The sequence below is a fragment of the Azolla caroliniana genome, unplaced genomic scaffold (genome assembly GCF_043228905.1).
Source record: "Azolla caroliniana isolate FFs.n. ecotype wild unplaced genomic scaffold, voAzoCaro1.0.p SCAF_11, whole genome shotgun sequence".
Classification (NCBI taxonomy): Eukaryota; Viridiplantae; Streptophyta; class Polypodiopsida; order Salviniales; family Salviniaceae; genus Azolla; species Azolla caroliniana.
This window is the reverse complement of record NW_028230446.1, coordinates 14,136,375-14,197,322: the sequence shown is the minus strand read 5'-3', so window position 1 is coordinate 14,197,322 and position 60,948 is coordinate 14,136,375. Positions and strand designations below refer to the sequence as shown.

General features: G+C 41.1%; 4 protein-coding genes across 5 annotated transcripts; 3 read left to right on the top strand and 1 right to left on the bottom strand.

The window, feature by feature from the left end:
• Positions 1-680: 680 nt before the first annotated feature.
• SOX (sulfite oxidase) lies at positions 681-6,087 on the top strand. Its single transcript, XM_087327221.1, has 12 exons — positions 681-940; positions 2,462-2,577; positions 2,660-2,722; positions 2,809-2,845; positions 2,943-3,024; positions 3,127-3,245; positions 3,391-3,486; positions 3,585-3,695; positions 3,821-3,922; positions 4,019-4,069; positions 4,161-4,391; positions 5,625-6,087. The coding sequence occupies exons 1-12, from the start codon at positions 866-868 to the stop codon at positions 5,751-5,753; spliced, it is 1,212 nt and encodes a 403-aa protein (XP_087183347.1). The 5' UTR covers positions 681-865; the 3' UTR covers positions 5,754-6,087.
• An 8,005-nt stretch (positions 6,088-14,092) lies between these two features.
• On the top strand, positions 14,093-16,935 carry LOC147857880 (pentatricopeptide repeat-containing protein DOT4, chloroplastic-like). The gene has a single exon (XM_087326616.1). The coding sequence runs from the start codon at positions 14,116-14,118 to the stop codon at positions 16,132-16,134; it is 2,019 nt and encodes a 672-aa protein (XP_087182742.1). The 5' UTR covers positions 14,093-14,115; the 3' UTR covers positions 16,135-16,935.
• A 5,267-nt stretch (positions 16,936-22,202) lies between these two features.
• Positions 22,203-24,774, top strand: LOC147857879 (uncharacterized). Its single transcript, XM_087327370.1, has 3 exons — positions 22,203-23,478; positions 24,100-24,153; positions 24,270-24,774. The coding sequence occupies exons 1-3, from the start codon at positions 22,283-22,285 to the stop codon at positions 24,652-24,654; spliced, it is 1,635 nt and encodes a 544-aa protein (XP_087183496.1). The 5' UTR covers positions 22,203-22,282; the 3' UTR covers positions 24,655-24,774.
• Positions 24,775-27,605: 2,831 nt separating this feature from the next.
• LOC147857878 (3-oxo-Delta(4,5)-steroid 5-beta-reductase-like) lies at positions 27,606-30,191 on the bottom strand. 2 transcript variants are annotated; one of them, XM_087327919.1, is made up of 3 exons: positions 29,996-30,191; positions 29,181-29,235; positions 27,606-28,818 (listed from the first exon to the last, which is right to left on the bottom strand). In XM_087327919.1, exons 2-3 carry the CDS (start codon positions 29,223-29,225, stop codon positions 27,691-27,693), a joined length of 1,173 nt encoding a protein of 390 aa, XP_087184045.1. In that variant the 5' UTR covers positions 29,226-29,235; positions 29,996-30,191; the 3' UTR covers positions 27,606-27,690. The 2 variants fall into 2 exon arrangements, with proteins under 2 accessions (XP_087184045.1, XP_087184046.1); XM_087327920.1 differs by lacking the exon at positions 29,996-30,191 and adding an exon at positions 29,381-29,524 and having other exon boundaries at positions 29,181-29,232.
• Positions 30,192-60,948: the final 30,757 nt, after the last annotated feature.

Genomic DNA, 60,948 nt, shown 5'->3' with positions numbered 1-60,948 from the left:
TATTATACAATGATGGTCATCCTTAAGAACTTATTTCATCCTCTTTGTTGCACTACAAATTATCAAAAAAATAAAATTTTTACGAAAAACCATGCAAATATATTGAAAGAACTTGTAACCCAATGCTTTGCATGCATCCCTTATGCAACATAACTATGGAGTTTGAGGTTTGTTAAAATATTTTGCCATCATGATTTCTCTAGTTATATGCATGGTCTTTTTCTTATCCACACTTTCAAATATATGCATTGGTAGTCTTGATCGTCTATCAATGAGCTTCGAGTATAATTGATGGAGTAGTAAAAGACGGAACATGGATTCACAAAAAGGGTACAATCATAATGATCGAGTAGGCGAGTTGGCTTATGAGAGGGAAAGCTCAAATTAGAGAATCGGGCAACAAAACATGTTATGGAGAGAAGCATAGATGTGTGTGTATCACTACAAAGAAGTGGTCTTGATGAGCTTCGAGCATGATGATGATTTCTGTAAAAGATGAAATATGGATCCTATGAAAGCAAAAGCTCAAATAAGAGATTGGGCAGCGAAGCATATTTTGGAAAGAAGCATAGATGTGTGTGTGTTTGTGTGTTCTGGTCGATCCATCTATGTATGTATCCAGTGGAAGCATACTTTTGTAAATTCCCGTAAAGTCTCTCTCCAATACTGAAGCCTACAATTGTAATATTTGTAAACAAAGGAAGCGTTTCAATTTCTTTCTCTGTTATCCTAAAAGCAAAAAAGTGCCAGTTTTTAAATGGCTCAAATTCGTGTTCTCATGGAAGCTTCGAGCAAAATTTGAAGCAGAAGCAGCAGCAGCGGCGGCGGCGGATACTATCTCTTTTTCTCGCAGAAGAAGAAAGACATGGAAGCTTTGCAAGGTCCATCAACGTACGAACAAGATCCTCCTCGCCATCCCGCTTTGAAGATCAATTCTAAGGTAATTTTGCTTTCTGCTCTCTTTTCTTTATTGATTCTTTCAGTAAGTAAACTTTTAAATATTCTTATCAGTTTCAAATGTTAGATTCCACCAGAAAGTGTTGTTTAATCATTTTCTGCAAATTCTAATGGAAATTGCTCGATAGGGCCATCCTTCCCAAATCTTTATTCTTTCTTGATTCTATCAGAGATTCATTCTCATTCTTATTCTGTGAATTCGTGGAGAAATTATTAGATTCTTTTCTTGATTTGTTCCATCACTGATGTAATCGCATCAGGAAAACTGCTGAATAGTGTCGGCCTTGATTATATTATGATTCTACTAGAGATTTGTCTTTAAGAAAATGCTTATCATTTCCTCCTAATTCACAAGGAAACTGTTTGAAGGCTTATCAGTTCCAAAGCTGAATTCCTTCATGATTCTATCATTAATATGTGCTTAAGAAAGCGTTTGTAATGATTAGGAATAACTGATTTTCTGCAAATGCTCATGGAAACTGTTGACACATGATTCTGTAGTTGATTCACACTCAAGAAAATTCTTGTTAACGTTCTGAATATGCCATGAAATTGTTTTATAGGCTTATCAGTTCCAATGTAAGATGCTTTTATGCTTCTTCCAGGGATCAATGCTTAAGAAAATGCTCTGAATAGTTCTGATTGTCTGATTTTACTGCAATGTGTATGAAAAATGTTTGATAGGGTTATCAGTTCCAAAGTCAGATTCCGCAATGATGCAATGGGTGAATTATGAACCACGAAATGCTTGTAATAGTTCTGAGCATCAATTTACAGTTCGATGCAATTCAGCTAAGTATTGAATTATCTGCAAGAAGATGGAATCGTTAAAGTGGATGTAGAAAGAAATCCATTTTTATGTGTTTTAGGGTTTCCTTTTTTAGCGATAGCCTTAGCGGAACTGTAGTGTGAGAACTCCAAATCAAGATTTTCCTTATGAGATCATTCAATAGTTGTAAGAGTTCTGAGCAATCAGTTTTTCAAGGAGTTTCTTTCCTTTCTAATTCACCCAACAAGATATAGCATTAGAAGTCAAAAGCAAGTCAAATCACTGAGTATTTTAGCAACAGCTGGGGAAATTGATAAAGTGTTCCCAACAGCTGGGGAAATCACTGAGAGATTTTTGGACGGCCAAAACCTCTTTAAGTCAAAACGTGTGTTTGTGTACATGTCCATTGATACAGAAGACAAAACCAAAGACAAGATAGAAAAGGCAATGTGGTAAAGAATTAATAATACGATCAAAATGTGGGGTAACCGAAGACCAGGATGGCAGGTGGGTGTATTTAGGCCAGATAAAGAAATACATTCCTAAATGTTTTAGGACTCAGGATCTCCAGGATCTCTCTAGCATCAATGTGAAATGTGTTGGCTGAAAAGTTAAAATGCCTGACTCAGCAGAAAAATGATCAAATTTATATTTTTTCAGAAATTTCCCATTTGTTTTTTCTTCCTCATGCAGCTGTTCATTTTCATACTCTTGCTATTTGTATTACATATCCAGGAACCTTTCAATGCGGAACCCCCTGTGTCAGAGTTAGTAGCATCTTATATTACTTCAGTTGACATGTTCTATAAGCGTAATCATGGTCCTGTTCCTGTACTTGCAAACTATTCAACGTATGTGTCTGTTTCTGTAAATATCTTATTTGTTGTTTCTTGCTCTTTAGTGGAGATAATAATAAAGATTTCATGCTTATAGGTATGAGCTGGAGGTTTGCGGCCTGACTACAAAATGTCTCACATTATCTATGGAAGAAATAAAGTGAAGAGCACAAGAAAATGCTTCATTCATTTCAATCACCTTATCTTTCAAACGTCTGAAGTTTTGACTCTGCCATTTTATGACAGGAAATTTCCAAAACATACTGTTGTTGCAACTTTACAGGTTCAGATTATTTTTCACCATTGACAGATTTCACCTTATAATACCTTTTCAACTTTTCTTGACAAACATAATATTGATTCATGGGATGCAATGTCAGTGTGCAGGTAATAGAAGAACAGCCATGAGTGAAACAAAGAAAGTAAGAGGGGTTGGCTGGGGCCTTGCAGCTCTTGGAAATGGTGAATAAAAGAAAATTTCTATCTAATTTTCAAATGTTTGGGTCAGTTCACAGAGATACTAAACGAAATCTTGTGCTTTACCCTCATTTTCGCTCTTTGCAGGTTCGTGGACTGGGGTTCGTTTATCAGATGTTTTACAAGCAACTGGCATCCCACTTCATGCAACAGTTTCCACATCTGGAGGGAAACATGTTGAATTCATTAGTGTTGACAAATGCAAGGTTAGCTGAAATCGCGTGCATGCACAATCTTCCTTATTTTTTTCTCTATGACTCACCTTTTTCCGGCTTAAACATAATGCTTAGTTTCTGGTAATAGGTTGAATATTTTAAAGGGCGTGCCTTTTAAGTATTTTACTCTTCACAGGAGGAAAATGGTGGGCCTTATAAAATATCCATACCACTACTACATGCAACGACTCCAGAGGCTGATGTAATTCTAGCATATGAAATGAATGGGAAGGTTTGTGGTGTTTTACTCTATAGATGTACAGGATCATGTAAACCCTGTAGTAAAGCTATTCCTTGAATAGTGAATGTATTGATTTTTTATTCTTGCAGAAACTTAGCCGAGATCATGGTTTTCCGTTACGTGTAGTAGTGCCTGGTGTCATTGGAGCTCGGTCAGTTAAGTGGTTAAAAAGGATTAATGTTATTGCTGAGGAGTGTCAGGTTGCATCACGTTTCTATACACTAGCTGTTGTTTTGTAACTTGTTTGGGTCTCATTCTATCTTCTCTAATGAGATGATGCAATACTGTTGGAAGTTACGTAAGAAATCAGTTTTTATCTTATCAGGGGTTCTTTATGCAAAGAGATTACAAAATGTTTCCACCTTCTGTAAATTGGGAAAACATAAACTGGGATTCCAGGAGACCACTTATGGATTTTCCGGTGCAGGTGATCACTGAACAAACAAAACTGCTATTTACAAACTTATTTTGCATAAGTACATAGAAGTGAAGTTCTCACAAGTTTAATCCTCCCCTTTGTTAGAGTGCAATATGTAGTCCGGAGGATGGGGCATGTGTAAAGATGGGACAAAAGGTATAAATTTCCTAACTTGCACCTAGCGAGCATATAAGATGCTAGGATCTAGAAATCCAAAGTAGATATGACAGTGAGTTTCTTTATACAGACAAAAGTCAAAGGCTATGCAATTTCTGGTCGAGGTCGTGGTATAGAAAGGGTTGATGTATCTATAGACGGAGGTACAACTTGGAGTGAAGCAAGGATTTTTCAGAGGCAGAAGCAAGGATCTAAAGGAGACCATTACATTCCTGATGATGAACGTCGAGACAAGTGGGGATGGGTCCTTTGGGAGCTTGAAGTGCAATTAAGATCGGCAGCTGATATAATAGTAAAATGTGTATGTTTCTATGTTCTTCTTTTACCATGAATGGTATTTTTATTTATCTTATGAAGGATATGAGTGGTTTGGGATCTCAAAATGCAAAGAAAACTGAACTGAAACAGTAGCAAAAGCCATGTGTTTCTATACTTATCATTTGATGGTACATATGTTGGCTTGACAGTGAACTTAGTAAGATGTGGCCTAAGATGACAACATAAGTTCAGAGTATTGTGTATGTGGACGAATTGTGTCTCTCCCCATATTTCAATTGTGGAATTGCTGTGATTCCGTTTGGAATGCTGCATAAAATTCATTTATAATACTGGATGCTGAAGTTTGGTGTCCCCTTGATCAGATACCACATGCCATCTAGGAAAGTACAGCAAGAAGAATTACCGGAAGTGGCTATTAGAAACATGCTAACATATGCTTCCATAGAGGTGACTGACTAGCATATGGCTTCCAATATGGGATGATTCGAATCATTGGGCACTGTTCTCTCTGTAATTGAAAGCTTCTATGTGCAATTATGTAGTGAGTTTTCAATCTCGAAACAAACTAGAACTCTATAGTTGTTAAGTAACACCATGCTTACTTACAACAATAATATATATTAGGCCGATGAGATGTGAAAAAGTTACAATCCTCAGCAAACTATTTCAAAATTTTCAATCTTGATATCGTGTAATATGGCATCTATAAAAAAACCTCAGAGGTCTGAAACCAGAGCTATAACTTCCTGGTGAATGAAAATTCTAACTGGTACTACAGAGAACTATCGAGGAAGCATCAAGTACAGGATACAAATACACATCCTCGGTTATCTTGGAAAATAGGTAATGATGCTGTGACTTCTCATTGGCATGCTATCTTCAGGAAGATGCATTTCCAAGTGGCTTGGAGACTATAATCTTAGTGTCGAATTTCCTCAATGAATCACAAAACATTAACAAGACAATGGGAAATGAACTGCTTTTCAGGAACTATGAGTCTTATGCATGACATTGAGATATTATTATCGAAGGGTGTTGGAAGAAGATATAGAGCCTAGAGAAGAAGCCACTAGGTAGCTGAAAACAGTGCACAAATAATGCCAATCATATATGTGCAAAAGAAACACTAACCTGTCATATATAAGCTAATGGCTATTAACTTAATTTCGATTTTCCAAGTTTTTGTCAGTAGGATACTGACTGATTTCATCCTCTTCTGAAAGAAATTTATTTACTTTTTAATGCTCTGGTGCAGGTTGATATTGCTGCAAATGTTCAGCCAGAGAATGTGGAGAGCATATGGAACTTGAGGGGTGTTCTCAATAATTCTTGGCATCGTGTTCACGTTGATGTAGCACCAGAAAGCTTGCATTCGAGTCTGTAATGGTTTGCCTGACCACCAACTTCACTTCAGTTAAGTGATAAGCTGAGCCTAGGAATGCACAACAGTCTTCTCTTGTGGCTGCAACTTGTGATTGGGATCTTTATTTTCAGAGAGATAGAATACGTGAAATAATTTTATGTGAGAATAATGCTCCTTCTGCTGAAGGCATGTAGTGAAATAATGTTGACATGCAATCATGGAGATTGTAAATATGACAGCGTACGTAATGTAGGAAGTGTTTGGTTTTAAACACGAAAATGGAAATGTAGTACATATAAGGAGAACCTAGACTTGTCTACAAGGATGGCATGAGAAGATGGATGGTTCACTTGTTCATGGTAGTTATCTTTTATTCGTTGTTAGCATTCTCATTATTGCTGTGATAATTGTCCATGCAAGTTCACCATTGGCATTCGCACTTCCATAATGAGAATTTCATTGAAAGAAGGTATGGTTAGAGAAAAGAATATCTTCAAAAGAGTGAGGAATATATCAATGTGTAAATGAATATTTCACGTGGGTTTGTTGGAAACCTTCAATAGTTGGTTTTAGTGGCATTCATTGAAAGAACTAATATGTAGGCATGTATTACGATACAATTTTGGTTTAGAAAGGCACAATTGGTTTTCCATTTAGAGATGTAATGTTCATCATTAATAACTATTATTTTTGCTATAGCGATGATAAAGGAAACGGGATCACCATTGAAAGGTTGATAAGGCTGGCAAATGACTAGTGTGATATTATAGTCTAATCTCAAATAAAAATGGATGGATTCTAGCTGCTTTTAGCCTTTGGGAGCATCCTTAATGAAACCTTATGTAGCATCAATCATTAATTGAGTCGAATATTTTCTAACTCTTCAATTTTCATCATAGCTAAGAGTAAATAGAATTAAAAGAAAATGAATAGTCATAAGTATCATTCAAGAAGAGCTTATTAAAGGCATAAAACATTACTCACTTTTTTTCCTTGCATCGAGATGTAGAGTTTTTTGAAAATTTGCACCAATGTAAATGGAGAGAACATATAAAAGCAATCTAAGAAAAGAATTACTAATAGAGTTGCAAGGACATATTAATCATGTTACCAACATCAACACATTTTAGTAAGATGATTACCAATGTTTGTAACTTCAATTTTACATTAGAGCTTTCTTTTGATCATTCACAATCGTATTATTTCCATGGTAAAGATGACATATTAATGCAAACATGGTTAGGGCTATGGTAGACGTCTAAAAATACATTATTGTGGAACTGTATATATTTTTAAATTGATTATCTAAATATGGTGAATGAATCCTTGCAAGATGGGTGGAAATAGCCAAAGACACTTATGCATGTATGATTGGTTGAGTAGAGGTTGTTCATGAGTGCCATCTCTCTCCTTGGGCACATAGTTGTTAAAAAACACATATTCTACGTTTAGAATACGTTTTAGAATACTCTGAAGTATTCTACATGTATTCTACGATTTAGAACTGCCGTTTTAAAAATTTCGACATATTATGTATTCTATGTATTTAACAAGTATTTATCATTTCAAAAAAGTTTAATTTTTTTTAATTTTTTTGTAATTTTCTTTTTGAAAAAAAAACTTTAAAATTTGAAAAGTATATAATGTATTTTACAAGCATTCTACATACATTCTAAGTACTTTACATATTTTATCTATAAAATACGTATTCTAAGTAATTTTTAAAAAAAGTTAGAATGCTTAGCATACATATTCTACACGTATTTGATGCTAAGTATTTTACAACAATTCTTGGGCAACATCAAGGCGTGGGAACACAAAGCCTCATTGCAGGTTCATCCTTAATTCTTGTGATTTACCTAATGGAAATGTGGATATACATAATGTCATGCCCTGGGGAAGGTGGGTTTGTGATGCCATTTCAAAAGCATAAAAGCACGTCAAATGAGCATAAACATTTGAACCATTGACATTTACTTAAGAAACTTCATGATGATGGAACACTTTAATGACTGTTGATATACTTTGTTTATCACCCACCATTCTAGAGTTGTAATATCACACTTCATTCTCAATGTATTTCATAACTTTGGGTTGTCCTTAGTGGTTGGCTTGCGATTCACACGGATATGCTTAATCTTTGTGTACTTCTGTTGAGAGACAAGCTCAACATCGGCCGGATCGGCTGAAGAAGCTGAGGACCGGATCGGTTGGGACCGATTGGTTAGGCCGAGTGCGTAAACCGGGAGGTCGTTAGGAAAGATATTCCGTGAGGAATACATTTGGGAGTTAGTGTAGGAGCTCTTGATGAGCATTGAAGTACTGTCAGTACTTCGGTCAGTCCTTCTAGGACTTGTATAAAAGTGTTCACTGAGCACGTCTTATGTACAGACTGAGTATTATTGTTGAATATAGTTCTTGTGTTCTCTCTCACTCTCTTTGTCTCTCCCGCGTATACTGCGTAAGCTCAAGCTCTCCATTAAACCTGAGTTTTCTTCCTTCTGTTCGGTCTTCATACTTGCTCCCACACGTTACTTTTTACATGGTATCAGAGCGCGAGGGTTGAGAACCTCTCTGCAGCCGACACAGCTTGACGAAGAAGAACAAGAAGAACGATGGATAGAGGCATGGCGAGCTCGCTTCCAACAGAGAAGCTCGACAGAACCAACTACGCGTCTTGGTCCTACAAGATGCACCAGTACCTGCTCGGGCACGGCTACTGGAGTTATGTCGAAGGAGCTAATGACGCGGCACCCGAATCGACACACAGAGACTTCCCGTCGTGGGAGCAAACGGTGAGCAGGGTATTATACTGCTTCGCGTCGTGTGTGGGCGAACAACTATTGAGCTATGTTTGGGATGCAAAGACGCCGAAGGGTGCGTGGGAAAATCTGAAGAAGATTTTCGCCGCGAGCACCACAGCCAGGAAGCTTCAGCTCCGATAGGAGTTGAGCAACCTACGACAACGCGACTTGTCGGTGGTGGACTATACCTCGAAGATCAAGGATATCTGCGACTCCCTCGCCTCCATAGAGGTGAACATTGAGGAGAGTGAGATGGTCCAGATCTGTCTCGGAGGTTTGGCGTCGAAGTTCGGCGCGTTTCGAACGGCTGTGTGTACCCGGGAGAATACGCCGTCCTTTTTCGACTTACAATCAATGCTCTTGGTAGAGGAGAACCACGCGGGTGCGTCTACAAGCACGCACATCGACAACAGAATGTTGTACACGGAGGGAGATAGGCCCCGTGGACGTGGAGGACGAGGCGAGTCGGCACGCAATGGAGGCGGCCGATGAGATCAGGGAAGAAGGCACCGAAGTGATGCCGACAGTAACTCAGGACCCTTCGGAAACAGGGGGAGTCGAAGCGATGAGAACTAGCAAGGGAAGTCCATCGTGGAGTGTTGGTACTGTGGCAAGAAAGGCCACAGGGAAAGTGAGTGCTGGAAGAAGCGCGCCGATTCGGAGAGAACTGGTTCCGGGAGCGGCTCCAGACATACCAACAAGGGAAATCAGCAACGATCGCACTACGCCGAAGACTCCGGGAGAGCCGGAGAAGGGACTGCCTTCGTGACGAGACACGAAGCAAACTCAATGAAACATACCACCCCGAGATCGGACGAGGTGTGGTACGTAGACTCCGGCGCGTCAAACCACATGACGAGCCATAAGGAGTGGTTCTCGTACCTCGAAAAACCGATACAACCTGGAGTAGTCGCAACTGGAGACGACACTTCGCATTTGATCGCAAATGTCGGAGAAGTTCCCCTTAGCCATGTCGGGCAGAAAGGGAAACTCATGAACGTGTTGCACGTTCCGACAATCACGAAGAACTTGGTCTCGGTCGGACAGATCGTCGACCAAGGGATGGAGGTTCGGTTTACACACCTCGGGTGCTTCATTGAGGAAGAAGGTCGTGTGTTTGCACAAGGGCGCAGAGACGGGAGGATGTTCATCCTCGACTCCACTGACGGTGGCACCGCAATGTTCGCAAAGGGACAAAAAGCCGAGTCGGACATCGACTTGTGGCACAAGCGGGTAGGCCACGTCAACTACCAACGGCTTCAAGATCTGCAATCGAAACAGGTAGTGTTCGGATTGCCCAAGTTTAGTGGCCGAAAGGCACAAATTTGTGAAGCCTGCCAACTCGGGAAGCAACACCGACTTCCTTTCCCCAACGAGCGAAACCGGAGCCGGAACAAGCTCAACCTTATACATTCCAATGTATGGGGGCGGCACAAAACGTTAGTCTTGGCGGGAGCCGATATTTCGTCTCCTTCATCGACGACCACACGCGGCACACATGGATCTACCTCATTGAGAGGAAGAGCGAAGTCTTCGACTGCTTTCAGGACCTCAAAGGGTTCGTGGAAACGGAAACGGGACGAAAGATCAAGTGTCTGGGGTCGGATGGCGGGAAAGAGTACTCTTCCGGTCAATTCAACGGTTACCTACAACAAATGGGAATTCGCCGCGAATTCAGTTGTAGATACACGCCGTAGCAGAACGGTGTGGCCGAGAGAAAGAATCGGTCAGTTGTGGAAGCGGCACGGGCAATGCTAGAGGAGAAGAGCTTGCCCAAGTTCTATTGGGCCGAGGCGGTAAGGACCGCGGTATACATCCAGAACCGGATCGGAGACAAGGTGTTGGTGCACGAGCTATACTTCGGAATGAAGCCGAACTTACGACACTTGAGGGTGTTCGGTAGCATTGCGTATGTGCATATACCGAAGGAGAAAAGGAGGAAGCTGGACGCAAAGGCCGAGAGATGCATCTTGGTCGGTTACTCGGACGAGCAGAAGGGTTATAAGTGTTATAACCCTCGCACCAAACAAGTGCGTGTCAGCCTCGACGTTGTGTTTGACGAGTCCGCGTCCTGGTACCTGCCCCCGACCACGAACCTCGACTCCAATCCGAGCTCTGACGAAGAGGTCAGCGAGGCTGAGATGCCTCCGGATGAGCCTGAAATCGAGACCCGCGAAGAGAGTCCGATTTCACTTCGGTTAAGTGGACCGATTGGACGACTGAGTCGGTACGACCAGTTTGATGAAGAGCCGGCGAGTAGTGGAGACTCGGTCGTGCATTCCCCGCGCAGGAAGCCGAGGAGACGGCTTACGCGCAAAGAGAAAGGGAAGAAGAAGGTGTCGGATTCCGGCACGGAAAGGAACGAGTCAGACCGACGCGAGTCCGACTTCGAGGGAACCGGTGACGGGTCTTTAAAGGTGAAGTTCGCATCGACCGAGAAGGCCTCGACATCGGCTAATGTGAGATTACGCCGATCTACCCGCAAGAAGAATCCTGTTTTGCGGTTCGGATACAACGAATACATGGCGCATCATTATGCGTACATGACCCGTGTAGCGGAAGTGCGTGAGCCGGAGAGCTACGCAGAAGCGGCTAAAGACGCGAATTGGCGTGCCGCGATGGAAGAAGAGATGCACGCATTGGCGGAGAACGAGACCTGGGACCTGGTTGACGCACCAACAGGGGTAAAACCGATCGGGTGTAGGTGGGTGTAAAAGGTCAAGTACAACACCGATGGCTCCGTTAACCGGTACAAGGCTCGGCTAGTGGCAAAGGGCTACGCGCAGAAACACGGCATCGACTACGATGAGACGTTTGCGCCGGTCGCGAAAATGACGACCGTCCGTGTTTTGCTCGCAGTAGCTGCGGCGAAGGGGTGGCACTTACATCAGATGGATGTAAAGAATGCGTTCCTGCAAGGTGACCTTGAGGAACAGGTGTACATGGTACAACCCCCCTAATTTCACTCCGGAACGAACTCCTCGGCAGTATGCCGACTGAAGAAGTCCCTTTACGGACTGAAGCAAGCCCCGCGTGCCTAGAACGCGAAGATCACGCAACAACTGCGTCGGATGGGCTTCGTCACGACAAAATCGGACTCTTCCCTGTTCATCCGGAAAGGTCGACTCGGACCGGTTAGTATTTTACTATATGTTGATGACTTGGTCATCACCGGTGCCGACCTAGGTGAAATCGACCGCGTGAAGCTCCAGCTTGCGGCATCGTTCGACATGAAGGATCTGGGGGACCTTCATTACTTCCTCGGGATCGAAGTGAATCGTACCCCCGAAGACATATTGATCAACCAACGTCATTACGTGCTGGGTATGCTCTTCAAACTCGGGATGGCCGACTATAAGTCCGTCTCGACTCCTCTGGACAGAACCGTCAAGCTTCGTCCCGATACGAGAAAGGTATGCGACCCGACGAGGTTCCGACAAATTGTCGGAAGCCTCATATACTTGACCATCACCCGACCCGACCTCAGTTATCTGGTCAGAGTGATCAGTCAGTTCATGGCGCGACCTACCGAGGAGCACCTTTAGTGTGCGCAACGCGTACTGCGGTACGTAAGCGGCACTAAGGACCACGGACTGCTATATCGGACCGGTGCAACCGCGCAGTTAGTCGGCTACACCGATGCTGATTGGGCTGGCAACGCCGCCGATCATCGATCCATGTCTGGATACGCGTTCTCCCTCGGGAGTGCCACGATCGCGTGGAGCAGTAAGAAGCAGCCGACAGTTGCACTGTCGAGCACCGAAGCTGAGTACCGAGGAGCGGCTGTCGCGACATGCGAAGCCATATGGTTGAAGCGGCTACTTAAGGACCTACAAGAGGAGGTGTCCGATCCAACGACGATCTACTGCGACAACCTCAGCAGCATCCAGCTCGTGAAGAACCCCGTTTTCCACGCACGGACCAAGCACATTGAGGTGCACTACCATTTCTTCCATGAGCGTGTCCTTTCCGGTGAAGTCGAACTTCAGTACGTGCCGACGGATCGGCAGATTGCCGACATCTTCACCAAGCCTCTTCGTCTGGACAAGTTGCGGAAATTCTCAGGTGCGCTCGGATTGCGTCACCTCGACGTGCCAAACTTGAGGGGGAGAACAGTCCCGAACGACCAAGCAAGGCAGTAGGAAAGGAGCAAAGACCGCGACACCGAGTCGGTTGTCAAGTTCAACTTCGGATCGGCTGAAGAAGCCGAGGGCGGACCCGCGGAAAAGTTCGAAAGCGGACATAAGGGGAGCAACCGAAGGAGAGAGCCGAAGCCAACCACGCATGGGGGAGATGACGCCATCGAGGGCGAGAAGACCGAAGACGAGTTGGAGACAACCAACTCGGACGAGAGCGAAAACCGATCAGAGGTAGCCGAGTCGGTTCAGATGTTTGATTTAGATACGTTGAATCAACCGAGGCCCAAGCAGAAGAAAAGGCAGCAGGAGAAGCGTCAACACCGCAACAGCAGAAGAGCTGATAAGGGCCGCATGAGCAGACAAGCCGACCGGAAGGGTCGAAGCGCGCGGAGTCGAACAGGTCGAGGAGCGCGAGCGAGGCGTGAAGCCAGGAGGAACCGGAGCTGTGAGCCCGAGGATCCCGAAGAGCCTCGAGTTGAGCTTGAGGGGGAGTGTTGAGAGACAAGCTCAACATCGGCCGGATCGGCTGAAGAAGCCGAGGACCGGATCGGTTGGGACCGATCGGTTAGGCCGAGTGCGTAAACCGGGAGGTCGTTAGGAAAGATATTCCGTGAGGAATATATTTGGGAGTTAGTGTAGGAGTCTTGATGAGCATTGAAGTACTGTCAGTACTTCGGTCAGTCCTTCTAGGACTTGTATAAAAGTGTTCACTGAGCACGTCTTATGTACAGACTGAGTATTATTGTTGAATATAGTTCTTGTGTTCTCTCTCACTCTCTTTGTCTCTCCCGCGTATACTGCGTAAGCTCAAGCTCTCCATTAAACCTGAGTTTTCTTCCTTCTGTTTGGTCTTCATACTTGCTTCCGCACGTTACTTTTTACAACTTCCTTAATATTGTAGGATTCCACCAATTCAAAAGTATTGACAACCAACATACTTTCCTAGGTTTCTAGCATTTCAACATGACTATGTTAATGTTTGTCCTGAATATAGAGACGAGGGAATGACCCTAGACATTCCAAACATCTTTCTCATGTAAGGTTTCCAAATTACTCCCTCCAATTCATATAGTATATAAAACATACATACACATGTACCATCTATGTCCATGTTTTAGCACTAGCTCATGTTACACAAGAAACATCAAAAGTGAGATAAAAGCCAAGAAAGAGTTGTATTACCAATGCGAAAAGAAATAGAAATGGTGGGCCTAATTGTGGCCTTGGATGTTGCGGTAGACAAAACAAGCATATGTAGCGATTGTCAAGATGAGATTCGGAAAATCCGATGAGAATCGTCCATACACATGATACATGACTCATGAGACATGAGACATGAGACATGAGACATGACACGTGACACATGCCACATGTACGTGTGTGTGTGTGTGTGTAGATCCTTATGCGTTTCCTATCCGCCACAAAGAGGGCAGAGTCCCTATGAATGTTGATATTAAATGGAGATTGAATACACTAATCAAGAACGGATGCCTTCATGAAGCTTTTTATGTGCTCGATGCTCTTCTTAGAGGAAATGCACTTGTAGATCCTTCTTCTTACATACCGCTTTTGCAGGGTTTTTTTCTTAACAAAAGAAGCTTTCACGAGACCAGAGTTATCCATACCCACCTCGTCGAAAATGCGTTGTCTATTCCTATTTCTGTATGTACTACACTTGTTGACATGTATGCGAAATGTGGTCATATCCATGATGCCAGATGTGTATTTGACCACATAACACATCATAATGTGGTCTCTTGGACAGCCATGATTGCAGGATACGTGCATGATGTAGACCATGTTTGTGAAGGCCTTATTTTGTTTGAGAAAATGCTTCATGATGGAGTTATTCTGCCAAATAGTTTTACTTTTCTCAATGTCACAAATGCTTGTACAAAGCTTGGTGACCTCCAAGCTGGAAGAATGATACATGAGCGTGTAATAGAATATGGGTTGGACGTAAATCCGTATAGTGCCAATGCTTTAATAAACATGTATCTGAAATGTGATAGTATTGAAGATGCAATTCAAATGTTTGAGAGCATATGTTATAGGGATGTAATTGCTTGGACCATCATTATCTCTGGATATGCTCAAAAGGGTCATGTAGAGAAAGCCTTTCGAGCAGTTCAACAAATGGAATGTGAAGGATTTCATCCTGATGATACCACTTTTATATGCATGATTAGTGCATGTACATCATCATGTACTCTGGGGTGGGGAAGACAACTTCATGCAATTTCTATCCATCTTGGATACTCTAAGCGTGAGGCTGCAGAAAATGCCTTAATCGATATGTATCATAAATGTGGTAAAATTGATGATGCATGTCAATTGTTTCACAAAATGCATGTAAAAAATGTGGTCACATGGAACACCATGATTTCAGGTTATGCTAAACATGGCCTTCTAAGAAATGCATTCAAACTCTATGAAATAATGGATTGCTTTCCAAACCGTGTAACTTTTGTTACCATTCTGAAATGTTGTGCGACAGTTATGGATCTTGAATGGGGAAAATCCATTTATAATGAAATGGTATGGAATGAAGTAGTTATTGATGTATCATTAGGAAACTCTCTCATTGATTTTTATCTAAATTGTAATAAACTTGAGGATGCCCAACAAGTGTTCATTAATCTACACTGTAAAGATGTTGTGTCTTGGACTATGATGATTCACAGTTACGGCAAAAATGAGTATGCAGATAAGGCCAACAAACTACTGAGGGAAATGGAATTGGAGGGGGTGCAACCAAATGAAGTCACTTTTGTTGCCATTATTAACGCATGCTCTCTTGTTGGAAACCTAGAATTAAGCATGCAGATACATTTTAAACTTGTCAGTTATGGCAAGGAAATAGATTCTCTTGTTGGTAATGCTCTAATTGATTCATATGTTAAGTGTGGAGATATACATTGTGCTTGTTTTGTATTTGACAAAATGACTCACAAAGACATAATTTCATGGAATTCAATAATCTCAGGGTATGCTCTCCATGGATATGCAAGGAAGAGCCTCTTACTTGGTGAGGGGATGCAACAGGCTTATATCGAGCCTAATGATGTCACATTTCTTGGTGTTTTATCAGCGTGTAGTAGAGTAGGTTTGATTGATGAAGGGGTCTACATTTTCATAAGCATGGTCCAAGATGGGCATATCATACTAACAGATGATCATTTTGTATGTATGGTGGATTTGCTGGCTCGCATCGGGCATTTATATGATGCAGCAGACCTCATAAGAAGCTTACCTCTTGATATTAATTCAGTAGTATCAAGGGCATTGCTTAATGGTTGCAAGCTACATGGAGAGTTTGAGCTAGCAATATCTGTTATTAAGAATATGATTGACTCAGAACAGGATGATGCATCTGCCTTTGCTCTGATGTTGAATATGTTTGCTTCTTGTACATCTTTTGGAGTGGAAGAGGTTATGAGATTTTTTGAACAAGAATGAGAGCATATGCTTATGGATCTTTTCAAAGGTAAAGGAGAATGAACTTTCATGAAGAGTCTTGAACAATGAAGAGCTATAGAGCCTTACCTTGCCCTTTGCCCTCGTGGAGATTCGAAAGGAAACACTACATGAGTAACCATCTAATCCTCGTTTGCAATCTAAGATCTTCTCAGCTACATAGATGTGGAGATTTCAAGACATATACTGCATACAACATATCCATGGCAGCATCTTTTACATCTAAGATATCTCTTACCCCATGGATATGTAGATTGAAAGTCATGTCAATGTCATTTCACAATAACGATCCTTTTTAGTACATGAATGTGGAGATCCAAAAGAATATGTATGTCATTATCATTGTTTACATAAAAGAGCCCTTCTACTTACAGGGATATGATCCAAAGGTAGTTTCCATGGTTATTGTATCTACCACATATGTCATGGATATATAATTGGTCTTTGTTCACATTTAAGACCCCCTCTACTGCTTGGATACATTTGGATATGGGGATCATTATTTACATATTTAGTTCCTGCATGTGTATCCATATCATGATCAATGTTTACATTTAGCATCCCCTCTAGCACATGGATATAGAGGTTCAAAGGAACACTGGATATATATTCATGTCACATGATTACATCTAATATTGCTTCCATGGACTTTTGTTGGAATAAGGGGAAAGGTACTCAGCTACAACATTGATAGGGCCATATGACATGCCATTACTGTTTACTTGTGCAATCCCTTGTATTCAAGCTCAGGTATGGAAATCTCACCTTCATATACATGCCTTTATTGGTTTTCATATATATGATGTCTCCCTCCATGGGCCTTGGATGAGAATATGGATTTGCACCATGTGCTAAGTACCTATGGTATGTAGCACTACCAACAAGGATATTGTGATTGGTTCCAGGGATGCATGTGGGACCAAGAAAAGAGGACACGAAAGGATAGTTATAGAGTTAAAGCCTTATAGTGTGAAAGGGATCAATACAGACACTACAAAGGTCTCTTTTGTGCTTTTTTTAGTTCTTCTTCGTCTTCTCTTTTAGATTTATGCCAGAGCGCTCTCTCGTACTTTACAGGAGACTACCGCTAAGTGCTAATTTGAAGCCAAGCTCTAATCTCTTTGTATGTGTGATGTGATGTATATCAACTAAATGAAGTGTGGTTTGCTTATTAGTGTATGACTTATATGTCTAATATGTTTTAATGCTTAAGCCCTATTTTTAAGGCCTTAGCTATTTTCTTAGTTAGGAAGCATAAATGAGAGAGTAGAGCGAGAGTTCATAAAGTCTAGCTATTTTCTAGTTAGGAAACATAAACGAGAGAGTAGAGTGAGAGTTCGTAAAGTCTAAGTATTTGAGTGATAGTAGCTTGGCAATGCTTGACAAACATTCTCACATGGCTCACCAAGAGGGTATATGGTAGTCCGACTCGAATATGTGATTTCAGTAAGGATAGAGAACTCACGATAGAATGAGGTTGTGTGCTTGTTGTGAAGCAACTCGAGGTGACACAACTTGCTCCAACAGGGAAGATGGTCATGTTTGGATGCTCTATATTGTTGACTAATCATATTGTATGTTGTATCAACTAGTCTCTTCAACAAATAAATCTAAACAAATTGATTGTTGTGTTGTGAAACACAGGATTAAAATGGTGTGCTACACTTGAAAGTTTATATAACTATTACAATATGCAAGAGCAATATCAACTCCATTCCACATATGCTCTTCTTTTGTAGATGGATAAATTTGTTCAAGTTTGCGTTTGTAGAGAGTCACAAAGGTCCACACATGAACATCTCTATGTACATGCCTATGTTGATGATACTTCCTTTATTCGTTTAATGATCCACACCATATGCATATACGATATGGATGCTTTACAATCATACAACATTGTAAACTAGGGTAAAACTGAACTTTCGAAAATATAAGTTGTTGCCCTTTTATGTGTATGATTACCAATTGTTATGGTTACAAGAAAACCTTAATCGGGATTAAACGGTTAAGCATTTGATCTATGAGGATGGAACATCGTAGATAGGTGAAAAGAGGAATGAGCGTTATATAAAATACGATAAACATTAAGTTATAAAAACAGTTGTATATTGGTCCACAATGCAACTTCAAAGGATGTTGTGGGAGTTCATAGAGTAGTTTTGGAAGTTGAAAGATGTAGGTAAAGGGTTGAGGTTGTTGTCATAGTGACAAAGTTTGCATAATGAAGTCATTGGGAGGTTTGATTGTACTCAATTTAGAAACGCACAAACGAGTGAGTAAAGCAGCAATGCTCGTTGATTATGTGTAGATTCACCCATGAATTAAGATGTCAATGAATATGTGCAAATTCAAGAAATCAAATTGTTTTGGATCCTAAACTACTACAATTTGGGATATAATATTCGGTAAGCATGATAACGTTGTAGTATGGTACCCATTTTGCACAAAGTTAATTCAAAATTGGAAGAAAGTCACTCAACATATGCATGGAATAGAACAAGATCAAGATTTGGAAAACAATGACCACTAACATTATGGGCATTATGGAAATATCGATGTAACCGACTTTATGATGCGGTAGACATTCATTGCTCAGATGTATCGTTTGAGATATGGGAGAACTTGCTGGCAATAGTCTATGGCCAATATGATAATATGTAGGGTTCCCCAGATACTGTGAACAAGAAAAGGAAAAAGCTCCATCACTTATGGAAAAAGTTACCCCTGTTTACAATGTCAACTCAAGAGCCTCAATGGCAATATCGACTTCCATGGACTCTTTCTTGAATATCAACAAATGCAAACATCTTCTACAAAGTTCGATATTTGGTCCTATGATTATATTTACATCATTGTGTAAGAAAAGTTGTAACCTCCTTGCAAGCTAGGTTCAAGTTGTAGCCTTCAGGCGTTTTTTCTTAATACTATTGAAGAAAATCCTTTAAAAAAAAAGAAAAAAGGATCAAGATATACTAGTTCGATGCAAATAGAGAGTATTCCTATAAAGGCAACCCCTTTCGTTATTTCCAAAGACTCCATTGTTGTAAGTTTTTCTAGATATTCATCTCATTCCTAGTGCCGCTTTGCAATACGTCCAATAGAGAGTGGTTTAAGATTTTTGGTGATTATGGCTTCCTCAATGGATAGTACTCTACCACACTATCTTCCATCAACCCAATTTTCATGAATTCAATTTCTTCAAGCACTTTCTATGGCAATGATTGCCTGATTGTCTAGAGTTGCATGATATTTCTTTCAATGCTTTTTCAACACAACTTTGTACATTAGTAGTTTTTATTTGTGTACGTGTGACGTTCCCTATATGAATGATATAACGCGCTTCTAAGGGCACAATTTCATTCACCATAACACCAATCCTAAACTTTGCCAAAACTATATCAAAATCCTAGCTTGTGGAAACCACATTTTGCTTTTCTATTGTTCGACAAAGGCGAGTGTGTCCCCACCCAAACAAACTATGAGCAAGAGAGCATGCCCAAACATTGATTTCGTTGGCAAACAAGTTTTAGAAACCGAGACTAATCCATGTACTCCACTTTGGAAAGACTTTTTCCAATGCAATGCACCAATGGCTCCAAAGGCATGGAGGTAGAGAAAAAGCAGAAGAAAAGAATATTAGCTTTCACCGAGGATGGGGCAAACAATGCGAGAGCACGTATATATATCACCTCTCTCACCTCTCTCACCTCGTCCCAACTCTCATGGGCACGCAACACACTCGGGCTCAAAATCTCATCGCCCCACAAAGGAGTGCCTACAATTTACAAGACTAGCGATGGGATGGTGAGTGAGCGTGTGGGCGGGTGGGCCTCTCTTTGGGGTGTTGGCGTTCCAAGTCATAGAATTTGAGAGAGAGAGAACCCAAGTTCGATCATATAGAAAGCCCCACCACCCCCTCCTCTTCTTCTCATGATATAGATATATCTATAGATAGATATGTATATAATGTATATATGCATGTATCTCTCTCTCTCTCTCTCACACACACACACACACACACACAAGGAAGAGGAGAAGATAGTGAATGTAACGGCAGGCAGGCATCGCATCCATGGGGGGCAGCCGCCATAAAAAAAGATCGAAAAGAAAACAGAACCCCCAACCCCCCGCTAATCTCTCTCTCTCTCTCTCTCTCTTCTTCTTCTTCTTCTTCTTCTAAGCGATCTATGATTTCAAAATTTCGCATTTACTGCAATCAATCAATCAATCAGATATCTCAAATTTCGCTCCCATTCCCATTCCCATTCCCTCTTTCTTCTCTTCTCTTCTCTTTTCGTCTCTCGAGGGAATCCATCCATCCATCCATCCATCCATCCATCCATCCATCCTCTCTCTCTCTCTCTCTCTCTCTCATTCATTCAGTGACACGATCATCATCATCTTCTACTTCTTCTTCTTCTTATTCGTCTTCATCATCTTCTTTCTGCTTCATCAATGCGTGCGTGCGTCTGTATGTTGTACATTTTGCATACATACATGACATGCATGATATATGCCATACATACATACATGTCGTCAATATAGTGCAGTGCAGTGCAGTCTCTCGACTCTCAATCTGTATGTATGTATGTACATATTGTATGTATGTATGTATGTATAAATGAACTCAATCAATGGTGGAACATTAAGTACCCCCCACAAACCTCCTGACACACACACACACACACACACACACCACACACAATACAAAAATACACAATGTATGCATGTATGTATGTATATGTATGAGAGCTGACACACCACCACTCCCTCACTCACTCACTCGCTTGCTTGCCATTACTCTCTCTCTCTCTCTCTCTCTCTCTCTGTTGCTTCCATTAATCCACCATTTTGTCCCCTGCAACTGACATTCTCGTTACTTCTTCCATCAAAGTAAGTTTTGCTCCTCCTCCTCCTCCTCCTCCTCCTCCATTTTATGTATGTTTATAAATTATATTACTTGCTGCGTTCATTTCTCTCTCTCTCTCTCTCTGTCTCTCTGTGAATGCAAGTTCCATATATATCTCTTTATTATTATCATCATCATTCTTTGTCAAGGTCTAATCAAACCACCACACCTCATCATCATCATCATCATCATCATCATCATATCATGTCCTCCATAGACATCCGCCCATTTAACCTGTATATGCAGATGTTGCCCACCGTACTATATCCTTCCGCTGTCATCTATCCATTTCCTCCTATGAGTACGTGCATTCTGAATTTTTAGTACAGTTTTGATTCTTCTTCTTCTTCTTCTTCTTCTCCATCAAGATTCAATACTGCTGCTACTTTAATGGATGCATGGCCTCATCCTTCTTCATCTCATTACAAGAACACTTGTATTATGCCTCTTGAATAGTTGGACGTTAATCCAACTTCCTTCTCGATGTTCATCTAAAAACTGATCTGCTGCTTCATTGTTATCCATTTCTCTGCTCCGTCACTCACCATCAATCCGTTTCCGTGTTGATAATACACACACACACACACACACAATTACTATCACGTAATACATATTTGCACAGACAGCGCTCGGCATAGCATTCACGCACACATCTGTGTACATGAGTGTGTATTTACAGATGGCTTTATGCATATGTATATACAGCTCCATCTGATTGAATCTCGCCCTTCTTCATGTAGGCACACTTATAGGTGCAACTTCATCTTATCAATGCTTCTGTATTCTTTCCCGCCCTCCTTCTCCATTTCGCCATTTCTGGCATAGTAACGAAACAAGTCATCTTGTTTGAAGGTAAGGCATGTGAGTGCATGCACATAAACGAAGCTTTTGGAACGTTTCTTTCGTATTATTCGTCTCTGTAGTTATTCAAAAACTAATACTAAAAACGGCCAGGAATAGTATAAGTTGGACAAATGAGCAGTTAAATCCATATATACATATATATTTTAATGTATATATATCTGAAATGGATTCAAATGTGTAATCGTTTCTTTCCCTCTTTCTTTCTTGATCTCTCCTTTTTACTCATTCTCTCTTTTTGTCTTGTTTTTTTTTTTCGCCCTTTAATTTAGCAGGAGTGCCTCTCGAAGACAACGCGAACCATAAGAAGTGCAACGCAAAGAAGGAAAGTTTGTGTTGTGTCTGCTTTATAGGTATTGCATGAAGATGGCGTCGAATGCGTTATGTTTATCGTCGGTTAATTCAAATGAGTCTATATCGGAACACAGATCATCCGGATTCCTACGAGATCTTCCTTCTTCTTCTAACTTTCTTCTGTACACACAAGCCTCTTCTTCCGAGCCAAAGTCTTGTTACATAGAAACCAATATTGGTGGTAATGAATCTCTGCATAAGAACCGTACGACAGATGTATCCAATGGGAAATATATAGAACCGCTCTCGTTTGATGAAGTGGATTCTCGTTCCGCGATAACAAATCCAGAAATAGGCATGAAGGTGTTTCATGGTAATACTTCTGATCAGAAGCCTATCACATCGAATAAGCAGATCAGCCCTCTTTCATCTGGAGATGATGAAAGAATGAAGCTTCAAATTACCCATGATTTGAAGCAAATGTTTCCGCCTACTTCTGTTCAAGAAAGGTTATATTCGATGAAGCGGGAGAAGACGTCCAAAAGTATCTACACACTGGGTGATTCTGATCAAACGAATGCAAGAAACTGCTCGCACAACAATGTTTGCAATCAATCTACCTCTCAAAGTGAAAATGTAATGACGACCCAGCCTCAAAATCATCAGTTTTTCCCTAGCAGTTCTCATGAAAATCTTCAGATTGTTGTTCACAGTAGCAGCGAAGATCATAAAGAAGAAGCCCCTAAGCCCGGACCCAATCGCACGTCTGCTAGTAATACTCATGCAGGACCAGAAATATTAAAACATTCGACTTCAGCCATGGTTTCTTCCACTTTTGGTCAGAAAGTCGTTACAAAAGAATCTTATGTATCAGAGGAGGCAATGCAACCCCACTTTCCTTCAGCTAATGTGTCCAGGAAGAAAACGTCTCCATATGATGCGAGAAAGGAACGATTGCAAACGCCTAGGATTTTACCATCTGTGGGGGCTTTTGCGATTCAATGTGCAGCATGTATGAAGTGGAGACTTGCCCCTTCGAAAGAACATTATGAGAGGATTAGAGAATCAATACTAGAGAGACCATTCTATTGCAGTGGTGGTAAGGCCTGGAATCCAGCGGCTTCTTGTGATGACCCTTCAGAGCTTTTGGATGATCCGAAGTACTTGTGGGCGATTGATAAACCTAATATCCCAGTTGCTCCTGATGGGTGGCAGAGATTACTTGTCATCAGGGGTGCCGGTGCTTCGAAGTTTGCTGACATGTGAGTGTAGTTATAGATCAACCTGCACACATTTTAATAATGGTCTAGAATTGTGATTCCATACTATTGTTTTTATCCATTGTATGAGCATAACTGTAGATGATTATACATTAGATTGTGTAGTCCATATGGAAACAAATTTATGAAGGTGCTGTTCTGGGAGTGTACAAGTTGATTTTTTTTCTGATGTAAGTTAACATGCAGATTATTTCTATTGTTACTTCGTTCTTTGTAGCCTACAGAGGTGAGCATAAACGAATGTCCAATGTCCAACCGCTCGTTTTTATCCATTGAATGTACATTGTTTTGCTATTTAGTTAGTAAATATTTTAATTCTATCGGTAAGGCACAAATATATGAAGATTGTGGGTATCTCTTTGAGATGATCCATTATTTACAACCTTCTAGTAAGTTCTAGGCATAAATGAAATTGATGTTATTTTATATGGTGAAAGCAAAAATAAGGTGTATGCATTTTTTCCTTACGTGCAACAGTGATATATTACATGTATTGACGCTTGTAAAATGGTTCTGAAATAACAGATGTTAAACATTTTCCTATTGCTTAGTGTATTTCTGCTGCTTGCTTTGCTACTAATTTGTTTTTCATATCATGTTCAGATATTACATAGCTCCGAATGGAAAGAAACTGCGGTCAATGCCTGAAATTGAACGGTACATGAATATATCAGAGCATCGATTTCTACAGTTACTATCATGTATAGATGCTGTTAAACATAGAGCTCTGAATGCAAAGAACTGACAATAATTCTTATGTTTTTTTCATGCAGTTTCCTTGCTGAAAATCCCCACTATGTTATGAATGGAGGTGTGAGTCCAAGTCAGTTTTCTTTTGTGATACCAAAGTCCCTGGATAAGAACTATTGTAGGAAAAGAACAAACGTTGGGTCTAATGCTAGTGCTAGGAATCATATGAGAGGCAGTATCAATAATTCTCCGCAGAAGAAGCTTCTAAGGAATAGTTTAGGGCAGAGGTGCGAGCCACTAAGCTGTGGTTCTTCCAGATATGGAGAGGTTGCCAAATCAAGTAAAAGTATTGTACCTGTTCAGGAGAATTTGGTAACTGAGGAGATAGACCAGAGATACAGTATCATACCATATTCTCCGCAGCCTTTGTGGAGCAGTGCAAGTGGTGGGATCAAGTATCTTTGCTGACTATGTAGCAGGGTTGTCTTGTTTTGCTCTACAAATTTGTAGTAGGAATGTTAATTTAATTTAATTTTGTTACAAACCCTTGTTTTCCACTAAGAATCTCATACAAAATGACTCATCAGTTTGGGCGTATTGTAATTTAATTTTCTAATACTTATATATATACATACAGAGAGAGATGTCTCAATGCAATTTTTTTGATAAAGACTTCTTTTTTTGCAAAAGAATGTCATCTCTGACGGCATGTGGGTGATCTTTCAGGGATTTTGATCTCGCCCTGTTTAAGTTATATATATTCATTAATCAAGGCAGACATGACAAGGTAGATTTTATGTGTTTTGCCAGGAGATATGAACTCATCTGCATTTAGTTAGATTTCTTTTTTAAATGTTTTGTTTATTTATAAGCTTTTTAAAGTCAACCTAATCTTATCATGGAAAGAGAATGTTATGACCGTCATAATCTCACTGATTATGATGCTCTTTATTTATTTTTATGTGACAGAATTCAAATGCGAAGTGACACAGTGCCTGCCGCCAGTGATTAATAAACACACATATGTGTGTAATTAATAATACATTTATATCACATGGAAACCATAATATATGCACGTAGGTCATGGTTCTTAAATTTTGTTCATTTCTTTTTTATTGCTTTGGTAGTTGGTGTGAGATCTCCCAATCTACTCCCCCTATTGTTTTGCTGAGGATAAAATATTCTGCCAAAGTCTGCCTTGAAAGTTGGAGGGCGTTTGTGGATTTGGATAGTGACACTTCTTTCTACTTCTCCTTATTAATCAATTCCACACCAAGGAGTAGCTCATACACGTGTGTGCATAGAGAATGTTTATTACAGAGTAGTGTGTAGAGCATGTTTATTACATAGTAGTAACCCTTTTCTCGGGAAGCAGTCACATTCTAGATGATATGTTGATTTGGTTCCTAAGGTTGAAATTGGCCTCCTCATGAATGATATGTTTGAAATTGGGTTTGTATTAGTACATCAATGTTATATGGTTCACTCAATTGATTATACAACCCCCTTAAGAACCCATGATCTTATGACATTTTATTTATCAAAGACTAAGCCAAAACATTGTGATTGTCCTTTATTATCCTTATAAAGGCTAAATACTCTTAGGGGTTCTCCTTGAGAATGACCTTGAGGCTGATGTAGTAGGAGAGAGGATGGAGGGGAAGTTAAAGGAGTGGAGCTCTGTAGAAACTCCAAAGGCTTTGGTTTGGATGGAACGTAGTACAAGGGTAGGGGGTGATGTGGAGGAATTTGAGTAGAGGAAGTGGAACTTCTTGTAGTGCAGTCATGATGGGTAGGAATCAAGGTGTCACTAGTGAGCCATGAAAGTGATATCAGAGTTTATGGTACCCATACAAACATATATGATGGAGGTGAGGGTGTGGGGAGGACCACCAAGTGCATAAAAGTAAGTCACACTTCTATTAAGGTTTGTGGAATCATGCCAAGCCAAATGAGGGGAAAATGGATGGTATGTGGTCCTTGGCTTTGTTCTCATAGAAAGGTAGCCATCCATGTTGTGGTTCACGTGGGGCCGTGCAAGAATGGTAACGAAGAAGACTTCGGGTTTTCTCATTTGATCTCATTTGTCTCATCTATGTTTGGAGCATGAATTGAAGTTGGAAAGTGGGTGTCCCTATAGTCAGAAAATAAATTGTGTTGAAGTATTGGATGAAGCTTCCAGATTGTGGATTGCCGAAGGCAAGTGGTGGTAGTAGTTGGTGAAGTTTGGAGGCAAAGTGGAATAAGAGGGATTGAGGTGGTGTTCGTTAAGGGATGTGTTTAAGAAGAGTGGTGATAATGAAACATTATGCAAGATGTCGAAATTTGGGCCAAGGAAATTCTTGGGAGGAATGTGAAAATGAGGAAAAAGGAGGGGGTTCATGTGAGTATACTAGTAATATGGCTATGCTTATTTACTATTGATTAATTGGCTTAGAACTTGTCTATTTAGGATTTAGTTATTCGATTTAATTAGCTAGATAACGTTGAGTATACAAATATATAGATGGTGTGGTGAGTGTGTGGGGTATCATGTGGGTTGGGAAAAGAACGTGATTATGAATAGGGAGGGAGGCTATTGATGGGCTTGGCAAGAATGTTTGTCCTCCCAACCCAATGCTCTCGAAGTCCATAACAACTATAGATATTCCAACACCTTGTGCCTTGAAGTCAACAAATGATTTACTATCATCAAGCCCCCATGATTCACTTTTCTATTAGAGTTCATTGTATTCTACCAACCAACGACTATGTTTGCTCCCACACACTTAATCCCAAGTTTTTCATTAAAGAAAGCCACAATTTCTGTTCTTGTTGTTTATGCTCAAACATACTTTGTAGAAAAGAGAATCTTCGCACCACCATATGGTCATACAAGTGAAGGATTGTCATCTCACTTGATCTTTTTGGAGTGCATAACGTCTCCCATGCTGTCCCAACCAAAACCAAAATGGCATTAATTTTGCTAGCTTGTCAATTGCGTTTCTTTACCACAGCAATGAGGAAATCAAACCAATATATAAGATGTGGTAATGTGTATCTGAATACATTTTCTCACGGTTTTGTGGTATTTACTTGCAATGTTTTTGTAAATCACATAATTTACTTGCATCCTACAGTATAACAAGCATTGCAAAATATGCATTTTTTACTAGCACCCTCTCTTTAATAAGAGGTGATCTATTTTTAGTTTCATTAGCTTTCTTGTAGGATCTAAATTTTAAAAGTTATTGGAAATCATCAATGTTATAATATTTGTAAAATAATTAAAACTTCTGATAATGTATTGTGACATGGGCTTTTATTAATGTTGAATGTGGATAGAATCATGTTATGCTTTGCTTGTGATGAATTGATAACAACAAATTGTGCATCAATATATGAATAGTGTAAGTGTACACCCTATTACATCGTAAATCATAGAAAAGTATTTATTTTGTAAGGGAGCAATTGAAAAGAAAATCGATGAGGGAAAATGAGTTAAAATGAGCACAATTATTAACATCATGGAATAATATTCTTCAATCTCATCTTATCGATCCAATGCAATATCGAAGCTTCAGTGTCACGATACCCTAAAAATCCCAACCCCTTGCTTTTGTTCATACTAAGGACCGGCAAATAAGGTACATTTAGTAGGTGGTCAATGAGCCACCAATTCCCCACATTCTCAAGTTTGGTAGGAGTGAGATCATATTTCGCCACAATAGCATCCCACACAACATCCTTGCCTTTCATTGCTGCTTGTAAACTTATTGGGTGCCCATTGTAGGGAGGAACTTCTAGACCAAATTGAGTGGCCAAAAGGCTCCAAACTCTTTTGTAACTAAATACATCACCATTAGATATATTAAAAGCTTGGTTCTTTGCATTGGGTTCCAAGCATGCCCAAATTTCTTGTTCGGCTATGAGCTCTGCATCTGCTGCATCACCACATTGCTCCCAAGTCACTCTATTCCCTGGGAAGGTAAACGGGGATCCTTCATACTTGCAAATTGACGCATACACGGCTAAGCTCCCAAGGACATTCATCAAACTCCATGGAGAGAAACCAAGGATTGCATTTGGCCTATGTACCGACCATGTTAAGGTGTCTTTCTTCTTTACAATATCGAAGAGTATATCCTCAAGAGTATAGTAAATGTTTGATATCGGAAGGCGCGCCACATCCTCTTGAAATGGAGGCTCATGGATGGCTTCATTCATTGTATCCAAAGTAAATGAACCAAAATAGTGTTCCCCCCCGGTTTGTAACACAATATGCTGCAATTTAGGGGCGTGAAGTAAAAGGGCATCTATGACATTCCGAAACATATTCCCGTTGTGGAAATTCCTCTCTTCGGTGCGTTGCCCCACACCCATTACCCAAAAGAGATGGGTCACATCTCTTAAAGAAGAGATCTTCTCTTGTGTATCAAGTGCATTGAAAACATCGCATTCTATGTACTCGATAGGCGACTCAACAAAATACCTTGGTTGTGGTCTCCTTGCAATGCCATACACCTTCCATGGGCCTCCAGGTGTATCGGGCCGGGAAAGTATTTTAGCCAAACTATTCCCAACAATTCCTGTGACACCCACCACTAGAGCAACTTTTGGCTGCCCATTGTTGGCTTTGCCAAGACTTTTGGTCTGAAACAAGCATTGAAAGAAGGAAGGTAAACCATCTCTATCTTTTAAGTTTTCACCCAGCATTGTGGGTGGTAATTTTTGGGGAGCATGATCTCATTAAGAATCAAAAGGTAAGGTGCTACATGGATGTGCTCACCTTGCAAACTTGAGCATATACTTTAATCCATATGTATATGTTGGGATGAATGCATATGTACATATGTACGTAGATGTTGACATGTATGTAAGTTGTAACTATGTATGTACGTATATGTATAAGTATGTATGTACGTATGTTGTATGTATGTATGTATGTAATGTACTTATGTTAATGTGATGTTTAACACATTCTGTGTAAATAACTGGAAATTGTGAGGGCCTACCTTGTCGAAGTTAATCTGTCCGGTCCACCACGAATACGAACCCATTGGGATCCTCCTGATACATACACACACACACACACACACATTTGAGGTTATGTGGGGGATTAACCATTACTCATGAATCAACCGTGGGGGCTATGAACTTAGTCCCATAAACCTAAGCATGCTGACACAGTGAAGATTAAGTTAGAAGTCCCAACTATCTAATAATGAGAGGGAAGTGTGGAGATTAGCAAAATCCACGAGTTCATCATTATGAGATACCTACGCATTGACGCCTAATCAGGCTGAGATAATGGTGATTAAGAAAGATCCACAACCTAATTATGATGAAACAGTGAAGATGAATAATATCCACGACTTAATTTCATAAAATAAAAAAAGTGGAATATTGGCATCTAATCACGATGAAAAAAAGAGGATTACAAGAACATATCCTAATCTTGATGAAACGGGGAGGATTATCGACTAATCAGCATACAACCATGATGATTAACAAGACCTATAACCTGTTCATGATGAAAAAATGAAGCTTGACAGGACCCCCATATCAAATCACGAAGATTAACGAGATCCAAAAGCTAAACATGTTGAAACAATGACTAACCATGACTAGACAATGAAGATTAACAATAATTGCGATGGAATGATGACACCTTATAAGCATGATCAGAAGACAAAGATTAACACCAAAAATCAAGATCGGGTAACGAAGATCAATAAAATCTAGTCATAATGATTAAGCAATTAACATTAACAAGGCCCAATGAGCACAATGAAACAACGGAAATGAACAAGATCCAATATATGTATACCTTTGAGAATCTTTCGAGATTCTGGATGTGATGGTATATATAAATGGTGAGCAGGAGAAATGAGGAAACCCTGTTTGCGAGTAATTATGAAGTGTCGTTGTTGGGAGATCTTTGATTGACTACTCTCTCGATCTGTCTCTCTCATAAGCTAAAGCCATGATTTGTATTGTGACAAAACGTGACAATAGATGGATGGAACCTTTACACCTAAGGTGCAAGGTCACATGAAAATCTTCATCCCATTCGTGTAGTGTCGGGTCGGGTCGGGTTCACACTGTCTCTCACCTCATCTCACTGGTACCCTCGTGTCTTCTAAAAGAAGTCACGACCAACCATGTTTGTTGCCTCTAACTTCGAGTTCACGTCCCCAACCTCTGGCCTGTCCGGTCTACTTATTTGGGGTGTGGATCTCCTTTTAGAGACGAACGACGGACTCACGATACATACAATGTCTCCTTTTGAGGTCATAATGAGCAACCTCGAATGACCCATCCACGTATGGATGAACTTCGAGATTTGAGGTCATAATGACCCATCCACGTGTGGATGATTCGAGATTGTTGACAAAATGCAACCTAAAACTAAAATGTGAATGCTCAATGGGAAGTGATCCCATCTCTCAAGAAGTAGGAGGGTAAGATGGTGTCTCTTTCTTGACTCTGGAGAAACTTTGTATGAAAATGTTTTTGGACTTTTTTTCAAACTCTTTCCAAGTGAACTTAGGGATGCAACCACCCCCTAGTTCCACCCATAGAGAAGCATTGGTGTCACCAAAGTGTCAAAAAGGTATTTCTTGAGAACTTAAAATTGGGGATTTACAACAAACCATTAAGATATTTTTAACCATAGTAGTTGATGATGCATTTTTTGACTCTCAATATAACACCAGAGAAATATCGATATGTCATGTACAAACATACAAAGTCGATGATGCAGGTAAGATATTGCATCAAACCAATAAGAAAATGATGATGCCTGTGAGACATTGAAGGACCTAAGGTCTAAGCTAGATAGAACAACATTGGCGGTTGTAACAAAATTTAAGGTGAACACAATTGTTGTAAAAATAAGGAGAAAGTTGAATTTTGCAATGCATAAACAAGACACTAGAGGGTTGTTGGATCCCAACTATAGGATCCATCTCTTGACTAAGCTCCAAGTTCTCACAATGGACTTGGATCTTCTAGGGCTACAACATGTTGCACACAATAATGTTCCAGATTTAAAAGTATTGCACTCGTTTCGATAAATTTGATGCATTAAAGGTTCAAAATATAGTGAATTTCTTTTTATTGTCAATTCAAGAAAAATAAAAGAAGCAAGAAAGAAAAGAATGTTGCGAATGAAACAAAAATACGAAGTCGACATTACCTTTTCCTTACCAACACTAATCTAGGAAAGGGTTTGTTATTGAATGTGCAGTCCACATGTATCACATATGGGCTAGCCCTTGAGGATAGTGTTATGATGTTGGTACACCTCCAACTGTGCTAATAAATGTATCACCTCATATGTTTTGCTTTGATATGTCAGCATCACAAAATATGTGTATGACAATTCTCCACGGAAATCCCTAAAGGTGGCTAATCTATTACAACTACATGTATATTGTTGATGCTTCTAGCTTAACCAAGTATCATCACAACTAATAGCTAATTAGTTATGTGATTACTACAAGTAGCTAATTAGTTAAGGCTAATTTAGACCAATGATCACAAGTAGCTTGGATTGAACATTAATTAGCTAATTAACTAACTAATTAGCTAAGTGATTATTTCTAGTAGCTAATTAACTCAGGAGGATTTAGGTGGATGATAACATGTAGCTTGGATCAAACATAATTTAGTTGATTAGCTAAGTGAATAGTCGATCACTAAGGTAAATTTAGGTGTATGATAACAAGTATCTTGGATTGAACATCAATAAGCTAATTATGAAAGTAAATATCACTAGTAGCTAATTAGCTAAGATCGATGATAACTAGTAGCTAGTTAGTTTAGTGACAACCCTCGTAACTAATTAGCTATAGTGATTTGGCTTGAACATAAGTAACACCGGGTCATTTGAAACAGGTAATATGTCGTATTCTCTTTTGCCATAGTTGGTGAGATGCAGAAAAGTACCCTAATTTAGCATGATTTCGAAAATGTACAATGCATGCGTACCTATTTTGCGAATGGATGGTGAAATATAGAACCAAATAAAATCCAAGCATTTGGTGAATTGCATATGTCTTGTTTTCGTGTCAATTTGTATATCCTGGAGTACAATTGAATACTAGGTTAAATATTAAACATCTTTATTTGGTATCCATATTCAAATTGTAGAGTAAAACTACATAAACCCTAAATGTTAATATGTGGTTTAGGGTTGAGGAAAAAAGTAGTCCCCCACTTGTTGGACGGGTATATTGATAGTTTTGTTGTATAATGTCATATAATCCATCACAATGTAATTGGTAAGAGTAACAATTATGTACCACGTTCATTTATACTATTTGAAACCAACAGACTTGGAACATAGCAAACTGAAAACCATTTATTATCAAGAACATTCACAAGTTCATGTATATAATCATGCTAGGAGAAATGAGAAAGTATAATATCATGTTAATACCCCAAACTGGAGAAGAGCATGGTGACCAATCATATGTATATACAAATTATAGTTCAAAAAATGATTAAAAAGTGAAATTATGAACGGGTGAATAAAATTAAACGGTAAACGATTACTTTTGTTCTCATATACAAAAACAATATCAAGTCAAGGTATACATTATGCCTCAAAAATCCTCAAAGTATACATTATGCCACCTAAATCAATCTATAAACAAATCTGGCACACTAGGCTCTTCAGGCGCTGATTGTTCTAGACTATTCTCATTTGTGTCATCTCCACGCTCTCCTGAATCTGATGTATGTTCAAATTGTGTTACATCTTCTAGGTCCAAAAGCTCCCCTGCTTCTTCATCAATAGGTTCCATTGGTTCTCGTGAAGTCATTTGGAACATCTCTATCTCATTGATGTGCTTAGCTCCGACTTCTTGATCCTGATCTGGACAGTCCCAGATTCCTGTGATCCTCATTTTGATGAAGTTAACTTGTGCAAGGTACTTCTCCAACGCAACACAGTTTCGAAACATCTTCAATGCACAAGCTGTTGTAGTACCTAATGGCCGCATGAACACGAACAAGTATATATAAGAATTAAAGTCTTAAACTTGATCGACAGAAATCAAAGCAAATATATTTTATATACCTGTGCCAGAGAACAAGTCTAGGACCCAATCATCTGGATTCGAGAAGAGCTCTAGGAGGCGGTTGATCAATCTTCAAGGTTTTTGATAAGGATTCACAATACTCTTATCACCTAAAACATGCCTTAATTTTTTTGTGACAACTGGGCACATGATATAATTTACCACGTTACGCTCGTTGACATATGCTCTAGCCTTCTTCTTTGTTATTGAATCATAGTAACCCACACAAAAATGTTCGACCATACTAACCATTCGATCGCCAGGGCTATGTGTAATATTTGTTTTAATCCTACAGAGAATTAAAATCATGTTTTAGAGGTATGAATGTCAACATATAATAACAAGTATCATAATGATTAAAAACAAACTGTGACACACCAATGCATGTGTTCAGTGGCATGACAATGTGACTTCAGAGTTGTTGTGACTGATAGTGATTGCTCCATGCTATGGAATATGATTATCCTCCACAAGGGGGCCATTGTCAGTTCGGTGAAATCCTTGTGACTATACAATAAATATGAAATATGAAATTAAAAATCAATAATAACAGAAGAATATCTTGAAACATTGTATACTATAAACCCTTACTTTTTCAATTCAGTAACCATCTCGTCCAAACTAAATTCCTTGGCAACAACTCGAGATAGCACCGATATTAATAGCCTATCATCTTTAATACCCTGTAATGACCTCCAAGGTAAAATTTTCATGTCTTCTGCTAACTCCTCGATTACCAAGTTGCTTTTGCCCTTTGACTTCAATTTGATCTCAACTTGTGGATCAATCCTTCCCTTCTTTGACCTTTGCCCTTTGACTACGATTTGATCTCAACTTGTGGATCAATCGTTCCCTTCTTTGACCTTTGCCCTTTGACCTCTTTCCGCTCCCACATGCTAAATATTTTTTCCTGGAGATCCCACACCTTTCTGGTCCGAAAGGCTAGTTGAAACCAGGAATCATATTTTCGTAGCCCTTTTGATTTTTTGCTCTCATCCACTGCAATCCCCACTTCCAGTAAACATTGGCGACGCAAACCAGGCCACAACCTTGGGCCAAAACGATTTAATGCATCTAGGTACTCATGATGAAAAATTCTGATCCTTTCAATGCATGACATCTTTTGCCTATAATCATTATCATTGTTATGGTCCCATGCTAGTAGCTTTGCCTCCTCGTGAGTGAGTCCTGCATATACTTTACATTCGGCGTACTTAAAGAAGGGGGTGAGAGGGTATTCTTTCACAAGCTGTCTACGAGCTTCGGCCGAATGCGAACCTCCAATTACATAATATGTATAATCATCAACAGAGCTATACTTGAAGTCTGCTACTGTTGGACATTGATCTTGATAGACCATTACTAAAAATGGCATGACAGTAGCATGAGGATTAATTTTCATTTTCCTCTTCAAGTTTTGCACATGGACAACGTGCAACTCTCTAATTTCTAGGGGAGGTCTTCCAGTCAAGGGATCAATTGGAGGCCTCTGGATTGAAGTATTTGGCAAATGAAACAACTGCCCCTACGCACAAGTTTTGTCTTAACAATATGTTCAAGCTCAACTTGGTCTAGTGTGTGAACTCACCTTGGGAGTGAATAGACACTCCAACGGTCAAGAGTCACCATTAAGTCACCTCTTTGTATTCTAGCATTTAGTATGAGTCATAGAATCATATTCTATGACACATAACTTATGAGCTTTCACATTCCCCATGCTCCATGACCTTGTAGTTAATGAAGAGAGAGGGTGACTATATAAAGCACCCTCCTCCCACCTTGTATGTTGTTGAGTCTTTCTCCTTTGTGAATATACTTTTACCTTGCGTATTCTTTGCGTCTTACTACTTCTCACTCTCACTCTCACTGTCTCTCTCTCTCTCTCACTCTCTCTCTCATACACACACAGTTCACACTTATTCCGCTACACAAGAATCATACCCGATTCTTTACATGGTATCAGAGTGATTTGGTAGCTCGATCTAGCCCATTCGCCTCATCGTGATCGTGTGTTGTGCTCTACGCCGAAGACCAAGAACCGGCTCATCGTTATCGTAGCTTCGCTACATAGCTCGCATTCGAAGAGAGAAGAAGAAGAAGAAGAAGAATCAACATAATGAATACTCAAATGGGGAGCGCTCTCCCTATGGAGAAGTTGGATCGAAACAACGTCGCATCTTGGGAGTACAAGATGCACCAATACCTTGTCGGACAAGGCTATTGGAGCTACATCAAAGGAGCGCATGAAGACCGACCCGCCGAAGCGGCTCCCTGATACACGACATGGGAGCAAGCCGCAAGCCGCAAACCGCGTGATGTATTTCTTGGCGACATGTGTTCACGATCACATGCTCGGCTACATTCGCGAAGCCAAGACGCCGAAGGAGGCATGGGAAAATCTACGAAAGATTTTTGCGGCAAACACAACCGCAAGAAGGCTTCAACTCCGCCAAGAGTTGAACAACATTCAACAAAGGGACATGTCCATTACGACATACACCTCGAAGATCAAGGAGCTTTGCGATTCGCTCGGCTTAATAAGCGTAAATATCGATGATGATGAGATGGTTCAAATATGCCTCAGCGGCCTTGCACCACGGTTCGGCGCAATGCGAACCGCTGTTCTACCACGGGAGAAATCTCCCTCCTTCTTTGAGCTCCAATCAATGCTATTGGTCGAAGAAAACCATGTGCGTACAAGGAGCAATGAGTTGGAAGGCCACATGCTCTACACGCACTCGAACGGAGGAAGAGGACGCGGATGGCCGAGAGGCCGATTCGGCCAAGGACAAGGCGGACGAGGTCCGACCTACGATAACAACCCCCAATTTCGGCCGCAAAACGTAAGCCAACGAGGAACCTTCGCAAGAAGGGGGAGCTTCCATTCCGGCCCGAGCCGTCAAAACGCAACCGAATGCGGATATTGCGGAAAGCTCGGCCACCACGAAGAAGAGTGCCGAAAGAAGATGCGTGAATCGGTTTCCACAAGCCGACAACTCACGAATTAAGCGCACAATTCCGACTACGAAGAGTATAGCGGAATGTACGGGCATAACTCCAACTACGAAGATCGTGGCGGAATGTACGCACACAACTCCGACCGTGGCGGAATGTTCATGATGAAACATAGAGCAAACTCTATGTCAGCCTCTACCTCAACTAGTGCCCTCAATCTGGAGGATGTATGGTTTGTTGACTCCGGAGCCTCAAACCATATGACATGTCATAAAGAATGGTTTCTCGAACCTCGAGAGCCGGAGCGACCCGGTTATGTCGAAACCGGAGATGACACTACGCACCCGATTCGGCACATTGGCAATGTTCCGTTCGGCGAAAGAGGTAAGCAAACATACATTAAAAATGTCTTGCATGTTCCCACCATCACGAAGAATTTGGTCTCGGTCGGCCAAATGGTTGAGCAAGGGATGCAAGTACGATTCGACCAAGAAGGGTGCTTCATCGAAAAAGAAGGCCGAATCATCGCACGTGGAAGAAGAGAGGGCCGGATGTTCATTCTCGATTCACACGAGATGAAATCCACCATGTTCGCGAAAAGCACGAAAGCTGACTCCGACATAGAGTTATGGCATAAGCGAATCAGCCACATCAATCTCAACAAACTCAAAGCAATGAAATCGAAAGGAGTCGTCATCGGACTCCCGACATTCAAAGAGAAGGAGATTGAAGGTGTATGCGAAGCGTGCCAATTCGGCAAGCAACACCGACACCTATTCCTGAAAGAGCGGAACGTGAGCAAAGGTCTACTCGATGTAGTCCATTCCGACGTATGGGACCGGCGCAGACGGCTACATTCGGCGGATGCCGATATTACGTGCTCTTCATCGACGACTTCTCCAGGCACACTTGGATCTACCCGATGCAGCAAAAGAGCGAAGTGTTCGGACACTTCCAAAAATTCAAGAATGAAGTCGAGAAAGCCACGGGCCGAAATGTACGATGTCTCCGATCAGATGGTGGCAAGGAGTACTTCTCGGACGATTTCACGGCGTATCTCCGAAAGGAAGGAATTCGGCGAGAATTCACTTGCCGACACACTCCGCAACAAAACGGAGTAGCCGAGCGCAAAAATCGGCACATCCTCGAAGTAGCGCGGGCCATGATGAACGAGAAGCATATGCCCAAGTCATATTGGGCCGAAGCTGCAAATACGGTCGTCTACCTAATGAATCGATGCACAACATCCGGCGTGCACGAGGTCATTCCGCACAAAAAATACTTCGGAAAGAAGCCGGACTTATCGCACATCCGCATATTTGGCGCAATAGCGTACGTGCACATCCCGGATGAGAAGCGTCAAAAGCTTGACCCGAAGTCGGAGAAATGTATCCTCGTAGGATACTCATTGGAGCAAAAGGGGTACAAGTGCTACAACCCCTCAACTCGAAAATCTCGAGTAAGTCGAGACGTCGTTTTTTATGAGTCCGCATCCTGGTACGCACTAGAAAAAAATTCGACTCCGACTCTGCTCGACCCAGATTCCACCAAAATAGAGATAGAAGCCGAAGATCGACTCACGCGCATGTTCGAAGAAAGTCTGATCACGACCCGACTGAGCAGACCACAAGAGCCTTTGAGCGATCAAAGCACATCATGGCCTAGCCCGAAGATGGACAAAGGCAAGGCGAAAATGTCGGAATACGAAGACGATCGCTTTGACGACGATGAGTCGACTCACTCACTCGACAGTGAGTTCGGCGGCTTCGAGGTTCCAATTGGAGCTAAGAAAGCCCTCATCTCTGCAAATGAAAAGCTTTGTCTCTCCACCCGTGAAAAGAATCCAGTCAGCCGATTCGGCTACAACGACTACATGGCATATCACTATGCCTTTATGATGAAGGTGGCGACAGTACGCGAGCTGGAAACATTTTCCGAAGCAGTCAAGGATCCATGATGGATCGAAGCCATGAATGAGGAGATGCAAGCACTATGCAAGAACGAGACATGGGATCTCGTTCCCACCTCACCACACAAAAAGGCGATCGGATGTAGATGGATTTACAAAGTGAAGTACAACGTTGACGGTTCCGTCAACCGCTATAAAGCGCGACTCATAGCGAAAGGCTACACACAAACGCATGGAGTTGACTATGAAGAGACCTTTGCCCCGGTGGCAAAGATGACTATGGTACGAACCGTAATTGCGCTTGCCACGGCGAAAGGGTGGCACCTCCATCAAATGGATGTCAAGAACGCCTTTCTACAAGGCGAATTAGAAGAGGAGGTGTACATGATACAACCACCCGGCTTCAACTCGAGCACCCATCCGAAAGCTGTATGCCGACTCAAGAAGCCCCTCTACGGCGTCAAGCAAGCACCACGTGCTTGACATTCAAAGATAACGCTATATCTTCATCAAATCGGCTTCCGTATGTCAAAATCGGAAAATTCCCTCTACATACAAAGCGATTCCGCAAGTCCGATCGTCATCATCTTATATGTGGATGACCTAGTCATTGGAGACGAGCATCTCATCAAAATCAATAAAGTCAAATCCCTCCTTTCTGAGAAGTTGGAGATGACAGACATGAAGGAGCTCCACTACTTCCTCGGTATCGAGGTAATTCAGACTCCGGCCGGAATCATGATCTCTCAACGGCACTACATCCTCAATTTGTTATACAAGTTCGGAATGGCTGAGTGCAAATCCGCGGCAACCCCGCTCGATCGCAATCTCAAACTAGATGCGAACTCCGGCACCAAAGCGTTTGAGCCGACTCAGTATCGGCAACTCATCAGGAGTCTCATCTACCTCACGATCACTCGTCCCGATCTCAGTTATCCGGTCGGTCTCCTTAGTCAATTCATGCAAACACCACGTGATACTCACTTGGATTGCGCTAAGCGAGTTCTTCAATACGTGAGCGGCACAATGGATTACGACATCCTCTACAAGACCGTGATGCCAATACGACTCGAGGGGTACACCGACGCCGATTGGGCCGGCTACAAAGCCGATAGAAGATCAACCTCTGGATTTTTTTTTCTCCCTCTGCAACGGAGCAATATCCTGGAGCAACAAAAAGCAACCAACCGTCGCTCTTTCGAGCACAGAGACGGAATACAGGGGCGCGGTAGTGGTCGCATGTGAAGCCGTATGGCTCAAAAGGATTCTCAAGGATCTGGGCATACCCATCAAGGATCCGACTCCCCTTTACTGCGACAACATGAGCAATATTCATTTGGCTCGGAACTCGGTGTTCCACGCGCGGACAAAGCACATCGAAGTGCACTATCACTTCATCCGAGAGCGCGTTCTAGCTGGCGATGTCGACCCACAACACATTAGCACCAATCTTCAATTGGCCGACATCTTCACTAAAGCCTTAGGAGCCGACAAACTATGGCAATTCATGACCGATCTCGGAATGACGATCCTTGACCTGCCAAGCTTGAGGAGGAGTACTGAAGACATTACGCAATAACGCGTGGATTCCGCAAGCCGCGCACACTACGCAAGAACGTGTGGATTACGCAACCGCGCAACAAAGCTGCGAAGAGCCGATCTACCGTGCAAAGCCGCGAAGAAAGACGCAAGCCGAAGCACTGCATCGGATTTTGGTTGAATGCCTTGATTGTGACATGACTTCTCCTTAACCATCTAGTGAAGTTTAAGTGCATTTTAATTCGATGGTGTGTTTCCTTAACAAAATATTTGGGGATTATTGCTTATTGTGAAAATGAATCTTTAAGGCATCTTTTAGAATCTTAAAAAATGTAAAGAATATTGCTAACCTGGCGATCTTCTTTCCCTTGTTCATGATGCCTGGCGGAGGTAGTGCTTCGGAGTGCTTGAAATTAGTCTGTGCTTTGAGCTCGATTGATTCTTTGTTGCGATAATGAAAATGAAATTTGAAACATCATTATATATAAATGTTTTTTTTAAAATAAAAATTAATTTTTTTGAAATTTCTCTTCCTAAAAAGTGTTGTAGTGTAACCAATAACTCATGTCTAGTTCTAATAGTTATATAGTAAAGATTCAATGTTCCTTAATCTTTTCTATAGAGGAGTTCGGTATATAGCCCTTTGATGGCAGTGCCATAGGGTTTGTCTTGATAGTTTTGAGAATGTCTTCTTCTACAAGTAGAACATCTTTTTTTTCTATTGCCCCCTTTTCTTTGTCCAACAACTCGTATTTCTCAATAGAAGAGTACGATTACAAGAGACATTCGAAAAGCTTGCGTCAAAAACAGAAAAGTGAGGTTCCTAGTACCTCGAATTCTCTTTTTTCAATTGATCCTGTTGATGGCCCTCTTCATGTAAGCTTAGAAGCAGAGTCTGATACTTCTATAGATAACAATAGTATTAGTAAACCACTTCTATTTAAAAGAATCCCTCGACAAGTTAGTGAAAAGAGATTTAATTTTTTATGTTCTGATCGTCAACTTCTTTGCGACTTCAACAAAACATGTTGTGCGAATCTCTACCTTTCAACTTATGGAAAGTCGAGGTTACGTGAAACACGGCAAAAATATTTGTCGCTTAATGGGGAAGAGCAGGACACATTTCTTCTTTCGCATATGAAGCTTAAAAAGGATCACAATGTAGGGTCTAATTCTACGCAGGTTGAATATTTCCTTGGACTATATACTAAGTATTGTCGAGCCGCATTTAAAATCGCTCATAGCATTGGAAATATGCGGCTGCAACGAGTTCAAGAGCGTCTTCTGATAGGATCGTGGATACCGTTGGATCGAAATGGTTCTGGATGTAAGGGTCAAATTGGGCAACATGCAATTAGGTGGATGGAAGTATATTTTTCAAAACAGTGTGACATTATGCCTACGACAGGAAGACTACATTTGTCAGATAACTTTACTCGAAGGGAAGTTTACCAATCATACAAGGACGACATGTCAGTAGATGATGCACCTTACATAAAGTATAGACATTTTAATCGATTGTGGAGGTTACAATTTAACAATGTGGTTATCCCACGAAAGGTACGAATGGGAGTCTGCTCAATATGTGCAAGTTTAAAAAGTATGGCCAAGGGTGGAAAATCAGATGTAGAGATAAGGAATTACAAGAACCTATTAAAAGAACATCGTGAAAGTCAAGCATTGGAACGTTCTAAGGCTATGCATTACCGACAAAAAGCGCTTCAATCTCTCGAAAAGTATATGACACGCATGATTATTGATGGCATGGATCAAAAGAAGACTTGTTTGCCGCATTTCCAACGACTCCCAAAAGATATTGCAGATGAGTGCCTCGTGCAAATGCATCTAGTAGGGTGTTTGACATATTGTCAAACAATAATGCCACAAGTATTCTCAATGTTACGGGCATGACCATATAATATCCCGTGGTGAGAATTTACCGTAGTATTCTATACACGTGGATAAGTGTGAGGGTTAAACGAGAATGTAAAGAAGGGGAGGATTACTTTTAATCCTCGGGATTGAGACAACCCATTAGGCCAAGTGTGAACTTGCCTGGGGACCTTGGGTATTGTTATAAATAAGAGGCCTAGCTACCCTCATTTCATCATCTTGTTGACTACGTCGAGACTCTGTCTTGTGGTGGGTCAACTCTTGTAGTGAGCGCGCCAGCACCAGGTACGGCTCGACGCCACGACGGTGGTATGGGACGCCGATCGAGGTTCGAGTCCGTCTCGATCCCTTCGCTCGAGGTGGTCGGGTGGATCGGCACCCTTCTTTCTCTCTCTCCTTTCTTTCTATCTACCTAGATCTATCCTTATCTAATGCTTACTTTAGTACATGTCTCTAATATTTGGTATTCGAGCCTATGTATTAATGTTTCTTTTGTTGGTATTATCTTCTCGATGGATGGCGATCGATCATTGTGCGGTTGGCCTTCATGCAGACAAGGATCAACAAGGAACTTCGGTAATGTTTCTTTTTATTTTTTGTTTGTTTTTTGTTTTCCCATCTAATCATGTGTATGGTTAATATGTAGATTATTTTCATTAATTAAATGATGTTGTAGTGGTATTTAATTGGTTATCTAAAACGCTTACATATGTGCACGAGGTCAATACCTCGTTTGACATATAAATAATATGTGATGAGTGTCATATGCGTACGAGGTTAATACCTTAATTACGTATTACGTTCACAAACATATGTTATGTTTGCGTATGAGGTCAACACCTCGATTTTGTTGTAAATGATATGCGTTTGGTCTGGTATGCGTAAGAGGTCAATACCTCAATTGCGTATTACGTTGAACCCTTATTTTTGGATGTCTCGTGTGCGTAGAGGTATATGCCTCGATTACGTATCTCGATTACGACATTTTTGGCTATTAAATATAACGATTTCTTTAATATAGGCATATGTGGTCACATGTATAGGTAGTTGATCGTATATATGTGATAATATACATATGTGTATAAAAGTTATTACGTGATTTTAAATCGAATGTTTTCCTTTTCTGGGAAAGGTTCTTGGTGGCCGTCCTCACATTTTTGTGAGAATCGTTGTTTCACCATCCCTTTTTTCCACAATTTTTTATTGTTGAAATCCCCGTTGGTGACTTCAATATTTTGTTACGTAAAGAAACGCCAATAGCCATAATGATGTTGAGTACGTAGGGTTTGAGCCACTTCATGCGAGGTCGCTCTTATGACACACATATCCAACATCCCTCCCTCATTACATGGATACGATGCCACCATGAGATCATTCTTACGAGAGGCATTCGTAATGACGTGACCATGTGATGGGCCACGTGGGCCTACTACGAAAAGAGGGCTCATTTGGCTTGACCATTACGTTGCACTTTGGCGTATGCCATCGTAATTACGAGACTTGAGGTTAGGTAATGTACCAACATAGTTGTAGTAAATGAGGGCGAAATAGGGACTCTTGACATATATGTTTCTTTTAAAAAAACATATATGGGCAAATGCCTCACATATCTCTTATACACATGAAACATGAAACATTCAAGAAGAGCAACTTACTTGGTTGGCTCAAATGTTTAATGCATTTGTTCTCGAGGTCTCGAGTTCAAATATGACCAAGACCATACAACATCGTTGATACATATGATTATAACACATGTTTAGACTTGAGGTCTAAGTGCAGTTCGGGGTCCTCGTAATAAACATAGTTTATTGTTAACATTTTTTTTCGTGTATAAACTATTCATGACGTGAACATACATGGTTGAGCCTCAGGGAGCCACCATGAAAAATCGATATAGAGATCAGGGAAAGACATTAAATTGTCACCCCCATGGTTTTTAAAACACCTTTGTGTTACCATAGTAACATGATCTTGAACCTCATCTCATACGTCTAGAGGGGTATTGACGTGAGATCATGATATCGATTAATGTTTGCCCATGATATGTTTACATCACGACATGATGCTATGACTATCTCTCTGACCTTATCCTATTTCTTTTCCAGAAATAATCATTTAATGGCTCAAAATAACGACCCGATGTCATCCGCTCAAGCGGAAGGAACTCAAGGGAATCCTCGTGGACAAATGTCCATTGAGATGTATTTTTCGCAAATAACCCAATACCTTAGTTTCACCGCTCAACAGATGACCGAACTTCGGCAATGTCAAAGTGCTCTCGAGGCACATGTCATTAGTCTACAACGTGAGACTAATAGACCTGATGAGCGACAGGGTGAACCATAGTTTGTTGTTAAGCCATTTAGGGGAGACAAAAAGGAAAGAACCGAAGAAGCAATCTGCATGTGGTTGGGCCGATGGGAGTCTCATTTTGAGCTCTATCCCACACAAGATAATACGAAGATTGCATATGTCGGCCGAGAACTAGGGGGTAAGGCCGCCGCCTGGTGGCTTGGGCTCCGTACTTTGGGGAAATTGCCTGATACTTGGATAGATTTTGTCACAGTTTTCAAGGGCCAATTTTTGCAACCTCCCTCTCGAACCGAGGTAGCACAAGCTTTAATGAACCTCTCTAGCAGGAAGTTTTCCTCACTAGAAGACTATGTTCACCGTGCTAGAACCCAAATCCAAAAATTGGGTCTAGAAGGGGACAATTGGTTAATAGCTTGTTTTGTCAATGGCATCCCCAATTCGGACTATCACTGGATAGTGCACGATAAGGATCCAAAATCCTTCGAAGAGGCAGTTGAAATAGTTCTTCGCTATCAACGCACTTCGAAGAAGGACCACAATAAACCCAACGAAGCGCCCGAGACTAAGCAGTCGCAATTCGTTGGGGAACGCAAGACACCCAACGAATTCATGGATCATGATTGTAAGCGACACCATCCTTTTTGCGTATTCTACAAAAAGAAGGGTCATACAAAAGAGCAATGTCGAAAGCTCCAACGCAAAGAGCACGACAACAAAGATAAAGCTCCAGACCATAAAGGTCAGATTCCTAATGTCCTTCAGGTCTATACACATCATTTAAGTAATTGTCAATGTTCTTTCCCTCACTATGTATTGGGTCCCAATGATTTACTACGCGCAAACGGGTATATCAATGGATCTCCCGTACAATTTTTATTTGATTTGGGAAGCTCACACAACTTTGTCAATGATCGTTTGGTTTAGATATGGGGAATCCAACCCACCATAAGTGATCACACCTATACGGTGCACTTGGCTGATGGAAGAGTACAATACATCAACGGGGTGATTCATTCATTAGGAATTTCTATTGATACTTATATAGAGGAAGTAGACTTCCATGTAATGAATCTTTGTACCACCGATGTAATACTGGGTTATCCTTGGTTTTATAATAAAAACTCTTCTTTATCTATTGATTGGGTTCATCATTCAATTACATTTGTACTGAACAATTGTACTCATTTTATTCAATGTGTAAAAAAACAATCCCTCTCGATTGTTTCCTCGTGTCCATCAATATCCGAGTTGTCTTGTTCTACTCTATTTTATTGTGTACTTGATCCGGACATTCACGTTTATAATATCGATAATGTCTCGGTTCAATTAACATATTTTGAACAACAACAACTTGATGAAATCTTAAATGATTTTCGTGATGTTTTTCCAAGTGAACTACTAGATGGCTTACCTCCTAAACGTAATATAGACCATCGTATAGATATTGTACCTGGTGTTGCACCAATAAGTATACCTCCTTATCGCTTAAGTCGATCCAAAGAGGATGAGGTAGCTAAGCAACTCAAGGACTATTTACGAATGGGTTATATACGTTATAGCAAATCTCCATGGGGGGCACCAGTTCTCTTGGTTAAAAAGAAAAAGGGCACATGGCGTATGTGTATTAATTACCGACGCTTGAATAAAGTGACGATCAAGAATTCGTATCCATTGCCCCGGGCTGACGATCTAATTGACCGTCTCCAGGGAGCTCGGTATTTTACGAAACTTGATCTCCGTACTGGCTACCATCAAATTCGTATAAGTGAGGACGATGTTCTTAAAACGGCATTTCGTACGCACTATGGCCATTATGAGTTTCTGGTTATGCCTTTTGGTTTGACCAATGCTCCGGCTACATTTCAACAAGAAATGAATGACATTTTCCGAGAACAACTTGGAAAATTTGTCGTTATTTTCTTGGATGATATTTTAGTTTATAGTCGTACATTACAAGAACATGCTAAACATGTCTGCTTTGTTTTACAAACATTGCGTGACAAACAGTTTTACGCGAAGATCTCAAAATGTGAGTTCTTCAAGAAATCAATTACTTGGACATCTCATAACCGAACGAGGAGTTGAAATTGATTCTTCTTGCATCGAGAAAATCAAGCTTTGGCCCACTCTTCGGAATATTCGAGAAGTTCGATTATTCCTTGGTTTTGTCGGGTTTTTGAGAAAATCCCTTCGTAATTACTCCAAATTGACGACGCCGTTTACTGATCTTCTAAAAGCTCAAACGCGTAAGTCTACAAAACGTATTGTGTGGAATGCTACACTATACCTCGCTTTTAAGGAACTCAAGGACCTGGTATGCAAGGCTCCTTCACTTCTTTTACCCGATCCTTCAAAACCTTTTGAGGTTGAAACCAATGCAAGCGATTATGCTATAGGTGCTGTCTTATATCAAGATGGTAAACCAATAGCATTCGAGAGTAAGAAACTTGATTCTGCTCAATGTCGGTATACCGTGCAAGAAAAGGAATTATTTGCAGTTATACATGCGCTCAAAACATGGTGCCATTATCTTTATGGAAATCGCTTTGTGGTAACTATGGACCACGAGTCCTTGAAATATTTTTGTGACCAACAAGACCTGAAAGGTCGTAAGGCACGATGGGCTGATCTCATCCAGGACTTTGATTTTTCCATACGATATCGTAAAGGTTCCATGAACACTGTCGCTAATGCACTAAGTCGCATTCGTGAAATTAACACGCTTAGCTTCACTGAAATATCATTAGATCTTTATGATCACCTTCGAGGAAAGTATCCTGATGACAATCATTTCGCAAAATACTGGGCAAGAGTTGAGTCTAGAACAGACACCACCACATCCTCGAAGGAATACTTCCACATTGTTGACGGTTTGCTCTACCGTAATGGGAAGGTTTGTGTTCCAGATTTACCCGAGGTCAAAAAGATGATTCTTTTTGAATGCCATGATGCACCCTCAGTAGGGCACCCTGAAATACATCATACACTCGTTCTCATCTCCACTCAATTTTATTGGCCTAAGATGCGTCCTGACATACATAACTATGTGACTAAATGTCACCAATGTTAGGTTAACAAAGCTGAGCGACTTAAAGCCGCAGGACTTTTACATCCCTTGGACATTCCCAACAATAAGTGGGAAAGTATATCCATGGATTTTATTGTTAGCCTTCCTCGCACCCAAAAAGGCCATGATGCCATCTGGGTTGTGGTTGATAGACTAACTAAAATGGCCGGATTTATTGCTACTAAAACCACGGTAACAACTCTTGAATTGGCTTACCAATTCGTGGACGAGTTATTTAGTTTTTATGGGTTACCGATGGATATCGTGAGTGATCGAGATCCAAAATTTACTAGTGACTTTTGGACGCAAGTCTTTAAGAAGTTAGAAACTACGTTGAGCATGAGCTCCACGGATCATCCTCAATCCGATGGACAAACTGAACGAGTAAATCAAATTATTGAGGACATGCTTCAAGCATATGTTGGTATAAAACCAACAAAATGGGAATGTTATCTCCCAAATTTGGAGTTTGCTTATAACAGCTCCAAGCATACGTCGACAGGATATAGTCCTTTTATGTTGATGTATGGTTTTCAGCCACGAGCCCGATTGATGTTAATATACATCATGATGAGTTGCAAAGTACGCAAAACTTTCTTCGGGATATGCAAAATATGTTGCATATTGCACGAGATAATATAAAAGCAGCTCAAGATAGAGCGCGTTTTTATGCCGATCATCATAGGCAACCTCGTGTATTCAACCCTGGACAGAAGGTATTTTTACGTGTACCTCACAATTCTAAGACATTGTCTACGGGTAAGTGCGCTAATTTAGCCCCATGGTTTTGTGGACCTTTTATAGTCCTCAAATGCATTGGGTCATCAGCCTATCGTCTTGCTCTTCCCGATGGTGTTGGAATTCATCCAGTTTTTCATGTGAGTCGTCTAAAAGAACTTCTAGGTTCTGGCGACAATACAGTTACAACTAAAACTTTGTTTACTTTTGAAGATGTATCTTCTAAACCACATGTACCAGAAAGAATTCTCGATGTTAAAACAAAAAAATTATGTACTAAAGAAATCCGAGAATTTAAAATAAAATGGATGGATAAATCAATAAAAGATGCCACATGGGAACGTGAGAGTACTCTCAGAACTAACTTCCCTAACTTTCCATTGCAAGAGTGCAATGTTTTAAAGAGGGGGAGTATGTTACGGGCATGACCATATAATATCCCGTGGTGAGAATTTACCGTAGTATTCTATACACGTGGATAAGTGTGAGGGTTAAACGAGAGTGTAAAGAAGGGGAGGATAACTTTTAATCCTCGGGATTGAGACAACCCATTAGGCCAAGTGTGAACTTGCCTGGGGGCCTTGGGTATCACTATAAATAAGAGGCCTAGCTACCCTCATTTCATCATCTTGTTGACTACGTCGAGACTCTGTCTTGTGGTGGGTCAACTCTTGTAGTGAGCGCACCAGCACCAGGTATGACTCGACGCCACGAAGGTGGTATGGGACGCCGATCGAGGCTTGAGTCCGTCTCGATCTCTTCGCTCGGGGGTGGTCGGGTGGATCGGCACCCTTCTTTCTTTCTCTCCTTTCTTTCTATCTACCTAGATCTATCCTTATCTAATGCTTACTTTAGTACATGTCTCTAATACTCAACTTATCCTAATATCCACAACGACCCTAATCTCACTGTCACCGTCATGCACAGAGTATTGCAATCATGGTCAAGCATAGTATCGCCAGTTCTATACGTGCAACTAGACAATATATCAAGAGAGAATAAAAACTCAACTGTCTTCGGTTATCTAAGCATGCTAGTAGAGAGGGGCATATTTAAAAAGATAAAGGTCAACTTCTTATTAGTTGGTCATACCCATGATCACATAGATCAAATGTTTAGTAGGTTCTCAAAGAAACTAGCTCGTTGTAATGCTTTCACGCTTACCACGCTATCAAAATTGATAAGTGAAGCATATACACCAAAGCTTGAAGTACATCACTTGAATGAAGTGTACGACTTTAAACGTTTCTGCATGGATGGTGGTGGGACTAAATGTAGGGTGCTTGCACCTCTTAATAATATAAGTTTCAACCATGTCTTCCTCATAAAACAAACCTCGGCCCACCTCAAGATGACGGTGTTGTTTGCAAAACAATACTCATCTAGTACACAATGGGAGCCCCAAGAAGGTTGTAGGCTCCTACTTCATATCCCAGATGCACCACTGCATGGTGCACAGCAAATGCCATATGATGATCATAAAAATGTGGCACCCAATAGTTCTATTGATGAACAAAGGGCATATTGGTTGCGATGTCTTGAAGAGAAACAAAAGAATATTGATCGCACCAAGAAGTACGCTAGTGATGAGGATGTTGAATGGTGGGAGATCTTCACCCATCAACACACCATTTTAGATAATTACATTGCCGGATTTTGGCCAATCCATAACCCATTCACATGGAATATTGGGGTGTCATCAATGATATCGCCAACTCATAATCAACCATCGAATAATATAGAGCTTCATTATTTAGTTCGACCACTGCAAAGAGCTATTTACGTGGAACCAAGAAAGTCACGTATTGTTGAGGTAAGATGGCAAGGTAATTTGCAAGAACTACAAGTTGGAATGTTGGTCGCAACATTAGCTGGGGATGATAACTTGGGCCATCCATTTTGGATTGCAAAAATTATTGAATTAGTGAAGGATGAAGAAGGCAATCAGACAAAGTCAATTGTGGTCCACTAGTATCAGACATCTTCACCTGATGCATTTATGGGAAAGTATTCTTTAGAGATGGTTAAGGATGTCGGATGTTCAAGCAGAAAGAGAAGAAGAAAGAATATACCGAGCACATCTACTCTCGCACTAGACCGTGTTGACATACTAGTATACGACTTCTCATTGACAAAATCAGGCCATCTAAGACAAGCCACCATCAAGATAATAAAGGAGAAAATCCCAAATATGGTATCAAACAATATATAGAGACTAACCAGAAGTAATTCTCATAACCACAAAGATGTTGGCTTGGAATTGGACGAAGATAATGCATTGATTGCCACTGATGATGAGGATGAGACGTCAGAATGCTCTTCCAGTCCATCAGACATGTCTTAAAATGTTGACTTGGTTCAAGCTCGGGATCGTTTTACTACATGATCTGAAACTTTGCAAATTAGTTTCAGATGTTAAATCACGAATATGTATAATTATAGCTAGTAGTCATGTTGTACATTCTTTTGTAATTTTGGCGATGTATATTGTTAGGCATTTTACTTATGTCTAAAAGTGGTAGTCATGTTGAAATTCAATATATTTTGCCACATTTTTTGAAAAGCTTTACGCATGCGTCACGTCTTTTTGTAAACTTCGTGGTTTTGTGCCCTTTTTCGATGTAGTGTTCTTAAAATGCGACTTATTACCTGTTTCAAATGACCCGGTGTTAAGTAGTTTTTGGATCAAACATCTCGTTACTAATTCATTAAGGTTGAATTCGTTAGGTGATAACTTCTAGTAGCTAATTAACTAAGTGACAACCTTTACTAGCTAATTAGCTAAGCTGTCACTACTAGTAGCTACTTAACGATTTGGTCCCTAGTAGGTAATTAGCTAATTTATCACTGCCAGTAGCTAATTACCTCTGTTACAACCTCTAGTAGTTATGAGACAATCTTTAGTAACTAATTAGCTAAGAGAGAACCTATAATAGCTAATTAGTGGAGCGACAACATTATGTAGCTTGGTGATGACATACAACTAGTTGATTACCTAAACCCCATTCTAGTGTGTTTTAGTTCTATTCATAGAGTCAACATGTTGTGGCAAATAATACTTAGCTAATGATTCACCAACATTGCTACATGTACATAGCGTGAAAAGGCCAAAATGGTTTGTGCTCTCATTTTTACATATTTTTCCATTTTTAGCTATTTGGGGTGAGAACTTCTCCGCTATGCAAAATATAGAATGATTGCCGCCCTCACCTATGTGTGGTCGGCACTCTCAGAGTTCTCCTCTTCCTTTGTTGTCCGTGCATCCAAAGTCCTGGAGAAGAAATGCATTTCTTTGCTTCACCGACCAATAACAGTGGTTTCAGAGTATTGGAAGACCGCAATAGGGAGCTTAGGAGCGTGTAGCATCGCGTTGGAGAATGGAGCCGCTTGGTTGATGCATTGATCTACCGTTGGGCATCTTCAACATTTTTTTTTTCCTTTGACAGGAAGAAAACAACTTGTTATCCATAGGTATTCCTTTGATTCAAACTCTCACACTTGCTCAACATATTTGTTAGTGGAAATAAGTTGTGGTGGGAAACCTCAATACATTTGACAGAGACTTGGAATCACTGTGGGGGCATAACAGATGCCTACAACTTGTCATTTTAGAAACATATGCTAGTTGTAGTTGATACTTGGAAGGTGTATCCATAGTGGTGCATGTTATATCACTCATTGGTATCACTTTGACATTTTTGATATTGTTGTTCACTCCCATGGAGTCGGAAATGTTGGATGTATCTAGTAGCACTTCTGTTGGTCATAGTAGTTAATGTAAGGATTATTAGTTTCTTGGAAAAGATCATATTGAGATCCACAAATTTGATAGATCAAATTTTGCTTTGTGCAAGAATCATATGTGTGATGCAATGGTTCAAAGAGGCAAACGAGGCCTCTAGGCGGCAAAGCAAAGAAACTTGATGACATGGATGATGATGATTGGGAGGGACTTGATGCTCTGACCATGTCTACTATAAGATTGCACTTGGTAGATAGTGTCTATTTCACTGTTTAAGACAGTAAAAATTCCGAAGAACTTTGGAAAAAGTTATACATACATATGAGAAGGAAACTACATCAACAAAGTGTTTTTGATGAGAAAGCTCTATGACTTTCACATGAAGGATAGTAAAAATTCCGAAGAACTTTGGAAAAGGTTATCCATACATATGAGAAGGAAACTACATCAACAAAGTGTTTTTGATGAGAAAGCTCTATGACTTTCACATGAAGGACACTGATCATGTTGCTTCTCATCTAAATGAGTTTGATGTATTATGGTCTCAGTTGCAAGCTCAAAAGATGACCATAGATGATGATTTGAAATCATCAATTGACAAATGCGTGATATTCATCATATTCTCCATGCGTGATATTCGCAATATTCGAGAATACGAAATGGTCCCAAGAATATTATAAAATCATTCGTTTTACAAAATAAATATATAAAATATTAATTAATTCATTTTTTTATTTAAATAAATTTAATTCACTAAGAAAAGAACAATAATTCATTAATAGATTATAAACATATAATTAGTATTAACTCTCCTTTATAGCGTCAAATAAAAAATGGAGAAGTTTATAAATCTTTATTTTAACTAATTAATTTTAAAAAAACCGAATTTTTGTATATTTATGATAGAAATAGGATTAGTGTGAAGTCCAATTTTTAATGTCAAAATAAAAATATCCATAATTTTTGAGAGAATAAAAAGTGAGGAATTAATGAACCTTTATTTTATTTTATTTATTTATTAAAAATAAAACGAATACTTTTATATTTATTATAAAAATTTATTAGTGTCAAGTTTCTCTTTTAATGTCCCTTTTTTATTGTCAAGTCCCTTTTTTTTATCCTAGTAAAGTAAAAAAGGAGGGAGTTCTTGGACTTCTTTTTTTTCTTTTTGGTTAAACGAATACTTGACCATGCATTTGTATGTGTATTCGTTTGCATTCGAATGGGAAACCCTAGGAGTGCGAATATATATGGGACACTTTCTGTATTGCCATTTGTAATAGTGCACCAAAAGGCAAATTGGTGCATACTGATATGTTTTTTAGAAACAGGTCCCTCCGAATGGGATTTGGATGAGAACCGGACAAGCCTAATCGGACGATACGAAGGAAGAAACCGGATCAAATGAATCGGGAAGGAGTTCGGCCGGATTCGGTATGAACTAGAAAATAGGAACATATTAGTAAATATGTTAAGATGTGACCATTGAGGTCATATTTGTAAATAGTCCCAAAGTTATATAAGTATAAATATAACTAGGGCAACATTGTCATGTGTGTGATCATCATTATTGTTGTATAGTGAGATAGAGAGTGAGAAAGAGATATAGAGGAAAGTTTTTTTTGATGTGACCGTTGAAGGCGAAGATAGAGCTCAAGGTTGTTGCCTTTGAGGCTCTTATTTGTGGTACCTTTCCTCTCTCATAGTGATAGTTGGAGTCTGTGGGTTCCCGTGGTTTTTTTCCCCGATGATGGTTTTCTACGTTAACATCTGGTGTCATCTCCTCTATCTCGGAAGTGCATTGCTATTTTCTGTTTATTTCTTCCATCATGCGTTTGAAACTCGGTTGTGGTCGAGCACTATTTCCGCCAAATTGGTATCAGAGCATGGAAGATCCATTCGGTGGCATGTTCAAGCTCATCAATCCCAACTACTCAGTATGGAAGTTGAAGATGAGGAACTGAATTGGGTCTTAGTATTCCGAAAGTTAGTGAGACTCCGATACCAAGCAGGGTCCGGACCGGAAGAGTGCGGATCGGAAAGGAACGTCGACAATCGTGACAAATGAAGAAGAACTGCTGCTCATCACCGAGGAGAGTGAGCTATATCTTGTCAGCGACGAAAGGACGTGGTTGGTCGACTCTAGAGCGTCGTTCCATCTGATCCCCGACCCAAAGTGCTTTGCATCCTACAGAGTCAGAGATCACGGATGTGTGAGGATGGGGAATGAAGGTGCATGTCTAATTGTCGGCATAGGAGACGTGTGGCTGACAACGTCAACTGGGTGCATGTTATTCTTGAAAGATGTTTGACACGTTTTGGAGGTTTGGTTGAACCTGATATCAGCCGATCGGCTAGATGATGAAGGCTACATGGGTAGCATTTGGAATGGAGTCATGAAGTTCAGCAAAGAAAGCTTGATCGTGGCCCGAGCCCGAAAGATCCACACCTTGTACCTGATGCACACCCGGATCAGTTGGGAGGAAGTAAACATTGCATCCGACACTGCTTGTGAGCTGTGGCACAAGAGGTTGTGTCACATTAGCCAGAAAGGGATGGGACGACTTGACGAAGATAACCTCATTTCGGAAGTGAAAGACGTGCAACTCGAGAAGTGCACCGATTCCTTGGCAACAAACAAAACCAAACCTCTTTCTGAACCCAATCACTGTCGAGACGGAATGCATCGTTGGAGCTTGTGTATACCGATGTATGCCAGGTGGACACGAAGTCGCATGCTAGGTCGCAATACTTCATGACGTTCATAGATGATCACAACCGGAAGCTGTGGGTCTCACCGTTGAAGACAAAGAATCAGGTGCTAACCGTCTTCAAGGAATTCCACACGAGAGTGGAAAGGGAAACAGGTTGGAAGCTGAAGGTAGTTCGAGCGGACAACAGAGGTGAATACTGGGGGTAATTCGAGGAGTATTGCAGGTCGAAGGGAATCCAACTTGAATTCACCGTGCTGAAGACACTGGAACTGAACGGATTGGCTGAAAGGATGAACCAGACTATGATGGAGAGAGTTTGAAGCATGCTGGCACATGTTAAGTTGTCCAAGACGTTTTGGGCTGAGGCATTGATGACAACAACCTACGTGATAAACAGATCACCCTCTCAGCGCCCTTGGATGAAGACACACCACAAAGAGTATGGACCGGTAAAGACGTGTCCTATCGGCATCTGCAGGTGCTCGGCTATCTCGCCTACGTGCATGTAAGAAAGGACAAGAGAGTCAAATTGGACCCGAAGTCCCGACCATGCATATTCCTTGGATACGGCGATGATGAGTTTGGCTACCAATCCTTTGAACTTTGATGCCAATATGTCGTGGATATAATAAGAAAATAATGTAGAGTTTGATGTTTGATGGATTCAAGAATCGTGGCAATTGGTTTAGGTGGATTTTGGTATGAACATATACCAAAACTCCAAACTTGGAATAGAGATTTAAACCACTAAGATAGATTAGATTATATATATTATCTTTAATAGCTTTCATCAGATCATTAAGATACATATGCAATATTATGAAATGTCGTCACCTTGCATGGGCTAACTCATGATCACCAAGTCATGCTTGCATGAATGACAAGTGGTGATCATGCATGCCTATGAGGTGGCAAGCATGCATGTGTCCACACCATTGTGTTATGTTACTCGGCTTGGGATCAATCATCATATCCTTTTCATTTTTTTGCAATCAGCTTGATCGGCCTATCAGTTTCATAGGTTGGTAGCTTGCATATTGCCATTCCATGTTCTATTTTGTAGCAACATGCCTCATTATATCCTGCTTTCATTCCCTTAATCCCACTTAGATAGTTTTTAGCATCAATGGGGTAATTATATCTTCATCTTCCAAGGCTTGCCTGCCATGTGCAATGGCATTTGTAATTCTCTTGAGCATGCTTTTACTCCTACTTATCCTCCATATCCTAGCCTTTTGTGTGCCCACATCATTAGACAGAAATCTCTTCCAATCCGCTAACGCATTCCCTTGGACATTGATTAAGTTGACCCATTTGAAACTTGCTTTTTGTCCTATCATCAACCCATCCACATCTCTAATCAGTGGGTTCCACACAATTGGCATGTACAACCGGGCATATGCATCATTTCTCCACCTACATGTGATCCCCTTTCTGATTCCCTACCACGCCTTCATAATTCTAGCTGCACATATACTCTGCATACATCCCCAACATTTGGGTCACATTTCTGGCACAAATCCCCAAAAAGGGCTGCTTGTCCAACTTACACCTTGTCTTGGGATCCACATCTTCCATTTGTGTCTCCATAGAATTTTCCAAGGTGCCTCAGGTGGTCGCAAGCTCCTGACCACCAATTTTCTCAACAAGGCCTTCGTTTGCACCACGGGATCTATCAATCTCGTCCCGCCTTCACTTTTTCCTTTTATAAGTGTGGTCTACACAACCTTTGCGCAAGCATGTTTTCCTCAATGCCCCCCATAAGAAAATTTTGATAAGCCTTTTTATCAATTTCATCAACTTGGGCACGATTATCAAACATGTAGCAGTATGCCATATAGTGGCCATTAGAATCTGATTTGCAATCACAATCTTGCATGCAAAGGATAGTTTTATTTTTTCCACTAGTATATTGTAGTTTTCTAATCCATCAATGTCCATACTGACCTAGGTATCTAATGTCATGATATGGCAATACTCAGGACCATTACACTATCTATTGTAATACGTAGGATATTATTTTTATTTAAGTTTTACTATAGAAAATTATTGTATATTCCAGATTTCTCTAGAACATTCTAGAAGCTTTAGGACTACTCCATTTGTCTGGATGTCAAGGCCTTCGAAGCTTACGGGGTTCTTTTCATGGGTGGATCTTCGAAGGTTCTCATTTGCGGATTCTAAGGCTTTCTTTACTCCATTTGTTTGGATGTCAAGGCCTTCGAACTCACTATCAAGGGAGTGAGTAGATTTGATGCCGTCGAAATGATCATCTTCATACTCCGGCATTTTGGTTTTCCCTTTGTCTAGCTTCAGACTCGCTTGAGATGTGCTTTGATCGCTCGGAGGCTCTTGTGGTCCGCTCAGTCGGGTCGTGATCGGACTTTCTTAGAACATGCGCATAAGGCGATCTTCATCCTCTATCTCTGGTTCGGCGGATTCCAGGTCGAGCGGAATCAGAGTCGAAGTTTTCTCTGGTGCGTACCAGGATGCGGACTTGTCAAAAACGACGTCTCGACTTACACAAAATTTTTGAGTCGAGGGGTTGTAGCATATGTACCCCTTTTGGTCCAGTGAGTATCTGATGAGAATACATTTCTTCAACTTCGGGTCGAGCTTTTGTGGCTTTTCGTCGGGGATGTGCACATACGCAATGGAGCCGAATATATGAACATGCGATAGGTCCGGCTTCTTTCCGAAAAACTTCTCGTGCAGAGTAAGTTCGTGCACACCCGATTTCGTACACCGATTCATGAGGTATACATCCGTGTTAGCTGCTTCTGCCCAATACGACTTCGGCACGTGCTTTTCGTTCATCATGGCCCGTGCCACTTCGAGGATGTGTCGATTATTTCGTTCAGCCACTCCATTTTGTTGTGGTGTATGTCAACATGAAAACTCTCGCCGAATTCCTTCTTTCCGTAGATACGCTGTAAACTCATCCAAGAAATATTCCTTGCCTCCATCCGATCGAAGGCACCGTACGTGTCGACTCGTAGCTTTTTCAACTCCAGTCTTGAATTTTTGGAAGTGTTTGAACACTTCGCTCTTTTGCCGCATCGGGTAGATCCAAGTGTACCTAGAGAAGTCGTCAATAAAGGTCACGTAGTATCGGCATCCTCCGAATGTCGCCGTTTGAACTGCTCCCCATACATCGGAATGAATTACGTCGAGTACGCCTTTGCTTACATTCCTCTCCTTCGGAAATGGATGTCGATGTTGCTTGCCGAATTGGCAAGCCGCACATACACCTTCAATCTCTCTCTCTTTGAAGGTTGGGAGTCCGATGACGACTCCTTTTGATTGCATTGCCTTGAACTTTTGAAGGTTGATATGGCCAATCCGCTCGTGCCATAACTCTATGTCGGACTCGGTTTTCGTGCCTTTTGCGACCATGGCCGATTTCATCTCGTGCGAGTCGAGAATGAACATGCGGCCCTCTCTCTGTCCACACGCGATGAGTCGGCCCTCTTTTTCAATGAAGCAACCGCCTTGATTAAATCGAACTTGCATTCCTTGCTCTACAATTTGGCCGACGGAGACCACATTCTTCGTGATAGTTGGTACATGCAAGACATTTTTAATGTAAGTTTGCTTACCTTCTTTTTCGATCGGAACATTGCTGATGTGCCGAATCGGGTGCATAGTGTCGTCTCTGGTTTCAACATAGTCGGGTCGGTCCGGCTCTCAAAGTTCTCGGAACCATTCATGATGCGACGTCATATGGTTCGAGGCACCAGAATTGACGAACCATACGTCTTCCGAACCGGAGGCACTAGTAGAAGTAGAGGCCGACATAGAATTCACTTTATGTCTTATTACGAATAATCCACCGTAATCATCGTACTCGGAGTTGGTGGCGTAGTTGGTGAGTTGTCGGCTAGTGGAAGCCGACTCGCGTATCTTCTTACGACATTCTTCTTCGTGGTGACCGATTTTTCCGCAATATATGCATTCGACCGAGTTTTGTCGGCTTGGACCAGAATGGAAGCTCCCCCTTCTTCCGAAGGTTCCTCGATGGCTTCCGTCTTGATGCCGAAATTGTGAGTTGTTTTCGTAAGTCAGGCCTAGTCCGCCTCGTCCTTGGCTGAATCAACCTCTCTTGCACGGCCACGTCCTCTTCCTCCATCCGAATGCGTGTAGAGCATGTGGTCTTCCGAGGCGTTGCTCCTTGTTCGAACATGTTTTTCTTCAACCAACAACATGGATTGAAGGTCGAAGAAGGTGGGCGGATTCTCTCATGCTAGTATGGGGTTCCTCATTGCGCCGAACCGTGGTGCAAGGCCACCGAGGCATATTTGCACCATCTCATCATCATCCACATTGATGCTCCTTGATCTTATAAGTGTAGCTTGTGATGGACATATCCCTTTGTTGGAAGTTGTTCAACTCTTGGCGGAGTTGAAGCTATCTCGCGGTTGTGTTGGCGGCGAAAATCTTTCGTAGATTCTACCACGCTTACTTTGGCGTCTCGGCTTCTCGAATATACCCGAGCATGTGGTCGTGAACACATGTTGCCAAGCAATACATCACTCGACTTGCCGCTTGCTCCCACGTTGCATAGTCGGCGTCGGGTTGGTTTTCTTGTGCTCCCTTGATGTAACCCTAATAGCCTTGGCCGACAAGGTATTGGTGGATCTTGTACTCCCAAGATGCGAAGTTGTTTCGGTCCAACTTCTCGCTAGGGAGAGCGCTCCCCATTTGAGTACTCATTGTCGATTAAGCTTCCTTTCTTCTTTTCCTTCTCTCTCCAACACGAGCTATGTAGTGGTACTACGATTGCGATAAGCTGGTTCTTCTTGAATGTCGGCGTAGAGCACAACACACGATCATGAAGAGGCGAGTGGGCTAGATCGAGGTACCAAATCGCTCTGACACCATGTAATGAATCGCTGGTGATTCTTGTGCAACGGAATAGATATGTGTGTTTATGTGTGAGAAAAATAGAGGAGAGAAGAGAACACAAGATAGATAAGCAAGAGAAATAAAATACTGAAGAAGAAGGTGTATATTTCACAAGTAGAATAGAGATACAAAACTGTAGCATTACAAGGAGTCACAACCGACTTAATATGAAGTATGAGGAGGGTTCTTTATATAGAGTCACCCTCTCTCTTCATTAACTTACAACAACCACTCTCTCTCTTGGGGAATGTGAAGACTCATAGTCATGGGGAATATGTAACTCATTAGTTATGTGTCATAGAATATGATTGTATGACACATAGTTAATGTGTAGAGAGTAGTGGTGTGACTCTTGACCTTTGAGTAATCATGGATTCTCAAAAGGTGTGTTCACACGTTTTGTTATGTTGAGCTTGATTCTCAACACCAGGAATAGATTGGAGAACAAGAGAAATTCGGTATCGACAAGCCCGAGGATCTACTCAGAAGATTGCAACCATTTCGCTACATCAGTTGCGGGAAGAAGGACGCAAGGAAGAAATGTTTCTCTTTAAAATATCAGTAAAACCCTCCGACACCACTAAAGAGGAGTCCACCGTTCAACTTCCAAAGAAGTATCATCATTATGCCGATGTGTTCAATAAAGTACAAGACAATATGCTGTCGTGAAGATTCTGGGCCATGGTGAGAAACCGGGGAATATCGGAAGAATCAGCGGGGTGGAGCATGTGCACTCACCCTTGTACGAATTGTGTAAATGATAGGGGCGCCATTATGGCGCCGGATAGTAGTTGATTCGGGACAGAGGATCCCATGTAATAAGGGATTTATCCCACATTGTTACGCATCCCTCTCCTTGTTCTATAAAATGAAGGGATTGCCCTTTGTAGAAGGGTTGCCCATTTTGAGTTAGGGGGGTATACCATTAGATTTAGGGTTTCAGGGTTTTCTCTTAATCTTATTTTCTTAGGGTTCCACTTTGGTCTCCTTCATTCTATTTTTCGTTTTAGGGTTTCATTTTGGTTTTCGTCTTCTTTGTCTTATGGGTTTGATTCCTTCTTCTGGGGTGGAGGTTTTAGTATTCCGTTTAGCTTCTTCTTCTTGTGAGAGTTCATGCGTGTTAGGGTTTATGCGGTTTAGGGTTTTTGGTGTTACTCTCTCTTTCTACAACGACGGCTTAAGGCATTCCGGTGGCAACACTTGGTGATTCGGCTTCCTCTCCTCGATGGAGAGCGTTTCGTGTGGCGGCTGGTTCGAGAAGGGAGGGCAAAGTGGCACAATGTCGTGAAGAAAACCGTCCATAGGCGGAATTGGAGAGAAAGCGCGTAAACCGGCCCCTACACGAATGGACGCATGACTGGATGCTTTGTACGTGAACCGGTGGATGTGACTACTAAGCCACACGCATTTATTAGAGGGGATTGTGCGTATCCCAAAGGGGGACAGGGGATAAAAGGCAAGAGGAGAAAGAAAAGAGTGATATCGCACGCGAGGGAGAAGGGAAGGGGCTGCTGCAGAAGGGAAGCCGAGCTCTCTCTCTACTCCTCGAGCCGTCGTTCACTATGGGTCCGTCGCGGCCTATGGGAGTGCGCTGCCTCTACTTCGTGGAAAGCCCGTGTGCTTCCAGCAGAGTCGCTCCCTTTTCCCTTTGTTTCTTGGAGGTGGGTGACTGTCGTCGGTGTGCGTGAGTAGGGTCCCCGTGTCGGGTCCGTCGCCGCCACGTCGGTTGTAACTGTCAGGGATTGTAATATCTTGTCATTATAATTAAGTGTTACGATTCTATCTCTTTCCTTCTCGCTTTTCGTGTCGGTGAATCTCTCTCTGTCTCTCTCTCTCTCGCTCCTCGGTCAAAGACCCCCGTGGTCCCGCCCCTTTCCACACGTACGCGCGTAATAACGCGACATCTTTGGTGAACCCGA

What these genes read in the sequence shown, in the direction of transcription:
- SOX (XM_087327221.1), top strand. Translation starts at nt 866, where the DNA reads ATGGAAGCTTTGCAAGGTCCATCAACGTACGAACAAGATCCTCCTCGC. An exon ending in CTGTTGTTGCAACTTTACAG is followed by an intron (nt 2,846 to 2,942) that starts GTTCAGATTATT and finishes ATGCAATGTCAG; the next exon opens with TGTGCAGGTAATAGAAGAAC. An exon ending in TTATGGATTTTCCGGTGCAG is followed by an intron (nt 3,923 to 4,018) that starts GTGATCACTGAA and finishes CCCCTTTGTTAG; the next exon opens with AGTGCAATATGTAGTCCGGA.
- LOC147857880 (XM_087326616.1), top strand. Translation starts at nt 14,116, where the DNA reads ATGAATGTTGATATTAAATGGAGATTGAATACACTAATCAAGAACGGA.
- LOC147857879 (XM_087327370.1), top strand. Translation starts at nt 22,283, where the DNA reads ATGAAGATGGCGTCGAATGCGTTATGTTTATCGTCGGTTAATTCAAAT. An exon ending in GCTTCGAAGTTTGCTGACAT is followed by an intron (nt 23,479 to 24,099) that starts GTGAGTGTAGTT and finishes TATCATGTTCAG; the next exon opens with ATATTACATAGCTCCGAATG. An exon ending in TCAATGCCTGAAATTGAACG is followed by an intron (nt 24,154 to 24,269) that starts GTACATGAATAT and finishes TTTTTCATGCAG; the next exon opens with TTTCCTTGCTGAAAATCCCC.
- LOC147857878 (XM_087327919.1), bottom strand. Translation starts at nt 29,225, where the DNA reads ATGGGTTCGTATTCGTGGTGGACCGGACAGATTAACTTCGACAAG. An exon ending in GACAGATTAACTTCGACAAG is followed by an intron (nt 28,819 to 29,180) that starts GTAGGCCCTCAC and finishes TGCTTGTTTCAG; the next exon opens with ACCAAAAGTCTTGGCAAAGC.